We start from the raw sequence: 70,506 nt of genomic DNA on the forward strand, positions 1-70,506 counted from the left end.
ATATTCTCTCTGAATTGCTCTAAAACACATTAGGAATTGAACAGTTTAATGAAGCAAAAACTAATTTCATGTGTTCATTTTCTCAGTATTGTTATCCAATAAATCTCGTTTTATAGTTTGTCTTTGTTCATTCAGATATAATCAGAGGTTAACATGTCATGTTGTATTAATATTTCATTTTATGTGAATTCAATCATAACAAATACAGATTGATGAATTGATTTAATCCTTTAAACCATCAGACTGTCCTCACCTCTCATCAGCAGAAGAGACTCCTGAACTGAAACCAGGTGGATAATCAATCGACTGGCCACTTTTCATTGAGAGACAGCTGGGTTCAGGAGATTCTCTCTGAATTGCTCTAAAACCCATTAGGAATTTAACAGTTTAATGAAACAAAAACTAATTTCATCTGTTCATTTTCTCAGTGTTGCCATCTAATAAATCTCTTTTTATAGTTTGTCTTTGTTCATTCAGATATAAAAAATATGTAATTTCACCCATTTAATAAGGAGCTTTTCATTTATGAGTCCAGGGCATAAACTTAAAGACAGGCCATGAAGTTTAAACCAGAGTCTCTGATTCTATTTGGCCCTGAAGATGTTTGTTCCTCCACTGAGAAATAGCTGTCACTTAGCTTTGGCCCTGGCCTCATTGAGATTGTTCTTCAAATAGTGAATAGACCTATTTTTATGAGCACTCAATGATATTTGTACTTGCCATTTGTGCAACCTTGCATCTAAATGAATGTAAAACAAAGTGCACTATTGTGCACCCTCTAATGCATCTGATTGATTTAGTATTAATTTAGGCCCTTTGTCTATTTATGGTAAATCTATGGTAATGAATTTAGGGGTACTTTTTGATCACTCATTAAAATATGACAACCAGATTAATGCTGCTGTCAGATCACGCTTTTTTCAATTAAGAACACTGATAAAGGTCAAGCCATTTTGTCATTTTATGATTTTTTAGAGAGTGTTGCATGCTTTTGTGTCTTCATTCCCTGTATCTAGTTTAGTTAGTCCAGGTTGTCATGATTGCAACTTGTCCAGAATGCTACGGTGAGATTGTTGACAAGTTATTGGATATTTTGTATTCTTTACAATGGCTGACAGTCTTGGCCTTGCACCATCTTATCTTTCAGATTTGCTACAATAATACTCACCATCCAGATCACTTAAAGGGATAGTTCACCCAACAATGAAAATTTGATGTTTATCTGCTTACCCCCAGGGCATCCAAGATGTAGGTGACTTTGTTTCTTCAGTAGAACACTGAAGAATTTTTTAGAGGTAAAAAATGATTTAAATACTGTTCGTTTTCTTGCACAAACCGATAATTTGGATTCGTCTGTGCATGTTTATTGACTCTTATAAATTGTGTGACCATTGACTCGCATTATAAGACTGACAGACATCAACGGTTGGAGTTAAAAATCATCATTTGTGTTCTACTGAAGAAACAAAGTCACCTACATCTTGGATGCCCTGGGGGTAAGCAGATAAACATCAAATTTTCATTTTTGGGTGAACTATCCCTTTAAATTATGGGGTGACTGTGCTTTTTCAAATTTGAGCAAATGGTGGCGCAAAAGAGTTTGAGATGGATACGGTTATCTGATATAGATAATGTTGAGACTGTCCCCTATTTGTGTGTCAAATTTCATTACTTTGTTTTCTTTGGTTTTTAAAAAAGTTTTTAATAATTTTTGACAGCATTGTCTGAAGATGTGATCAGCCAATAGAGACTCCAAATTTTTAGACTAATGCAGACTGTCCTCACCTCTCATAAGCACAAGAGTCTCCTGAAGTAAAGGTAAGAGGAGGATCCATTAATGCACTCTTCATGGACACCCTGTTGGGTTCAGGATATTATCTGAATTGATCTAATACACATCAGAATTTAAACATTCGGTGTTTCATAAAGCACAAACCCTCACAGCTCTGACTGTGATCTCAGATTTCACTCCACTGTAAAGATGTTTTTAGATGTTTGGTCCAGTACTGAATTTTTTTAAGTAATTCAAAGTACTGAGAACATGCCTCATTCAGTTGTATCAAAATATGTCCTCAGGTAGAATGAAATGAAGAATGAATTATCTGATGTAAAGGAATCTGTATCCAGGGTAACTTTATCTATCATGTAATGTAACTTGCCTTCATTTCTCAGAAATATTTCTAGTTTGTAAAGCTTATAAGAACATATCAGGAATACAGAAATCCACATAAATGGACAGTATTTGTATTAGATGAACTGTTAAAATTCTCTCACCTCTTGACAGTTCCTGTGGCTGGCTGTCCATCTAAATCCTCTGTGGAGGCCATGACATCATCTACACAGTAGACTAAAGGACTGTGAACAAATTATACACAACTATTTGATTTAGTGTGTTTTTATAATTATATATTTATATAATTATACGGTTTCCTCTAGATCCACAATTAATGGATGCAAACTACATGTAATGATGCTGACATGGAACAGACAAAGACAAAAATGTAACAAACCCAAGTGCAGTTTATTTACAGTAAAAAATATCCAAAACATGGAAAAAAAAAAATATAAACAAATACATGAAACAAACCATGAAATTTGACTAGACTAAACTAGACTGAACAGCAAACGTTAATAAACAACATTAGTGATGGGCGCTTTTAAAACACTTCTTCATGAAGCTTTGAAACTTTTATGAACCTTGTGTTTCAAATCAGTGGTTCAGAGCACATATCAAATAGCTAGTGATGTCTGTAAACGGGGCTTCATTACAATACTATATGTGCTCCTCCATCATTATGACTTTGCATTGTGGATCTATTTCAAATATGTCCACAAAAAAAAAAAAAAAAAAATTCAACACGCCTAAGTTTAAATTCGACCGATTCAACTCTGGCTTTGGAATTTCAGAATGATCATAGCATCATTTCAGGTGCGATGAGTCCGAAGATTATAGTTGATTAATTATTCTGTCACAGACTTTTGTAATGCACGTTTTATTCCTAATAAATTTACTATAGTTTCTTCTCTAAATATGTTACCATCACGATTTATGTGTATTTTATTTTGTTGAAGAGAGGGACCTGAGCTGCAAGGCACAGATGCATGTCCTTCTTCCCTTGAGAAGATGGACAGGTGAGAGCAGAGTGTCCTAATAGGAAGATGCTCACAATGCAAGTAAACAGCTCCCTTGAGAACTGATCGTGCGTTTTCTTCACCCAGATAGAGAACGCACAAATCTTGCATGTCTTCCGGTGTCAAATACATAGGATATGGAAAGACTAAAGAGAACAGGGCTGCTTTTAAGTCCACTTTTAATCATCGGCTGCATCCAAAACCACATACTTCCCTACTATATAGTAGATAAAAAACAGTATGTGACAAAAGAAGTGTGTCCAAATTCACAGTACTCATTAATGAGTGGGCAAAATGTACCCAGAAGACATACTGCTTCCGGTGAGATTCTGAAGTGTGCATATGATGGACACTTTACTATCCCATGAGGTCACAGGAGAGGATTTGTGAATGCCAGTGAAGTGACACAACTGATGCTGGTAGGTCACATGACAATGACAACATGGTGAATGAAATACGTCCAGATTACATTCATAATACACACACTCTGTACACACACATACTGTTTAGAACATACTTTTTGAGAGGTTGTAAAGTAATTACTTATTCAAAATAAGTACCTACTCGAGAGAGCATGCGATTTCGGATGCAGCCAAACACTCACAAGTTTCCATAGACCGCATTGCACCATGATTATGACGTCACAGCAGATTGCGCTTAATTTACCCCCACCTCACACAACTCTAGTGTATGATATTGGAGTTATTTTGAAATTTAACCGCATTTAATACTTGTACTGTAGCTACCTTGGATTAGTTCACTTTAAAATGAAAATTACCCCAAGCTTTACTCACCCTCAAGCTGAGATATATTAATAAATATCCTGACACATCAGAGCTTTATAATGGCAGTGAGCAAAACCAACGAGTGAAGCTGAATAAAGTGCTTCCATCCACATCCATCCATCATAAATGTATTCCACACGGCTCCGAGGGGACCATCAGACTGCCTTCCGTATTCAAATTATGAAGAAAGTGTGAAACTCTCACATTTCAAAACACACTACGCTTACACTACGACACAACACCAGTTCTGTTTTTTGTTTTTTTGTTTGTTTGTTTGTTTTTTTGTAAGTTGAATACAGAAAGCGGTCTGGCGGAAGTTAGATATTTTACTTCATAACTTGTTAAATATGGATATATTTTTTGTACACAAACGAATCGCTTCAGAAGGTCTTTATTAACTCCCTGGTGCCATATAGAGTAGGTTTAAATGGATGAATGTGGATGGAGGCACTTTTTTAAAACTTGTTGATCCTCACTCACTGCCATTATAAAGCTCAGATGTGTCAGGATATTTATTAATATTTCTCTGATTGTTTTCATCAGAAAGAAGAAAGTCATATACACCTAGGATGGCTTGAGGGTGAGTAAAGCTTGGGCTAATTTTCCTTTGAAATTGAACTAACACTTTAAGCTGTCTATTTTTAACACAGTTATAGTTTATTGTATTGTTATCATTTATGTTTTTTTGTATTTCTTAATATTTAATATAAATATATTTATATATTCATAATTAATATTTGTTTATATTTCATTTTTTTTTAACAACCCAAGCATACATACAGGCCTATAGAATGGTGTGTAAAACAAATTATTTACATAATTACATAAGGAAAAAAACTTGTAAATAATAAATCAGCTCCGTACCAGATTCCAAGTGATCAAGGGCATAGGGCATTCCATTTAAACACATTTAAAGGGTTCCACCAGTAGAGGGCACTCGTGCAACGTAAGCAATGACATACTGAACGAGACAGAGGGAAGTTAGCAACTATAGCAAGGGACGGCCCAGGCTTGCTCGGCTTCAAGCAGCTCTGCTCAGACAGATAGATGTATGAATTCAAATTACAGTGAGAGAGCAGATGGCTCTGTATGATTTCAAACTGCTCTCATGGTATATTGACATCATACACCAATCTGTCTGTGAGGCACCACATAAAGACAAACATACCTAAAATTACACACGAAACAAGGAACCACATGACAATATCACATAAGGGGAACAGGGAATCACATGACGAACAGAAAACAAGAAATAAAACAATAGTCCAAGAACAAGCACGGATAACAAATAACTCTGTTTAATCAGTTTAATTTCACTGTGTGAGAGCATTTTAAACAGTTATCATTTATGATCAAAAAGACCAAAACACAAAACATCTATCATGGTCTAATGTTTAAGAAATGCTCATGTTTTGACCTTTAAACTGGTTTTAAGTGTTTTGGGGCTGCTAGTGCTATAGAATAAAGAGACAGAATCTCAACCTTCCAGTTCTGAAACAGGTTGTAATGTTATTTGTGAAAGGTCAAGCATGATAGAAACTCTTCCTCTTCACAATATCCAAAGAGAAGTCTGAAACTATTACTAAAATCTACTGCTACAACATTTGTAATTCATTTTAAAAGCAGGTTTTTGCTTTGTTAGTTGTTAATCATATTTGTAGAACATAGTATGTAACTTTTGCTGTTTTTATCCTTAAATAATGTTCATGTGTTCACAAACAAACCTTCTGTCATCATACAATAGATAAATGAAAACTATGTTAACTTGAACTAAATTAAATGCAGTAGCAGAAACCTCTGCAGTATGAACAGAGTGGATTCAGATTTCTTGGAATGAAAATAGTGATACTTACTGATTTTTACACGTTCAAAGTTTCTTAATTTCTCTCATCACAAAATGGATCTGGAATCAGTTTCACTTTCGCCTGAAAATGGGAGGAGTCTAAAGTGGCAGGAAAGTGATCTTAGAAGAGAGATAAATGATCCTCTATAAAACATTTAATTAAACACTTCATGCATGTAAATAAACATACTTCTTGACCAGCTTTAAAAATGTATGAAAGGCTACTGGAATTCTTGTATAGTGCTTGAAGAGAAACTGATGTTTAAAGGTTATATACATTTAATGTAGTTTGAAACCTTGGGCAGGTCTGAAGAGTTATTTTAAGTTTGAAGATTAAATGCTTTATGTACTTGTGTAAATTGTTCCCATAAAAAGCAGTTGCTAAGGTGCTCCGAATTGTAGCTAGGCAGTTTCTGAGTGGTTGCTAGGATGTTGCTGATGTGGTTTGGGTGACAGACATCTAGATGGAACTGTTTGAAAGTTGAAGTTTTAAAGGGGTGGTTCAGTGTTTTTTTTTTTTTCTAGGCTTGATTGTGTTTTTGGGGCACAGTTTAACATGTCTTAATGCTTTGTTTTTTTGAAAACATTATTTTTTTTTTCATATATTTTACCTTCTACACCTCTGTTTCCACTGTCATTAGAACGGCTCGTTTGACTTCCTGGTTCTATGAAGCCACTCCCTCCGAAATACACAATGTGTTCAGATTGGTTAGCAGGTTGGTAGCTGGCCCAGTGTATTGTGATTCGCTGAAGAGTCCGGAAACGCCACGCCCCTTACCATCCGTTGTTACGTGCTTCAGTGGAAATGTAAATAATGGCGTCTGTATTGCTGTATCAAATTGAGCCGAATCAAGCTGCAATCGCTGCTTTTAAAGGACATTTATGAATGGTAATTCATTTTTTTTATTTGTGTCAAAGTGTTTAGATATTCTGTACTGCTGTTTGTTAGCTTTCAATATACGTTTTTATCCTGATTAAAGCTTTACTGTAGCCGAATACATGACTGAGTAGTAGCATTTTTCCAAAGGTAGCGTTTAATTTATAGCATGAACAACTGTTTGTCTTTAAACATAGACGTTTGTTGGCGTTTGCTGGAGAAGTACTGTATGCACTAGAATTTATCTAACTGGTTAGCGAAGCAAAAATGAGTTGCTCTTTGTATATATCCTTGATGCAACCAAAAATAGCAACAGAACTATAGGTTTAAAAACAAGACAAACAATAAAACGTACAGTTTGAAGCCGATAAACAGCAGCTTCTGCTTTTAAAGTGGGAACTGCTCCATCTTTCAGTAAAAGCCTTTGTGCAAATCCAGGATTGAACTCGTGTAGATTCTAGAAGCTGTCTTGAGTGCTGCATCCAGTGTAGAAAATATCACAGATTATAATGGGTTCTATTATCTTTTGACGCGTCGCTTGTGTCCTGCGTACACAACTCTTATTATACGCAGCATTATGCTGCGTTCACACCAAACGCGTGTGGGGCGTCTTGGGTGTCTGATTTACATGTTAAGTCAATGTAAACGCGCGTCTAGACATCCTGCGCCGCGAATCGGCCGTTGACGTGCAAATCGAGCGTCTGACGCCCGAGTTGAAAAATCTGAACTTTGGCGAAAATTCGTGCCACGTTAACCAATCAGGAGCTTGCTCTAGTAGTGACGTGACGTAGCGAGCTGTGGCAGAAATCCGAAACAACAATGGAGGACAAAATCATCGTCGTTGTACATCTTCATACTTTTATAGAAACAGGAAAAAAAGAGGGTCTTGCTTGAAAGAAAGTGAGTGAGGAGGTCAGACAATCTGGCAAGTTATAAAAAACGGTCTTTACTCAATTTGAGCTGGCAAATTGATCTTATTCGATGTAATTGAAAACTATTTTCCCACTGACGAGTTGTGTTTATTCAGAAAAAGTGTCCAGAAAGAAGTGGAAGAGTCTGGGACACATAAAGTAGTGGAAGAGCCCCCTCTCATGAAGCAAATTCGCATCTGTTGTGAAGTGAATTTCACACGCGAATGAAGCGAGTAAACTAAAAATGTTCAAGCATCCAACTAGACGCGTCTGACGCGAATTTGACGCCCCAGACACATTTGGTGTGAACGCAGCATTACTGCGCAACATTCTCGGGGGTGTGTTTTGCAGGGTTTATGATGTCACCAACCCAGGAAGAAGCTCGTTGTAGTCCAAACCGGTCGTTTTTGTAGGCATTAAACTGCCATAACTTTAAAAGACAATATCTCCGTTTGCATTAAACATTCAGCGCTGTAACTTTGCAGATACTGTTTATGCTCAAGCAACAACATTACACACTAACTAGAGTTAAAAAGTGAAATCGCAATGAACCACCCCTTTAAATTATTAAACAGTCCAATACAGACTCTGAACAGTCACAGAGTTTAATCTATTGATTCGTGTTCGTGAACACGAATGTCCCCTTTTTTCCATGTCACTCAACACGACTTTTCATCTAATGTATTTACTGTTTATGTATTTACTTCTTTACTTTTTTTCCCCTGGCAGCTAATGTTAATGTGAATATGGCATACGTCTTGTTCTTGTGGTATTGAATAAAATAAATAAATAAATAATGTGTTCTTCTCAAACGGAAGGCTGCATCCTACAAAGGCTGCATATCTCGGTTGATACAAACTGGATTTATACTTTCGCTTGGCTCCGCACCGCGAGCCTCCGCTGACTGCGCTCACCGTTGTTCTATTCTTTGAAACGACAAGGGGAAATTGTTCTCTGAAATCAGCAGGAAGCAGCGGTGAGAAGAAGCAAGGTACACGTGACGATGTTTATTCTGTTTACACTTCACCAAAACCACACTGCAGAAAGAATCGTGTAAAACGCAGTAAACCTTGAGATTATTACTTGTGACATTAGAATTAAAATATATGGATCTGAGAACATGTATACAACTAAATTAGCAATTTCTTAAATATTTCATAATTTCAAAAAACATTTTCATTTAGTTTTGTGAACACTTTTTTTTTTTTTAATATGGACATTTATTTTCATTCAAAGGGATAATTTCAGGTATTGTTGGCACATTTTGTAAATGTAAGTAACTAATTTAGACGTGTAAATTGGTATGGAAGTAAATTAAAGGTGATAGAGAGGATTTTTTCATCGACTGAGAATCCAAAGACTGTTACTGAGTTTTTGAAATGAGCGCATGCGTAAGAACAACCCCCCCTCCTTCACAGCTCGTTTCAAAGTAACGCCTCCCAAAACTCGTTCGCGAGTACTGGAACACGAGTGTTTACCACCGGCATTCGCTGTGTCGTGTTAGTGGATTCATTATGTCGGATATGTCTTCATTATGTCACCGCAGGAAACTCATAATCTGCAGTTGTTATTCCTGTCTCCTGACAAAAAAATTGCATGCAGCGCCTGTGGAGTGTGGAAAGTTACTGGAGCGCGCAGCCACGCTCGTCTCTCACAAGGAACGTCACGGCAGTGATTGACAAGCTAGAGGGCCAATCCGCGCACGTCTTTCACAATGAATGTCACGGCAGTGATTGACAAGCCAGAGGGCCAATCGTTTACGCGATTGGCTGATGTTTTTAAGGCCCTACCTCGTGCACAGATGATTTATATTAATATTATTACTTTCAGTGCACCTAATAAATAGTCTTTTATCAGTTAGTAAAGGCAGTTTTAAGTAATATTGCAAAAATGTATAAAACAAAACATCCTCTTTAGCACCTTTAATGCCAAATATTTTTTAAATAAAAAGCTTGTTGAATTATTGAATTATTGCACTAATTGAAAGAAAATACATTATGTAGTAGGGGTGTGACGAGACAGGTATCTCACGAGACGAGACGAGACTCAAGATTGAGTTCACGAGACGAGACAAGATTTTTACACACTATTTTTAAGAAATCCTCAATGGCGAAATACATGACTAGAAAAAATATTCTGCAGGTGTATTTGAAATGTTGTAACTAATCATCTAGTAATGAATGTCATTTCAGTTCTATTTTCTGAGTATGAATTATCATATGCAGTAAAAGACAACAATACTCAAGCACTGTAAAAGGTTTTGCCACAAACTCAACTGACTGGCTTCTCTTCTGTATGATTTCAGTCTCTTCAGACCTTACTGTACATGATTTATGAGCTTCTACAACTTTAGACCTCCTAACTGAACTCCTTTCCACGAACTGATCATAGAAATAAAAACAGTATAAATAAAAATGTTAACACTTTACAATAAGGTCTCATTTATTAACATGAATGTATTAACCAACATCAACTAACAATGAGCAATATATGTGCTACAGTAGGCCTACTCATCTTTGTTTATGTTAGTTAATAAAAATAGTCATTCATTGTTAGTTCATGATAGTTCACAGTGCATTAATAATGTTAACAAATGAAACCTTACTGTTTGTGCTTAATAAGATTAAGAGAAAACTGTTATTCATTTTTTATGGTAACACTTTACAATAAGTGCAACCATAATCGCACTCTCTCAATATTAAAAGTGCAAATAAGACCAAATTTTTCTTTGATACAGAGCTAAGAGATGGTTACAATTACACTGCCCAGCCTAAAATAGCTTTCATATTGAGAGATATTTGCATTCATCAGGGAGCCGCTTTTAAAATGCGGGGTATTGAAATCGCGTTTGAATGCGCGTTCGCGTTTACTTTCACTTTCGCAATCGCGCATAACTCTGTAAATATGGAGCGGCGGCGACCGTTATCCAACTGAATTAAATGTTTTTTATTTAAATACAAAGCAAAATGACAGTGGAGGCGTAATGTAAACGAAGCGGTGGCATATTATTTCCTAATCATCCTAACACTCTGTCATGGCAATATCACGAGACTACTTTTTGCTTCGACGAGAAATCTCATCACATATTAGTATCGCGAGATCTCGTGCCACGAGATCTCGTCACACCCCAATTATGTAGTATATGCAGTGAATGGTTCTGTCCAGGACACCCCCATAATAATAATAATAATAAGTTTTATTTATATAGCGCCTTTCCAGAGCTCAAAGATGCTTTACAGTGAACAATTAACAGGGAAGAGATAATACAAGTAGACAATGATGAGAAACAATAATGGAAATATACAGAAAAATAGAGTCAAGTACAAAATTACAAAACAGGACTTAAGAGACATAACATTTAGAGAAATATTAGTAATAATGCAGAGTAATCAATTAATCAAATCAAGAGGTATAACATTCAGACAATAGGTGAGTTTTGAGTAATGATTTAAATTCAGAGATATTATTGACACAACAGAGTGAGCGTGGGAGAGAATTCCAGAGTTTGGGTGCAATAACACTGAATGATCTGCCCCCCATTGAAGAGAGGCGATGCCGAGGGACAACAAGAAGGCCAGAGTCAGAGGAACGTAGTGAGCGAGTCGGAGTGTAGGGGACGAGCATATTACAGAGATAAGGGGGAGCCAAACCATGCAAAGATTTAAAAGTGAGTAGAAGAATTTTGAATTTAATACGTTAGGCAACTGGAAGCCAGTGGAGATCATACAAAATTGGGGTGATGTGAGCAGAGCGCTTGGTATGGGTGAGTATTCTAGCAGCAGCAGGGACGTGCACAGACATTTTGGAGGGCAGGGGCTCAAATGGAAAAAAGGGCACTTCTCATAATTATTTATTTAAAAAAATAATAAACCCTTAAATGTATTAAGACAACTCTGACTTCCCTTCCACTCATGCAATTGTTTTATACTCCACAAATTTCTACATAATAATTAGTTCACATATAGAGACCATGGTCTTCTTTAGTATTCACTAGGTTTATCACAAGAGAAGTCAACAACAACTATTTTCAAGCTATATATTTAGAATAAATTACTGCACCTAGGAGAGGGACATAGTTTCACTAATAATTTGTTTAAATCAATAAATTATTTTAATTTTTTTTTTTGTGTGTGTGTTATTGGAATACGTCTTTCATGAAGTGGACAATTTTAAGATTGTGGTCCATTTTTGCTGCCATGTCTTTTACTCTAATGGAAAGAAAACTCAACCCTAACCCTAACCCTACACATTTAGATGGTGTTTGTTTTAAGCCTACTACCCTCCATCTGTTTGCATCTGTAGATTTATTCTAAATTAACCAAAACAAGTTAATCTGCATATTTAAACACATCAATAATTTGTTTTCCTGAACTGTTAATGCTTAATGCATTATATATTATAACAAATGCCTGCAGAGGGCACCAAAAGCGTGCTGATTTTTGTTGTTGGACAGCACAGCACGATCAAATCCACGATCAAAGCCAACCACCATGATTAAAAATATATTATTAGTTAAATAATAATATTCGGCCACTTCTTTGTGATAGAAAATGTTAAAGCCACTGTAATTTCTTCAACAAGAATATGTGGACGTCAAACATGCAAAGACAGAGCGAGGGTTTAAACTTTTATTGATGTATTATCCTGTGTAAGCGTAGATTTAAGAATATCATTATGTAGCTAATGCTGTATTATGATTTTTAAATAGTTTTATTAAACCATGCATCCTTAGAAAACTGTCTAATAATGCGGTTCATGGATGTGCGTCCATGGAATGCTCCTCTTCTGGTATTGACAGCCCTACAGATATCTTCACCATGGTTCAAAACGCAAAAGGGCAGGTGCTCAAGCCCCTTTTTTGTCTATGTGTGCACGTGCCTGAGCAGCAGAGTTTTGAATGTATTGTAATCTGGAAATGGAGCTGGCAGGTATACCAATGAAAAGGGCATTACAGTAATCAAGGCCATATAGTTCGTGTAGTTCAGTGGTTCCCAAACTGGGGTACGTGAGGTGACAAAAGGGGGTACGCGAAAAAAATGCTGAGTAGTTCATTTAATTCTACCTTAAAATAATATTAAAACCGAGCATGTTTTTCTAACTGCCAAAATGCCGTAAATCCAGTACATTTAATCAAATTACCTCATCATTTGCAGTCAAAAATGACTGTATCCACATATGATACATTGCGTGCAGTCTGCTGCCTTAAATCATGCTAAATTACTGTCGTTCTCGACAATGCACCTTTGTAAAAGTGGGGACTTAGCACTTACTCACATGAAGAACAAATAGACACATATAGTGGATTAATTTAGATTTAAGACTTTCTCCGATACAAAAACATACCTTGTTGTGTGAGTTCTTGTATTTAATGATGATAACGAGCAAGAACGAAATTGTTCCCAAATATCCACATAACTGCAAACTAGGGCTGGGCGATATATCGCATGAGATTGTCACGCGCATTTCGTCAGTAAAGCCGGTTCCCTGATTACCTCTAAATCGCCATCACCTGCTTTCAAATGGAGCAGCATTTAATAGACAGAGCCGTAGTTCACTGACAAGCTATGCAATATCGCGTTCATTATCGCAGATGAATCGCCTTCGATAATGAACGCGATATTGCATAGCTTGTCAGTGATCTACGGCTCCGTCTATTAAATGCCTGAGCGAAGAGAAAGTCATCTACGCAGTGAATGGAGAATCGCTCTGTGGTAACATCATGCACATGATCCAACAAGCCACACAGTCAGATCCTGAGCTTCACCTGATACGGCAGCTACAGTACATGAGCAAAGATGGCCGGACAGAAAGAAAAATGTCCCACTGGCTGCTCACCAGTCAGACAGACACACTATTAGCATAGATGATGAGCTACTCATGAAAGATGATCGCATTATCATCCCTCGTGCACTGCGACCAGAAGTGCTAAAACGACTTCATGCGGCACACCAGGGTATAGAGCGGTCTCTAGCTCATGCCAGATCATGCTTCTACTGGCCAGGACTCACTGAAGCCGTATGTCACACAGCCTGTAGTTGCTGTCAAGAGAGTTGTCCTGAAAATCAAAAGGAGCCACTTATCTCACATCCAGTTCCAGAGGGACCCTGGCAGAAAATAGCCGCTGACATTTTTGACTTTCAAGGGCGTTCATTTCTCCTGATTGTGGACTATTTCTCTAAATATCCAGAAGTCCTACAGCTGTCAGACAAAACATCAGGCTCACTGATAGCACAATTCAAGGCGGTGTTTGCAAGACATGGTGTGCCTGAGATCCTGATTGCAGATCATGTACCCTTTGCCAGTGCTGAAATGGCTCGATTTGCTCATGACTGGGGTTTCAACATCACACACTCCAGTCCAAACTTCCCTCAGTCCAATGGCATGGCCGAGTGAGCCATAAAAACCTTCAAAACTATGCTGAAAGCTGTTGCTCAGTCTGGCACTGACCCTCACCTAGCTTTATTGACTCTCCGCAACACTCCTGTCACTGGTCTCAAATACTCTCCAGCCAAGATCCTTATGGGTAGAGTCTTACGTTCCACTTTACCGGCCAACAAAGCTGTTCTGCAACCTTCTATACCTAAACACATCCAGGAAGCACTGCAGCATCTTCAATCACAGCAAAAGAGATGGTATGATAGAACAGCAGCTCCACTTCCAGCCTTAAAGGGGGGACAGAGAGTATATATGAGAATCAAAAACACATGGAAACCAGCTACAGTTGTCAGTATCCGAGATGAGCCCCGCTCATATGATGTTGTCACATCATCAGGCACAATCTACCGCAGGAACAGACGCCACCTCAGGCCTCACAGGTCAATCAAACATGACTCATAACCTGACTGTTCCATGTACACTGACAATGACTTGTGCAATGACACTGTTCCAAAAGCTGCCCCAACTGTGCTACCTCAAGATGTGGAAAGGAGTGTGAGAGGTCCAGAATGCACAAGAGCTGGACGTATCGTCAGACAACCGGCACGGTTTAAAGATTATGTTCTTACTTAAGTATGATAGACTAGTGTTTATATTGCTTGTTCATAGCAAATGTTTATTTTATACACTGGTGATATTTACAGCATACTATACTTGCTTTATGCCTGATTAATACTTTGTTTAAAGCTTAAGAAGGGGGATGTAGTATATGCAGTGAATGGTTCTGTCCAGGACACCCCCATATAGTTTGTGTAGTTGGTATGACCCACTGGTGTTTGGCATGTTGCCAACTTGGCGAGTTAAGTTCATTGCATTCTAGTAAAGAAGCTCAGCGTTATAAAATCCTGTGTCTACATGTCTTAATGTTAACTAAAGTTGAACACATTACATTAACATTTTGATGCATTGTATTTTTAGGGCTTGCATTTTTATGGGCTGAAATTCAACATGGTTGTATATTTAAGCTTTAAATATTTCGATTCAAAATATTTCACACACATTTTCATTATTAAAAATTCAATAATTTATATTCACCTTTCAGATTTCACTTCCAAAATATTCATTCTGTTTAAAAATACAACCTATAAAATTCAACTAGCAATTTTCAGTCCATTTTATTTTGCTTTTACAAATTCACTTCGACAAATTCAGTGGTTCAAATTCGGCAGAAAATTCAACATTTTACATCCGGGAACTGCAGGAAAAGCAGTAGAGAGCCGATGCATGATCTCCATCTGCTGTTAGTCGACTTCACCAGCAGATGCCATTGATGAAGACCAGAGCAACTGCTAGATACAGGTCATTCATTCAATAAAATGGATTTGCAGAAATAGAGCAAGTGGTAAGTGAATGTGTGATGATTATCAGGGCCACTATAAATAGAGAAAAGCTGATTGAGACACAAAAGCTGCATGTTTACTTCACTGTCTTTACAGTTACTTTCCCTGTGTAGGCTACATGTAAGCACCTTTCTCTCCAGTGAACGACATTATAATGTTATTCCCCAATGCTGATGTAAAGATCAAAAGTTAAACCTGAGGTAGACATATATTTCTCTCTGTTGTTAAGTTTCCTCAACTTTATATCACAGCACTGTGTTGTAATACTAGGGTTTCCCTCATACGTCATAGGATTCCCCTACCATCAGGACATATAAAACGCTTGTGACTACAGATAGACCATGTTATGAAATGCCACTTACATCTTGTAGAAATCATTGATATTGCAAACATGATGGGATATCAACCATCTCATGCACTTCCTGTCCAAAAACTACAATAAATCAGGATTGACTACAGGTAGGCTACAAATAGCTGGTCTGACTACGAGCTAAATCGTGGCTACGCACAGCCTATGCATAGAACATGCCAAAGATATGAAACCAAACACCTTGTAATCACTGTTGACTTTGCTTACATGATGGAATATCATACATCTCGCAAGTTATTTTGGCAAAAACGACATGTAACCAAATTAATGATTACTTTGGCTAAAAGTAAATTACTCATAGCCGCCTATGTCAGGTCTATAGTTAACCAAGACGGTGAAATGACAGCTATTGCTTGCTGGGTTACCATGGTAACTGACTCTGAGTATAAGTTACCTCTCTCACACATGCCCCGCTTGTTTGCGCATCAATAATATCGGACTTGCACATGCTTAATGTACAACTCATGTATGTCACTGTAATCATCTTTACCTTCATTACAATCGTCATCCATCAAAAGCCTTTTAGCAACACTGGTTTTCCATAGTACTAAAAAGCCCATATGGCTGTATTTAGCACAGCAGCATGACAGTTCCCTTTTGAGAACGGTCTCTCGACATGGCGTCAGAAGCTGACACTTTTGGGGACTCCCTTCTTTCCTGATCCTTCCTGAAATCCTATTGCACAACGCCAGTGAAGTTGCAACTCTCACTGGCCAATGCCAGCCAAGACGGCGAAAGGGGGGCGGTACCCGCCACTATATAATGCGCCGTCCTGGCGGCATAAGCTCAGAATCTTCCTTTTCACGATCTACGGACTACGGACTTCGACTTCGAGACAGCTGTGGAGAAGACGCAAGAAGACGGATTACCCTCTTGGCATGTCCAACGTTTGCACGCTGTGTTTGGGGCCCATTGAGGCTCCGGACACCCACGAGTACTGCATTCTGTGCCTGGGACTCACCCATGCAGAAGCAGCACTCGCCGGGTCAGGCTGCCCGCACTGCGAGGATCTCCCAGTGCGGGTGCTGAGGGCTCGGAGGAGCATCGCCCTTGGTGAGTATCCTAGGCAACGTCCCACTGCCGCCGATGAGCCGCTGGTGGGATGGCCACATATGGCCGATTGCGCGGGAATTAGGTGTGATTCACCACCCCGCCCTCCTGTATACTTCACCGAGGAGAGTCCGCCCCTGGTGCGTCGGAGATAGTCTCGTTTGGCGCGGCGGGGGATGACGATCCCGACGAGGCCATGTCCCTAACGGCGTCCGAGAGGGACTGAGCAGACCACTCCCCGGAGGGGCGCTCTGAGGCAGAGGGGCAGGCGGCGTTTCAAGACGAGCTCGTCAGAATTATTACTAAGGCCGTGAGCGATCTCGGTCTGGAATGGGATTCCCCCGACGAACCGGTGAAGAGCAAGCTGGATTCTTGGTTCCTTCACTCGGGCCGCCGAGCCGCCGCTCCGAGGAAGCGAGCCCCTTTCTTTCCAGACTTCCACGACGAGGCCGCTAGGACCTGGGCCATGCCCCACTCGGCTCACGCCCATGCCAGCGGCTCGGAGATCTTCACTAAAGTTGAAGGCGCTGAAGCCCGTGGTTACACGTGCATTCCGCCAGTTGAGGAATCTATCGCGGCACACCTCTGCCCCTCGTCAGCTTCCCTGAAAGCAGGCGCTATGTTGCCGCGCATATCGCAGATAAGGCGTATGCCGCCTCAGGTGAAGCAATTTCAGCACTCCACACGATGGCAGTGCTTCAGGTTTTCCAAGCTCAGCTCCTGAAAACCCTGGACGAGGGTGAGGCGGACCCCGAGGCGTTTAAGGATCTGCGCGCTGCGACTGATTTTGCCCTGAAGGCAACGAAGAAAACGGCCCAGGCGATCGGACGAAGCATGGGCTTCTTGGTTGTGCTCCACCGTCATTTGTGGCTGACTCTTACCGAGTTAAAAGATGCAGACAGGAAGGCGCTGCTCAACGCTCCTTTATCTCCCTCCGGCCTCTTTGGGGACGCCGTGGAAGCGATCGCAGAGTGCTTCTCTGAAGCGTAAAAGTGTTCCAGGGCGATGAGTCACTTCCTCCCACGCCGGACACCCGCGCCGCCTCCAGCACGCAGTAGATCTTCATCTACTTCGAACCTGCCACGAAGCGTCCGAGGTGTTCTTGCGAAGTCCCCTTGGCGGTTGCAGGCGACTACGAGAATGTTTCTGTTGTTGTTTCTGGTCAAAATGTAATAAAGACTGTTACAACCTCACAAAAAGAGCTTTTTTCTCCTCCTCTAGCAACGGCAGCTTCTTACACTCTATGCTCAGGCGAGATGCTGCAGATACAGTCGGGCTCGCAGCTCCCCTGTGTAATCGGTGATGCTCGCGCTCTGGTGTTGAATGTAGGTCCTCCGCCACAGCGGAGCACCCATGACAATTCTCACATACACGCATCCGTGTCACGAAACGCACATTCTGCGGAGGGCTCGCGCTTCCCGTTATTCGGCAATAGTCCAAATAATTGAGACAGACCCATCACCCGGGCTTTATTCAGGCACCCTTTCAAAATGACGACACTGAAACAGATCCTCGCGCAGATTCGGCCCGAAGATTGGTTTATTTCAGTAGACCTGAAAGACGCGTATTTTCATATTCAGATCGCCCCTCATCACAGGCGCTTTCTGAGATTTGCGTTAGACGGCACAGCATATCAGTTCACAGTTCTGCCGTTCGGATTAGCCCTGGCTTCTCGCACGTTTTCAAAATGTGTGGATGCAGCGCTTTCCCCTCTGAGAGCGAGCGGAATACGCATACTCAATTATTTGGACGATTGGCTAGTTTTAGCCCATTCAGAGGATGTGCTCAACAGCCACAAACGCACTCTACTGCTTCATTTGGAGAACTTGGGTCTATGCGTAAATACACAAAAGAGTATGTTATGCCCCAGCCAGTCAATCTGGTATCTAGGGGTGGAGTTGGACTCGGTCGCGATGAGAGCGCGTCTAGGTCAGGAGCGTGTTCGCGATTTGATGTCCACCCTGAGTGCTTTCAGTCTGGGCCGTCCCATAGCGCTGAAGGAATATCAGAAACTCTTGGGACGGATGGCGGCGGCCGCGGCGGTATGCCACCATGGGCTGCTCTATATGCGCCCCCTCCAGTTATGGCTGAAAACACAGGTGCTGAGGAGAGCTTGGAGAACAGGCCATGCCCGCGTTGTGGTCACTCGCAGGTGCTTGAGCGCGCTCGCGTCGTGGCGGAATCCCGGCCTGTACCAACGCGGCGCCCAGCTGGGCGTGGTTACGTGGCGGAAAGTGATCGACGACGGGCTGGGGAGCTCATTGCGATGGCGTTCCGGCGTCAGGCTACTGGACGGAGTCGGAGAAGACGTGGCATATAAATCACCTCGAATTGAGAGCAGTCTTTCTGGCTCTTCGAAGCTTCCTCATACAAGTCCGGGGTCATCATGTGTTGGTTCATACGGACAACGTTTTGGTGGTATCGTACATAAATCGCCAGGGCGGAGTGCGCTCGCGAGCCCTTTACGAGCAGGCTGCTCAGCTTTTACTGTGGACTGACCACCATCTGCTCTCCATCCGAGCAGCGCATGTTCCGGGCCACCTGAACAGCGGTGCAGACATGCTGTCGAGGGACGGGATCCCTCAAGGAAAATGGAGATTGAACCCCGGGACAGTGAGACTGATCTGGGAACGATTTGGGAAGGTGGAGGTGGACTTATTCGTGACGGAGGAGAACACGCATTGCCCTCTGTTCTTTTCTCTGTTGCGCTCTCCCCTGGGAGGAGACGCACTGACGATGCCATGGCCGAATACTCGCCTTTATGCATTTCCCCCGCTGAAGATTTTGTCACAAGTGCTGCACAAGATCAGGGAGGAGAGAGCATCAGTGCTTCTAATCGCCCCGTACTGGCCGAACAGGCCGTGGTTTCCTGATCTGCTAGAACTGTTAACGGCTCCCCCGTGGATGATTCCACTGAGACGAGACTTCTTGTCGCAGGCAGGCGGGTCGATTTGGCACCCCAACCCCGAATGGTGGAAACTTCATGTGTGGGTAGTGCAAGGGAACCGGTAAATCCGAGCATTCTGTCCCGCCGTGTTATGGACTGTCTGTGGCGCTCTCCCCTTCATATCGGCAGAGCGAGCTGTGTGATGCACGATGTTGCCGCGTACGTTATGCCACCGTAGCGACCTGGAATATGGGACACAGAGCCAGCAATTTGTCTATGTCCTCGCAATGAGTGCGGGCTCGCTGATGACTTCTCTCATGTTATACCGACGCCAGCAGCAGCTGCTTGTTAAGTGTATGTTCTTATTGCTGTGCCCGGCCTGGCCGCCCACATGCTTCATTACCCTGTATGTACCCTGTATATTACATTCTTGAATCCATACAATATTAGATGAGTAGCTACGTTATAAGCATTCGTAAGTGTATACTTGTTGGGGATTATTCTGGTTAACTATTCAGAGTATCTCTCATTTTTACAAAATGTCCCAACTTGCTGGAAATTGAGTTTGTACACAACTCCATATTGTAGATCTCTCCTTGCTGCATCTGTCCTAATACCATTAAAAGCCTAATCTTTTGACAATGTTCAGCCCATAATTTATTTAATTATTTTGGCCAGGAATGTAGTTTATTTGCACTGGCTTGCCTTTTTTTTTCTTTTTTTTTTCCCCCCACTGTTTTTTCCCCCAATGTTTCCTGCTCAAGTGCATGTAATCAATTAGGCAAGAATTCACAAAATGCTCAGTCTAAATAACAATGACCTTTTCAAAACTATCAATGACATAATTTGTAAACTGACCAGTGCGTATTAATATTTTCAGTTCCACTCGCTTCCAGCTTCCATTCATCAAAAGGACACACCCCCGATATAACCAGCTCATGACCATTTCATCATGCTCCGCCCAGTGAAACAGAAAAGTTCAGGAACAGAATATATCAATAAAGAAACCTCACAGGCTGATACAAGGAATTAGATACGTTATTGGACGTACTCTAAGACTTAATAATATTTTAGGATACTTTGCCTCAATTTAATCTGTATGCTGATATTTAACTTTATTTAGTCTCGTCTAAATAGGCTATACGGACTGGGTTGTTAACATATCAAGAACGTAATACGTGAGTATTGTGCAGTTTGTTTCAGTGATTTGAATAAAAAATTTATAATTGCATTTTGGAGAGCATAATTATATCATCACTTACAGTGCTTTATCAGTCTTCAGATGTATTATTGTATTGTATTATGATTAAAATGTTTTAGCATCAATTATATATTATATCATTTTAAATGTTTAATGTGTTCAAGTAATAAATCAATTTATTGTAGTAGCCTACTTAAAATAGGCTATAGTTAAATAATGGTCGGTTGTGTTTTTAATTTTGAACAAATCTGATAATTATCAACAAATGTCCTCAGTGTTTTTAAAATCAACAATCGTCAAAACTTCTACTTTCGATTAGTAAACCATTTCTTACAGCATTGTTACATAACAACCAGTTGTACCGGTTCACATTTGATTCAGTGTTGGGTAAGTTACTTGATTGTAATCTGCCTAGCTACAAGCTACTCATAGGGTGCGTCCCAATCAGCTTCTTAAGGAAAGCCTGATTTAAAGGCCCTGTTCCAAATGGCACACTAAACCCTCACTGTCTTCCTCTGAGTTCGCCCTTTCACAACGTAATGCAGCTTTGACTGCCGGGTAGAAGTGCACATCGAGGGCGCATAGCAGATGCAATGGGGGCGCTCACAAGCACCCTTCTTTAAGCTTAAATGACGAATGTGACACCTTTCGGTCTTGTGGACTTAACGGACACGCGCACGCAGTGGCCTTTGTAAGTCCACAAGACTGAAAGTGCACATGAAATGTGCCATTTGGGACAGGGCCAAAATGTGCCAACAATACCTGAAATTATCCCTTTGAATGAAAATAAAGGTCCATGTTCAATAAAAATGTTCACAAAACTAAATGAAAATGTTTTTTTTTTAAATTATGAAATATTTAAGAAATTGCTAATTTAGTCGTATACATGTTCTCAGATCCATATTTTTTAATTCTAATGTCACAAGTAATAATCTCAAGGTTTACTGCGTTTTACACGATTCTTTCTGCAGTGTGGTTTTGGTGAAGTGTAAACAGAATAAACATCGTCACGTGTACCTTGCTTCTTCTCACCGCTGCTTCCTGCTGATTTCAGAGAACAATTTCCCCTTGTCGTTTCAAAGAATAGAACAACGGTGAGCGCGTCAGGTATAAACGTCTCGTCCGTTTGGGGAGACACCAATTTTCATGCTAACAAGGCTCGTCTTTGAAAACCGGCAAATTTACTACAAATTTTATTGTAGTAATTTGTAATTACTACAATAATTACAATAAATAAAATAAAACGGTCATCCTCAGTAAAGTTATTATAATCAGTCATACCTAAGACTAGTCAAATTTATTTGACAGCCTTTCATAAAACAAGATTGTTATATATAAATTATTTTATCTAAACCTTGTTTAACCTTGTTCAATCTTCTAGCAAAAACAATTTACTGTCATTATTGAGCAAACTAATAGGCCTCCGATTTTCAATAGTAACTTGTCATTTTTAGGTTTGGGAATCAGTGTTATAACTTTGTATAGCTACAAATACTAATAATAGAAAGGGTAAAAGTTTCTCAGAAAATGTATTATAAACTTCTCATGTTAGCCTGACATTGCCTGGAGATTTGTTATTTTTTAGCAAGTTTATGCACTCTCTCAAGTCCTCAATGTCTATTTCTTTATCACATACATTTGGAAAGTTTTGGTTTATTGTTTTGGTATCACTCACCAAGCTATTTTAAAAAGCATAAATGTTGGAAGTAGCTGATGTGGAAGAATACAAATTACTAAAAAAAACTGAGCCACATATTTTTAAATAGCTGAAGAATGATCTACTATTTTGTTGTTAATCATTAATTTTGAGATTGAGGCAAAGTCACTGTTTCTTTTTTCAAGGCCAAAAAAATATTTTGTATTGTATTCCCCTTTTTCTAACCATTTAAGTCTGGATCGAATAAATGCTCCTCTAGCTTTATCCTCATATACTACCTAATTCAATCTGCAATAAATCTTTGTAACTCGCAATCAGTCAAAGCTTCCTTCTTTTTACACAATTTAAAAAATTTCCTCAATAATTGATTTTTCTTTCATTTTATTATTTTTTGCTTCCAATTTTCCTTGGTTAATAAATGCCATTCCGATGTCAAACTTCATTCATTCCTAATACTTTCCATAGGAATTTTCTAACCTCACAATTGTTCTATACTTTTCAATAATATGTTTAATTTTAATCTTTAAACATTCATTTTCAAGCAGTTTATTATTTAATTTCCAATAGCCGCTAATTATTTTGACTGTTTTATCTTGCACCATATTTATTCTTATGAATATTCCTTTATGATCCATCATTGTGCAAGGTTCTAGCATAACAACTGACTAATACAAATTGTTCATTATCCTTATCTAAGACAAGCAATATCCATTTACCACAATCATCTTTTTCGTAATTTAGTATTTGTCCTGTAAATGTATCTTGTAAAATAGCGACCCCTGCTGATCGATTACTGCCAAATGACAACCAAATTTCTTTTCCCCACTGATTTTTCCAAAACACAGTATCTGAAGAACATGTATGCTTTTCCTGAATTAAACAAAAATCTACATATTTCCTTTTGCAAAACAAAAACAATGCTTTTCTCTTTAGGATATCACAAAAACCTCTTAATAACCAAAACTAATTACTGATCCAAAATCAATTATTGAGCAAGTACATAACCAATCAGCATTCAATCAGCATCTCCTTACCTTAGCTTGATTCACAATGGTAAGCTTGCAATAATGTTTTTTAATCTACAGGTCCTTCTCAAAAAATTAGCATATTGTGATAAAAGTTCATTATTTTCCATAATGTAATGATAAAAATTAAACTTTCATATATTTTAGATTCATTGCACACCAACTGAAATATTTCAGGTCTTTTATTGTTTTAATACTGATGATTTTGGCATACAGCTCATGAAAACCCAAAATTCCTATCTCAAAAAATTAGCATATTTCATCCGACCAATAAAAGAAAAGTGTTTTTAATACAAAAAAAGTCAACCTTCGGGAATCCTTTTGCAGAAATGACTGCTTCAATGCGGCGTGGCATGGAGGCAATCAGCCTGTGGCACTGCTGAGGTGTTATGGAGGCCCAGGATGCTTCGATAGCGGCCTTAAGCTCATCCAGAGTGTTGGGTCTTGCGTCTCTCAACTTTCTCTTCACAATATCCCACAGATTCTCTATGGGGTTCAGGTCAGGAGAGTTGGCAGGCCAATTGAGCACAGTAATACCATGGTCAGTAAACCATTTACCAGTGGTTTTGGCACTGTGAGCAGGTGCCAGGTCGTGCTGAAAAACGAAATCTTCATCTCCATAAAGCTTTTCAGCAGATGGAAGCATGAAGTGCTCCAAAATCTCCTGATAGCTAGCTGCATTGACCCTGCCCTTGATAAAACACAGTGGACCAACACCAGCAGCTGACATGGCACCCCAGACCATCACTGACTGTGGGTACTTGACACTGGACTTCAGGCATTTTGGCATTTCCTTCTCCCCAGTCTTCCTCCAGACTCTGGCACCTTGATTTCCGAATGACATGCAAAACTGAGCAACGGTCCAGTGCTGCTTCTCTGTAGCCCAGGTCAGGCGCTTCTGCCGCTGTTTCTGGTTCAAAAGTGGCTTGACCTGGGAATGCGGCACCTGTAGCCCATTTCCTGCACACGCCTGTGCACGGTGGCTCTGGATGTTTCTACTCCAGACTCAGTCCACTGCTTCCGCAGGTCCCCCAAGGTCTGGAATCGGTCCTTCTCCACAATCTTCCTCAGGGTCCGGTCACCTCTTCTCGTTGTGCAGCGTTTTTTGCCACACTTTTTCCTTCCCACAGACTTCCCACTGAGGTGCCTTGATACAGCACTCTGGGAACAGCCTATTCGTTCAGAAATTTCTTTCTCTGTCTTACCCTCTCGCTTGAGGGTGTCAATGATGGCCTTCTGGTCGGCAGTCTTACCCATGATTGCGGTTTTGAGTAATGAACAAGGCTGGGAGTTTTTAAAAGCCTCAGGAATCTTTTGCAGGTGTTTAGAGTTAATTAGTTGATTCAGATGATTAGGTTAATAGCTCGTTTAGAGAACCTTTTCATGATATGCTAATTTTTTGAGATAGGAATTTTGGGTTTTCATGAGCTGTATGCCAAAATCATCAGTATTAAAACAATAAAAGACCTGAAATATTTCAGTTGGTGTGCAATGAATCTAAAATATATGAAAGTTTAATTTTTATCATTACATTATGGAAAATAATGAACTTTTATCACAATATGCTAATTTTTTGAGAAGGACCTGTAAGTAGCACTGGTAGGAATTTGCGGCAAATACGAGTTTGCTGTCGTTTGTCTTTGGGTCATTACGTCACATCTGTAAACAGAAAGAAGGAGTACAAACTATAGGCTATATGGCTTGTGTGGATGCTGCTGGTGGTGCATCATTTGTAGCCTCTTCTTACAGCAGCTGGAATGTATTTAAACTTGAGATGCTGGCTTGTAATCCAGAAAGTTCAAAACGACAATCATTATCGACAACTGTGGTGAAAAGTAAAAGACTTCGGACTGCGGAGAGCGTACAGTAAAAAAAAAAAAAAAGGGAAAAAAAAAAGGGTGGCTCATGCGAAAACAAGAATGAATGTCGGCAGGGCTTTTGAAAGGTGGCGTGACCTAAAAAGGGACACAGAGATGGCTATTTTTCTGCTGGGCAGGTAAGACATTTCAGTGATTCATTGGGTAAAGTTATGGATAACGGTAATACACAATACATTGTTATGTAGGGTGTGTGATTGGCTACAGCCATGTGTGTGTAATCAATGCAATGGATGATGGGAAATGTAGTGAAGTGCAACAGTTAGTGTGGTGCAAGAGTCCATACAAAACAAAAGACACAGAACTGGGATCATGACATACACATAGTCATGTAATGTTGTTGTTTTTAACATTAACAATTCTAGCACAAAGTATAATAATAATAATTTGCAGCAATGGTTGCGCGATTTATTGTAAAACTTTTTTCAGTTGGTCAGAACAAAAGTGGATGGCATCTTACTTATTTCTTCAAATGACATTTTCCAGTGAAACGTGTAACGATCGCCCCAATAGGTCGATTTTACATGAATTAAAACTGGGGTCAGATTATACTGTGAGAGCTTTTGGAGTGTTTAAAAAGATGAGACAGACAACAGAAATGAATAAATGTATTTACAATATTCACAAGGAACTTAAAACAACACAGTAAAACTAGAATAACTTAGGCTGTTTAAAAGCGTGGAGTCCATACCCTAAAACAGTCCATAAGGATCCTAGTGTGATGTAAGTCCCAATGTGAAAGTGTCCACTGGTGTATATACAAAGTCCACAGAAGTGATAATCCAATGAAGAGTGATGTGATTTGCTGGAAAGGTGAGTCCGTAAAATGTAACTCCACAGTCCAGCTACATGTGATCACATTTGTAATGAGGGGATGATAATGGCTGCGTCCAAAAACCTAGGTAGCTGTCTTGCTGCCTCGCTGTCTTATAAGAGAATGACTTGTACGGCAGCGTTTGTGCATGAAGGTACCTCACGAAACTGATTTCGGACAGATTTCTGAGGCAGCATAACAGTTTAATGATCTACAGCAATATAGCGCGAGCTTTGGTGAGAACTAAACAAATATTTAATTATTACAGTAGTAATTTCTCGATAGAAATGATATAAAAATTGAAATATGTTGGTCAAAATCGTACATTTATATACAAAATGAGCAGCAAACGCAATTTTTGCACACCATCTTTATTTTTCTAGCTCAGCTGTCACAGAATGGAAAGCACAGGATTGTGGGATATCAAAGGCAGCTAAGGATACATCCATGCTTCCTTCAAAAATCGATCTGAGGAAGGTATCTCATGAACAGTGTTGGGCACGTTACTTTAAAAAAGTAATTAGTTATAGTTACTAGTTACTTATCACAAATAGTAATGGAGTTAGTAACTGAGTTACATCATTAGAAAAGTAACTAATTACCAGGGAAAGTAACTATTGCATTACTTTAAAAAAAAAATAAAAAAAAAAAATATGCCAAATAAATTGAATGCCCCCAATATTACATATAAGTCTAAGAATAAATTATTTTTGATGCGACTCCTGATTCATGATCCGCTCTTGCTCACGACATGAAATTTCTCTGTACTGTACAATACGTGTTGGTAGCCATTAAAGAAAACGTAGTTTCATATTTATGTTTAAATAGTCCTATGTTATGTTTTAAATCCATTTATTCGATTATGAAAAGTGAACAGCATGAGTAAGATGCATCATGCGCAAATATATCGGGAGACATGGAGTGGGTCAGATATGATTTTGACCACTTCATTATGTTTTGCTTTGTAGAAAGCCTCTCTTTGAAGTGAATTTCGTTTTGTAAAAATTGTATCTTAATTTTAATCAATGTTTCATCTACCAATTGCTTGGATTTAATATATAACAAGCAAATATAGCAGACAATAAAATCATGACATGGAGGCGCGGGCGCGATCACTGGCGCGTGAACTGGAGCGCGTCTTATAGGCTAAATGAACCGAAACTCAGAGGCTGCTTGCCTCGCAGACATGAGAAATATATCCATAGAATGTTTGAAATATCTACTTTAACGAAAATGAAGTAATTAAAAACGAAAAGAAAGAGGCTACTCTGATTATGTAGCCTAATCCGAATGAAATGTGCGTTATCTCTCTAGGCGCGTCCATATGAGCAGATGATGAGAGTCTGCAATGTCAACTTCATCTTTGCAGCCGACACTGATTCAGAAAACATTACTTTATTAATAAACAATTAAAATGTCTCCTTGCTGTTTTTGTCACACTCATAATCATTACTTTTGCCGGTTCTTTATGGCAATTATGCATGCCCTTGAGTGATATAGCCTATATTATGTAAACGCTCCTTATTATGGTTTATTCTCTCCAGTATTTAAGAAATTAAATTAATATAAATGTGATTAGTCAACTAATAGCTTAAATGAACAACTACTAGTCGACTAGAAAAAAAACTCATTTCACATATTTTCGATCAAGCATCAAAAAGGGTATTCTGGTTTGAGCTCGCGCTCAGCTCGCATGCTCTGACAGACACACACACAGCGCATCGTACATTATTATCAGTTTAAAATTATATTTGTGTATGACTAACTGCAGCACACACCAGAGAAAAAAACTTTGCAGGTCCTATGGCTGAGAGAGAGACCCATACACATTTAAAGACATACACACATTAAAATAAGTAAGAGGAATAAAATGACTAAGACAACATGCACCTCAAAACATTAGATTCATCTGTGCCGAGGAGCTGTGCCGAAGCACAACCCACATAAAGATGATAAATCTGCAAATCACTGCAATTGCAGGTTTCAAACAGAGATGGCGACAAAGAGGCAAAACTTACGGACTGCAGCTTTAAATAAAACTTAAAGTGCATCAAGTTATTATAACCATTGGATTTAGAACTCAAAAGCAACCACTTCTTGGTTCTTAACAAAGGAGATCAACCTTAACTTTCAAGATAACGCCAACTGAAATGAGATAACCATAAGTCTATGTAGCAGAGGTGTAAAGAGAACCTGAAAACCATACTTGAGTAAAAGTACTGATACCTTACATCAAAAATGACTCCACTACAAGTTACAAGTAACCAATTCCAATATGACTTGAGTAAAAGTCTGAAAGTATCTGATTTTAACAGTACTGAAGTATTTTACTCATGCTGAATGTAGGCTCAGAGATGCACTAGTCCTGAGAGACATGCTGGTGAAAATAAGAAACAATTGATTTGTGAGATGAGAAATCAAGATTATTTTCTAAAATCAAAATAAAACTGAACACCTCAATGTTGCAATAAATCAAGGTCGACACAACAACCTTTTAAACGTCTACAAACTCTCAAGTCTCAGTTGAGCTCAAGTGCACAGAAAGGTCATAAGCAAACCAATATCCTTCAAAATGGTCTTGTCAATATAGTGGATAAATAAAACAATGTTAAGTAAAATAAATAGTCAAAGTCTACTGTATGTGCTGGTTTGAGCCTCATCACCAACTGCAGTCATTTTCCTCATAATAAATAAAATACCTGCGATCAGCAACTACCTGCTGATGCACTCACATTCACGTAAAGTATCCTTGTTGACAAGTTTAGGGGGAGTAAAGGCAAACACATAAGATATAGTACCTTCAATGCCCTTAGATGGCGATATCGCTTCTTTATAGCAGAAACAAACTGTTGCAGAAAAAGTTAGCTGCCATGAAAAATGTAATCTGTAATAGCATTACTCTTCACAAATGTATTGGAGTAAAAAGTACATTTACTTGCTCAAAAATGTAGTCAAGTAGAGAGTGAAAGTTGCCAATATCTTTGATACTCAGTACAACTACAAAGTAGCCAAAATGATACTTAAAGGGTTAGTCCACCTAGAAATGAAAATTATGTCATTAATTACTCACCCTCATGCCGTAACCAAATTAAGATATTTTTGATGAAATCCGATGGCTCAGTGAGGCCTGCATAGCCAGCAATGACATTTCTTCTCTCAAGATCCATTAATGTACTAAAAGCATATTTAAATCAGTTCATGTGAGTACAGTGGCTCAATATTAATTTCAATGGTATAAACTTTGACTGTGAGGTAGCTACAGTACAAGTATTTGCAATTAAATCTCAACATAATTAATATAATGCACTATTGTGCGATTAATTCTCAAAATAAATAATATACACTTCAGTTAAACGTGATCTGCTGTGAAGTCACAATCAAGTTGAATTGTGGGATATAGAGCTGCTTGAAGTGTACATTGGCGTAGACTCACTCTCTCTGCTAAAATCGAGGGGACGAGGGTCTGTCCATATAAATTTCCCTCGTCCACATTTCACTAGCATATCATGCTAATCAATAATCGAGGCATCAATATTTTATGATATGAAATATCAAATATATATATGAAATTATATATATATATATATATATATATATATATATATATATATATATAAGGAATATATTATATTAAAATAATATTTGTCTTATTGTATCAGCCAAAAATCTATGCATCCCTAATTGTTAAAGTTTATTTCCCAGGCATACAGTGGATTACAGTGGATGAGTCTCTATCAGAAGTTCAGGATATAGAAATGGATGAAGCTGAAGGCAAGTCAAAAACACATCTTAGTTATGATAACAATGCTTAGAATTAGGCTTATGTCTTAAATCTAGATTTAAGGCTTTAGGGTTATTTATGCCAGTATCTTACAACACTGCTATCCTATATGAACCCCTTTCTTACCAAGTGTGAAAATTTGCACTGCCTTGATAATCCATATCAGACCCTGTGAAAATAATTTTGATATGAATAATCGATTGTAAACTTTCATGTTATTTATTTGTACCTGTCTTGGGGTTGAACTGCCTTACAAAAATTACATATCTGGAAATTATTATTACTTTTTATTTGTGTTTATTCTTTTCTCTTCCCCAGAGTTTTCTCTTGTTTGCCAGTCCACTGAAGTTTCTGCTAATCCTGGAGATGATGTTGTTTTGTCATGTTATCTTGAACCTGCTATCAGTGCTGCTTCCATGGAAATTAAATGGTGGCATTCGTATCATTTGGTGTGCCTTTATAAGTATGGGCAGGTAAAAAAGGATAGAGACTATGCAGGGAGAGTGCATTTCCCTCTGGATTTAAAAAAAGGAAATTTGTCTTTGAAAATAAGGGATGTCAGAAGATCACAGAGTGGTGACTACACTTGTGAGGTTATCCATGAACAGCAAGTTAAAAAAGTGCATATCCATCTTCATGTCAAACGTTAGTATTTTGTTCTAGTTTGAAGCTATTTGTTACTGCATTCTATCATGATCAAAAGCAAAATATTTTTTGATGATCAGTAGCATAACTAGGGTGGCATGGGCCCCAGTACAAAAGTGTTGTAAGAGATCCCCTTTGCTAACCGACTGGGTGGGCTCCCCCTGCCATTTCGCTATCCAGCCCACATACCCACATTGGTCCTTGTATATTGTGCAAAAACTTGAGATCAGGTCTTGCAGGGATTATTCTTGTTTATGACAATAACTGTCTTTGTCTCTCCAGCTGTAAACTTCAAACTTGTGGTTCCAAATCACACTGTATATGCTAACCAAGGGGAAAATGTTATCCTGCATGTTCAGTTCTCTCCTGCAACCAATGCTACACCTCTGAGAATCAATTGGTTTAAAGAGAGGGTGTTCATTTATGAATATGTGGATGGGAAGGAAACAAGAAATAGACACTATGAGGGCAGAGTACATCTGAACATCCAGGAGCTGGAGAGAGGAAACATTTTTCTGACTTTGGAAAGTGTTCAATGGTCAGATTCAGGAAACTACACATGCCAAGTTAATTATGAAGAATACAATGGGGGAAAAAAAATTCAACTGCATGTGAGAGGTAAGAGGATGCTACAAAAGTGCACGTTTTACTTTTTTTCTTCTTTATTTCAGTAGTTCATTGCTAAAGCTATAACATAATTTTTGTAAAAAGTAAATGGGTGGTGGTGGTGGTGGTTCATACATAATCATAGATCTGTTTATGCACAACTTCTATTATTTTACAAGCCACACTCAGAATAGAGACTGGTCGATAATAACCTGGATCCTGTCTGTTTCCCTTCGCCAACCTTACGCTTACATTTCATATTTGAAATCACCAATGAAATCTGACAACAGCTGTCTTATAAATGTTTTATCCAAACGCTCGAATCATGACAAAAAAACTGTATTTTTTAGGCTGGATCAAGCTAATGCACATGCGCAGACCTAAATGCGCGTCTCTTCTGCCATGTTTCAGAGGCGCGCGTCTGACTGTTTCTATAGAAACCGGTGCTTCTAACGGCTGCTGCAGTGACGCGATGACTTTACCAGTCGGCGATTGGCTCTTATTTAGAAGGCGGGACTTATTCCGCCATATTGCGCGTTACACTTTCTCCCATTCAAAACAATACGAGTGACATGTCTTGTGTTATTCTATAGTCTTTGATAAGAGTCACATGATGAATCAAAGTTCATCACAAGCAGCTTTTCCACAATTTTCAACAATACTAATATATAGATGGTGCACACAATGGCATTCACACAAATGCTAAACACCATCAACAGTTTTGTTTGACTGTGTGAATTCCTGTCCTAGACCTGTAAACCAGCCTAATACTTACCGTTCAAGGTCTATTAACCCCTCCACTGCTTTGCAAATTATGGATGCTTTTTTGGCCCTTCCAGCTCATAGTGATGTGATATCATCGCAGGATCAGAATGTTGAAGAGCTGGTAAATTGTTTCAATTCTTCATGTTCAGAAATTTTAAACTTAATTGCCCCTTATGAAACCAAAAAACTGAAATCAAATAATCAACCATGGTTTAATAGCGACATAAAAATTTTAAGGAAAAAATGTAGAAGAGCAGAAAGACAATGGAAGAAGGACAAATTTCAAGTCTCATATCAAATCTTACAGAGTAACTTGTCCAACTTCCAAGAAGCAGTTTCCTTGGAAAGGGCAAAATACTTAACATTATCTCAAAATATTCCCATTGCCCAAAGATACTGTTTTCTACATTAAATTCAGTATTAAACCCTTCTAGACCGGCTGGTCCAGAATCTAGCCTAGACTTATGTGAGAAGTTTTGCAACTTCTTTATAAACAAAGTTACTGAAATTAGGGCACAAATCTCTAGTAATTTAACTCAGAATTATCAATATGCAAATATTTGCCCCTCTGCTTTTTCAAATTTTCAGACTATTTCCCACTCTGAGCTGTTGAGCATTATCTCTAACATGAATCCAACCACTTGCTCTTTTGATGCCATTCCCACAAAGTTACTAAAGGATGTTCTGTCCTCTGTGTTGCCAAGTCTTCTTTCTATTATCAATAGCTCTTTACAAACGGGTACTGTACCATTTTGCCTTAAACAGGCTGTGGTCCATCCTTTACTCAAAAAAAAGCTAATCTTGATCCTTCTGATTTTAATAACTATAGGCCCATTTCAAAACTTTCATTATTGCACAAAGTTCTGGAAAAGTGTGTACTAAATCAAATTTCCCCCTACTTAATCTCTAACAACATCCTTTTCAGTCTGGCTTCAGAGCTTAACACAGTACTGAATCTGCACTTTTGAGGGTAGTAAATGACCTCTTAGTATCTGCAGACCCTGGCAACTGTACTATTCTTCTATTATTGGACTTAAGTGAGGCTTTTGATACTGTGGATCATCGTATCCTGTTAAAGAGATTAGACCTTGAAGTTGGCATTCATGATGGTGCACTAGATTGGTTTCCATCATATCTTGCGAACTGGAATTTTTTGGTGGAAATTGAAGAATTTTCATCAAGCTCAGCTTCCGTCACCTGTGCAATGCCCCAGGGCTAAATTCAGGTACAATCTGATTTTCCTTATACTTACTCCCTCTTCATTTCATTTTTGAGACCCATAAAGTTTCATATCACATTTATGGCGATGACACTCAGCTCTATTTTCCATTAAAATTAGGTACTGATTCAGTTTCCTTTCTGCTAGCTTGTTTAGAGGACATTAAGGCTTGGATGGACAATAATTCCCTTCAATTAAATCAGAAGAAGACTGATGTTATGTTGTTTGGCCCTTCACACCTTTTAAATAATATAAGTTCTACCCTAGGCCCCCTTCAAGATAACATTCGTGATAAAGTTAAAAATCTGGGAGTTACCCTTGACCCTGAGTTAAAATTTGATAAACAAATTAACTCTGCAATTAGAGCCAGTTTTCTGCAGCTTAGGGGACTTCGCGAGATGAAAAATATTCTGAGCTTTAGTGATTTGGAGACCGTTATTCATGCATTTATTTCAACCAGGCTGGACTATTGTAACGCTCTATACGCTGGAATAAATCAGTCCTCGCTCTCGCGATTACAACTGGTACAGAATGCTGCAGCTCGTTTTTTTAACAGGGACAAAAAAGAGAGAACATATTACACCTGTGTTGTCATCACTTCATTGGCTACCTGTTCGATTCAGAGTTCATTTTAAGGTTTTAGTATTTGTATTTAAATCACTTCATGGTCTTGCCCCTTCTTATATTTCAGACCTTCTCTACTCGCATTCTTCAGTGAGAACGCTCAGATCCACCCAGATGATATTAAATGTTCCAAAATCTCGACTTCCATCTAAAGGTGACAGAGCTTTCTCAGTTCTTGGTCCTAAGCTCTGGAATTCCCTACCTTTGTCTATTAGACTTTCCCCTACTCTTTCTACATTTAAATCTTCTCTCAAAACATACTTTCTTTCTCAGGCATATGTGTAATTTGATATTAATTTTTTAGTCTTAAATATTGTTTTATATTGCATGATGTTCCTGTCTTTATTACTTTTGTTTTGGTTTCTTTTGATATTTTATTATTAGTGTTTAAATTGTATTGTACAAGGATGTTTTGTTTGGTATGTTGTGCAGCATTTTGATCAGCATAGATCTGTTACTGTCAGATCTATTACAGTTATTCACCGTATATAGTACGGAAACTTTCTGTAAACCAATTAACTGTTTTTCACCGTAGCATTTTTACAGTCTTTTACCTGTAAAATCATTACCATTTTTGCTGTTTAGGGGCTATGGAGATTTTTACACATTCCCCAGAAAGCCTGGTTCAGTCAGGACCACTTTGTCAAATATATAATTTATTACAATTATAGCATACTGTTAGTGTTGGCGGTTTGGTTCTGTTCTGGGCAAAACTCCCCACTCCTATTCATGTAGCCATTAGAACATCTTGCATGCAGTCAGTCATTTTTATTCCATTTTTGTTGTTCTTCAAATATGATTCCAGAGAAGTAATAATTGACTTTATTTGTGGTCTTTATTTGTGGTCTTTAATAGTGAGAAGGATGAGTGATGAAAAAGACCAGATCTGGCAGTCACTCAAACGTTGCTTTAAACACCCACTTGAAGAGTTACTTGACGAGTTTGAATTGGAAGTGGATGAATCCAAAGTGAAGTTTAAAGAGTTAGCTCCACTGTCACTTCAACGGTCACTTCAACGGTCACTTCAACAGTTACATCAACCACATGAACAGTTACGTAAGTTACTTGAAAGTTCACTTGATCTGCCAGAACTTTCACTTCGTTCAGTTCGGTCAGTTCGGTCAGTTCAGCCTTCAATTCAGCCATGTCAACGGTCACTTCAGCAGACACCTCAACGGTCACTTCAGCAGACACCTCAACAGTCACTTCAGCAGACACCTCAACGGTCACTTCAGCAGACACCTCAACAATCACTTCAGCAGACACCTCAACGGTCACTTCAGCAGACACCTCAACAGACATTTCAAGAGATAGTCTCAATTCGGTCACCTGAACAATTTACTTTACAACCGACTTTACATGAAAACGATGATGACATGGACAATGATGGAAATAAAAACACATTGTTTTTATTTGGTAAGTTTGATATATATATTTTGATATTTTTCAAGAGTTTTTTTTATTTATTCATTCAGACTTCCTCTAATGATATATTCATGTTGTTTTACTTGTAGATCCTTGGCCTACCTTAATGGAAATAATTGCCTCTATCAGTAAGACACTTTGCATGCCTAAAGAGCAACTATGCTCATTTATTTAACACTTAACTGGATCATGATCAGAAAATCCTACATTGCTGATTGCTAACAAAATTATAATAATGCAGTACATCTTTGAAAGAAGAAAAATTTGATTTTGCAGCTTTATTTATTATACTTTTCATTAGAAATGTGCAAGGGATTGACACTGAATTACAGGTTGTCATTTAATTTGTTCTCCTGCAGTGCAAGATGAAGACACAAATTCACCAGAGGGACAGGAAGAAGTTGAGGAGACAGAGCAAAGAGGTTTCACTTTACATATTTACTACAGAGATTATTTTTTATTCAGTAAATTATGTGACAAACTTTAACATGCAGACATTGTAATATTTATTTTTAATTAATTAAGATCATTATTAGATTGTCACAATATGTTATTTTATATATACGTAATGAGTATTAAATATAAATATCTTAATTTAAAGGGTATTTTGAATTTCATTTACAAGTATATGTAAAGTACTGCCTGGAGCAAGTTGTTTTTTTTTTTGTTTTTGTTTTTTTTAAGGAAAACATGAAAGGAAGGAAAGGAGAAAAGAAACAAACAAACAAAAATAAGTAAACAAAGAATATATGGATAAAAATAGAATAATGTGACAATAAAGAGATTTGATTTGTGTAATTTTACTCTAACTTGAGTATATTTATAATGACAAACTTTTGCTCCATTAAACTGGCCAACATTTCTTTAAAGGCACAATATGTAGGATATTTGGATTAAAATATGTACTTACATTATCCCAGATGTTTCCAAGAATGTTTAAAGTGTTAGTTCACTTTCAAATGAACATTACCCCAAGCTTTACTCACCCTCAAGCCATCCTAGGTGTATATGACTTTCTTCTTTCTGAGGAACATAATCAGATGGCCTTTATTAACCCCTGGAGCCGTTTTCTGCAAGTACTATGCTTTTACCATGCCTCCGAGGAAAACACTATTTTGTCATGTAGCTAACATAGCATAATCATCACCACAGATACTTAAGCACAACACTCACCTCAGTGAGATCTAAGATGGCGCCGCGCATGGCAGCCACAGTGCTTAGCTCTCCAGTGTTTGTACTGTTTTTGTTAGTTTTTCCTGTTTTTTGTTTTTCAAACATGATCAGTTTTACCAGGGATGAACTGCTGAACATTCAGCAATACTCACCACAAAATATTTTACCGGATTACCGCGACACAGAATCAACGGGGAAATCACGCGGCGGTGGGACGTGCTTTTACATCAACTAAAAATGGTGTTCAGATGTAACTGTGTTAAAGAAGATGTGCTGTCCAGATCTTGAAACACTCTTCATTAACTGCAAACCGTTCTATTCGCCATGGGAGTTTTGCTCGTTCATTCTGGTGAGTTTCTACATTCCTCCGCGAGCGCACGTGAGCTCGGCTTTACAGATACTCGCTGATATGATCACAGAGAGTGAGCAACAACACCCGGATGTAATCATTCTCTGGGACTTTAATAAAGCGATTCTCTCACGTGAACTTCCAAAATGCAGACAGCATGTTACTTGTCCCACCAGAGACAGTAATACACTGGATCACTGTTACACAGCAATAAAGGATGCATATCACTCTGTCCCACGGGCAGCTTTGGGGCTCTCTGATCACTGTCTTGTTCATCTCATACCGACCTACAGGCAGAAACTGAAATCAGCTAAACCTGTAGCAAAGACTGTAAAGAGATGGACCACTTAAACTGCTTTACAAACCTGTTTCGAATGGACTGATTGGAGTGTTTTTGAAGCTGCTGCCAACGATCCGGACGAGTTCACAGAGACTGTTACATCATATATCAGTTTCTGTGAGGATTTGTGCATTCCTACAAAGACTCATTTAACTTGTAACAACGACAAACCCTGGTTCACTGCAAAACTCAGCCAGCTCCGTCAGACCAAAGAAGATGCTCACAGAAAAGGGGACAGAGTCTTGTACAAACAGACCAAATACACACTGGAAAAGGAGATCAGAGTGGCAAAGAGGAATTATTCTGATAAGCTTCAGAATCAGTTCTCTTCTAATGACGCAGCTTCAGTGTGGAAAGGTCTGAAAGTTATCACCAACTACAAGACACCACCCCCAGCTCTGTGGAGAATCAACAACTGGCAGACCTCCTGCTTCAAACGCTCCACCATCATCCCTGTCCCAAAGAAACCCAAAATTACTGGTCTTAATGATTACAGACCTGTGGCTCTAACGTCTGTGGCCATGAAGTCATTTGAAAGACTGGTTCTGGCTAATCTGAAGGACATCACTGGACCCTTACTGGACCCCCTGCAGTTTGCTTACCGAGCAAACAGGTCTGTGGATGATTATGTTCTCCTGCATCTGGACAGACCAGGGTCTTATGTGAGGATCCTGTTTGTGGACTTCAGCTCTGCTTTTAACACCATCATCCCATCACTCCTCCAGCCCAAATGAACTCAGCTCTCCGTGCCCACCTCTGTCTGTCAGTGGATCACCAGCTTCCTGACAGACAGGCAGCAGCTAGTGAGGCTGGGAAAATTCTCATCCAGCATCCTCACCGTCAGCACCGGCGCCCCTCAGGGCTGTGTTTTCTCCCCACTGCTCTTCTTCCTCTACACCAACGACTGCACCTATAAAGACCCCTCTGTCAAGCTCCTGAAGTTTGCGGACGACACCACGCTGATCGGCCTCATCCGGGACGGTGACGAGTCTGCTTACAGACTGGAGGTTGAACAGCTGGCTGTCTGGTGCAGTCTTAACAACCTGGAGCTGAACACGCTCAAGACAGTGGAGATGATTGTCATCTGCATTGTCATCTGTGTGTGACTTCACCTACCGTCTCCTTGTATCCATTCTGCTACCAGCCATCAGCCATCCACGATGCACCAACCTTTAAGACAAAGGACAGTATCAGTATTTCAGTTACCATATTCGTAAAGACTCTTTTTGCCATTCACTTACCTGCTCATCTGTTTAATCTGCTGTTATCAATAAACATCCATCTGCTTGCATACCTGTTGTCTCCTACCCTTCTGTCCATAACAGAAGACCAGACCAACACCGAACAGCAAACAGTATGAGCTCTCCGGATCCCTTTCAAGATCTTGTGGATGGTCTCCGTCGACTACTCACTACCAATCCACCGGCATCTCCTCCAGTGCTTACTTCCATCAACACCGTAGTCACTCCTTTACCACCAGTGTATGCCAGTCCCATGGCCAAACTGGCGCCCTTCTCTGGCTTGGCGGAGGACTGCAACGGCTTTCTCCTGCAGTGCTCACTGGTCCTGGAGATGCAGCCGCAATTATACCCTGATGATCGCTCCAAAGTAGCTTTTATTATATCCCAGTTCAATGGTTGTGCGCTCCAATGGGCTGAAACTATTTGGTCGTGAAGTGGACCGGTTACTCAGTCTCTGACCAACTTCATCACCCACTTCAAAGAAGTTTTCGGTAGACCTGCAGGTGATTCGTCAGCGGGTGAGCAACTATATTATTTGAAGCAAGGTTCAATGTCTGTTAATGACTATGCCCTCAGGTTTAGGACTCTCGCGGCTGCCAGTGGATAGAATGAACAATCGTTGCTCACTACCTATCTTCAGGGTCTGGATCCCAGAGTGTGGCTGCATCTTGCTGCATACAAGGATTCCATCAGGCTCTAAAGTTTCATCCAACTCTCCATCAGATTCGCCACTCGTATGCAGTCATGTCTCGAAGAACACAAGGGCCAGTCATTATGCACACCATCCCTCCACCTTATCCCAGTTCACCAGCCACTTACGTTTATTTCAGGAAAAATGAATTTATGTAATCTAAATCTGACAGATCCTCTGTTTTATCATCTAACATGATCAGTAAAGGTGTTTAAACAAAATTCACGTCCACATATCTGACATTTGGAAAATATCATATAATTCATGATATAGTTAACAAGTTTGTGAATATTTTAAATAAAAAAGGAAAAACAAAATAAATGCGATACCTGTCATAGTGTGGCTGCATGACGTGTCACCAAGGAAGGAATTTAAAGGTACTCTAAGTGATGTCACACGTTTTTAGGGCGAAACATTTTTTGTCACATACAGCAAACATCTCCTCACTATCCGCTAGCTGCCTGTCCCCTGAACACTGTAAAAAAACGCGGTCTCTGTAGTCGCCACAAGCTCCGAAAATGGCAATAAAAACAAACTGGTGCAGCCTGGACCACAAATCATAATAAACATGCTCCAGCCAATAACCGACAAGAATGATTTTAAATGCGCGTTCATGACTGTTTCAGAAAGCATGGAGGGGAGGAGGAGGAGGAGGAGGAGGAGGAGGAAGGGGTCTAGCTAGCCTCTGTTTTGTTTGACAACACTTCGAACGTCAACAGGAAGTTACTCCACCCAGGATCACTTAGAGCACCTTTAACATAGAACATGTTCTAAAACAGGGTTTCCCAAACGGGGGTTCGTGAGGGAATTGCAAGTTGATGACAAGCAATTAAATTATAATTAAATCATTAAAAATCAAACAAATAGACTAAATAATATTCAAATAAAAAAATCTAAATTTGACAACAAAACTTAATATTTTATTTCTTTATTCTGCATGTGACCATTCAGTTACAGAACTGAACGCTCAATTCAAAGTGGGCTGAATGAGAGTCGCACCTCACTTTGCCCATTTCGCCTCACTTTTGACTGACAAGATGATGGAGGAACATTTGGTTTCAAAGAGAAATGTAAAAGCACCTATTTAAGCGAGTTTGTCATTGATTGTACTGTTTTGTTGTTGTGTTTTTTATTAAGAATAATAATGAACTCATCATTAATAAATCCATAATTAAAATGCATTTATGGGCGTTCATAACCGTGCATGTCCACTGGCGCGGTGCCGTCACATCCCTAGTCCCCCATAGTTTTTATTATAGTTATAGTTAGTTATAGTTATAGTTTTTATTAGCTACCACTGAGAGCTCATATCACTTGCATCCCATGTACATAATCTTGCCTCCCCACAAGGGGGCAGTCCAACTCAAGAAAAGACCATATATGAACATGGCTTCCTTAAAGGATTAGTTCACTTTCAAAATAAATTTTCCTGATAATTTACTCACCCCCATGTCATCCAAGATGTCCATGTCCTTCTTTCTTCAGTCGAAAAGAAATGAAGGTTTTAGATGAAAACATTCCAGGATTATTCTCCTTATAGTGGACTTCACTGGACTCCAAAAGGTTGAAGGTCAAAATTACAGTTTCAGTGCAGCTTCAAAGCGTTCTACACGATCCCAGACGAGAAATAAGGGTCTTATCTAGAGAAACCATTGGCCATTTTCTAAAAAAGTCTAATTATATATGTTTTAACCATAAATGCTCATTTTGAACTAGTTTGTAGACACTGCTAAGTGTATTATTGCCCTCCACAGGTCAAAGTTTGAACTAAATTGTCATATTCAATATGTTAGTGCAAGTATATAACAATTAGTTCAAACTTTGACCTGTGGAGGGCAGTAATACACTTAGCAGCATCTACACTGCCAGAATTCTAATAGAAAAGAAGAAGAAGAAAGCTAGTTCAAGATGAGCATTTATGGTTAAAACGTATAACATTTTTATTTTTATTTTTTTAAGAAAATGTCCAATGGTTTCTCTAGATAAGACCCTTATTTATCATCTGGGATCATGTAGAGCTCTTTGAAGCTGCACTGAAACTGACATTTGGACCTTCAACCCGTTGAACCCCAGTGAAGTCCACTATATGGAGAAAAATCCTGGAACGTTTTCATCAAAAACCTTAATTTCTTTTCAACTGAAGAAAGAAAGACATGGACATCTTGGATGACATGGAGGTGAGTAAATTATCAGGAAATTTTAATTTGAAAGTGAACTAATCCTTTAAACACACCCCAAGTTTATCTTAACTAACTGGATGGCACATCATCAGTTATCTACATCCCCTTTACTTAGTTCTATACTTCACTCTAATCAAAATTAAAATAATTTTACAAAGTTTTTTGTAACATTTATATAATGCAAAACTGAAATTGTAACTGAAATAATTAAATATCAGAATTAAAGGTGCAATATTGCACTAAAATATCCAAAAACCACTAGGCCAGTGTTATATATTTTGTTCACTTGAGTACTTGAGTACATCCCAAATGTTTTCAACTATTTGTATATCATGAGAAAATAGCAATTTTAAATTTTAAAATTAAATTTTTTTTTAATTTTAAAATTAATTGCATGCCATTTATCAACACAAGCCATCCAGTATTTAATATGATATTGTAAAATCGATCTATCTTACTGCTGTGTGTGACAGTGTCTCACAGCAGCCGCCGAGCGAACGCACAGAGTAACGCCAAGCTACGCCTTTGTTTTGAATAGACTTCTAGCGACCTCTAGCAGCCAAAATTATTACATATTGTACCGTTAACACTTAGAATAACACATTCTTACATCAGTTTTTCAACAACATGTATCATTAAACAGTGTGCTTAGGATTAGGCTTGGAATCCACCCATATCTTGTACAATATGGTAACTTTAAAGAGTAGTTTGCTCTTTTTATCAAAGTACACTTTTTGCATTTGTCTCTTTTTGGAGAGTTGAGCTTTGACTTTCACGGTGTCCTTTGACCTTGGTTTTGGCATCTGCTTGCTGGTGGGCATATTGGTATGCATTACATTGGACATCAATCTCTGAACCCAGTATCTTATCTCGAGGAATGTTGTGGATGTTTAACAAATTCAGATACAAGTCTGACCCACTCTTCTTAGTGGTTTTGAGCAGGCGCTTTGCACTACGAATGGCTCTTTCTGCATAACTGTTGCCTGGGTATACTCAGGACTGCTAGTGATGTAACAGAAGTCAAATGAACTTGTAAAGTCTCTGAAGACCTGGCTCATGAACTGGGTGCCATTGTCAGTGATTAGCTTCTGGGTAATACCGTGCACATAAAAGTGCGTCCTCAGTTTGTTAATGACGTTTTGCAATGACAGGGTTCTAAGTGGGTTTATTTCAAACCACCCAGAGTAGGAATCTACCACCACTAGGTACTGTTGGCAGTTCCAATCAAATATGTCAGCGGCAACGATGGACCAAGGCACTTCTTGGATCTTGTGGAGGTGCAATGGCTCCTTTTGTTAATGAGATTTTAAAACATTGCATATTCTGCAAGACTGCGTGAAGTTATCAGTGTCCTGTGTCATAACCAGATAACGGCGTCACATGCTCTGCTTTTGATCGCTTCAGCTCCTGCATGGCCTTTGTGCAATATTTGTAGATATTTACATTCTGTTGTTGCTGGGACCAGCACCAATCTACATCCCTGTGGAGCAGCTGCTGAAGTGGTCCCACCAGTTCACTGAAATTTGGAATGAATTTACCCAGATAGTTGGCCATGCCCAAGAAACATCGCAAGGTAGCATTGTCATTTGGCAGTGGCATCTCTGTTATGGCCTGTATCTGTATGACTGGGTCTGGTTTTAAACCATGTTCTTTGAACAGATGGCCCACATAACGGACTTCTTTGAGCCTGAACTTGCATTTTTGTGGGTTTTGTTTCAGATTGACTTGCCATGCTCTGCTTAGAACCTTCCTCAAGTTCTCATGATGTTCTTTTTTCCCCTTTTCCTCCAATAATGATGTCTTCCCTTTTTCTTCCAACAATGTCTACAACATTGATGTCTGATCGTCTACGATTATGGCACATGGGAAGCCTGTGAAAATCTGCTCCATTTCCCCTTGGAACACCTCTGACGCTGAATTAATGCCAAAATGCATATGCAGAAAATGATATCTGCCAAAAGGTGTTGCAAAAGTGGTGCATAGGTAAGATTCATGGTCTAACTTGATTTGCCAGAATGAGCTTTTAGCATCAAGCACTGAGAAGACGCTGCCATTGGACATTTGTGAGGCTACCTCCTCTACTGTGTGCATGGGATGGTGAGGGTGCATAAGAGCTTCATTCATATCCCTTGAATTGATGCATAGGCGAATCTTGTCAGTGTCTTTCTTATGAGCTGTCTCCATCTTTGTTGAATAGACCTGCTGTCATTTGTACCACTTACCTCAGTGTCCCTTGTCTATCTGCTGACAGCCTCGCTTTCCACATACCCCCACCACCCAACTCAGGCCAGGGAGTCATCAGATTTCATTAAAGGGATAGTTCACCCAAAAATGAAAATTTGATGTTTATCTGCTTACCCCCAGGGCATCCAAGATGTAGGTGACTTTGTTTCTTCAATAGAACACAAATGATGATTTTTAACTCCAACCGTTGATGTCTGTCAGTCTTATAATGCGAGTCAATGGTAACACAATTTATAAGAGTCAATAAACATGCACAGACAAATCCAAATTAAACCCTGCAGCTCTAAGTCCAACTGCGTTCAGCAATTGTTAAGTGAGGTCTGATCGCGCTCTGACAACGGCAGTGATGTCTTGCACATATACTTCAATGAGAGCCAGACATCACTGCCGTTGTCAGAGCGCGATCAGAACTCACTTAGCGATTGCTGAACGCAGTTGGACATAGTGGTGTATTAGAGTTAAAAAATGATATAAATACTGTTCGGTTTCTCGCACAAACCGATCGTTTCGTGTCTTAGGACATCAATGTGTCGTCACAAGCTGCAGGGTTTAATTTGGATTTGTTTGTGCATGTTTATTGACTCTTATAAATTGTGTTGCCATTGACTCGCATTATAAGACTGACAGACATCAACGGTTGGAGTTAAAAATCATCATTTGTGTTCTACTGAAGAAACAAAGCAGATAAACATCACATTTTCATTTTTGGGTGAACTATCCCTTTAACAAGAGGCGTCTCCCTTAACCATCAACTCTCCCACACTCATTCTCTGTCTGCAGTGGCCTTTAAACCATGCCCCACTTTCCATAGCCACTAATGTTGCTTTTGACTTTTCTTGAATTTTCTCATTTTTTCTCACTGCACTTTGCTCATTTTTTCACACTTTTTCTCATTTTTTCACACTGCACTTTGCTCCTGTGTCAGTTTTAAGCTCTGTGGTGGTTGTCTGCTTCAATTTCAATTTCAATTTCACAGACGAGACACAGCCCGTCAATATGGAATGATGCCTTGCTGCTGTCTGTGTTTGCATCAGTGATCTGATTGATGGATTTGAAATTGTCTTTTGATGCAGATCTGCACTGGGACTTACGGAAGGCTTGATGGTTTCTCCTTGTTTCTGATTTCTGGTGTTAAACGAATGTCTCTCCATCGTCACATTTGTCTCCAGATTGAATACTTCTCTGAATTTTCACTTCAAACATTCTAGATCCTCTCTTGACTCTGCTGGTGTAATCACATCTTGCCAGTATCGCTGGAGCATATGTGAATGAATGCTTTCTTTCAGTCACCTCTTGTCCCGAAGATTGATGAGTATGTACAACATCCATCCATCAGGGCTTTTAGCTTAAAGGAGTCATCACTACAGTGGCGGAGCCAGGAATTTTTCTCTGGGGTGGCCAGGCAGGTGCCAGCAACCAGTCTGGGGTGGCACAGAAATCTTTTATTTCAACATAAAAATGAGTCTAACTATAATGTATTGGACTGTGCCTACAACACAACTGAATACAGTTAATTTGTACTTAATTGTAATTGAGATAGTGAATTAGATCATGGAATGCTGAGTGAATTTGACCATTTAAAAAAAAAAAAAAAATAATTCCTCACCTGCAGGCATATTAATAAAGGGGCTAGCACTATAGCTAAATTTGAACTTGTTCATTCAGCTTGTTCTGGTTCTCAAAACCCCCAATAGCTTGTTCTACATTGTTGAATCTTCTTGGATGAGACATGCAGATAACTGTAGTTCAAAGATTCATCCTTCATTGAATTGTATGTATAATCAATGAACTTCAACAATTCTGAGTTTGTCAGTTTCAAAAACTAACCAAAAAAGTAAACACTAAATGTTTAACTTTCTATATTGTCAAAATAAATAATTGCAATTACCATTTACAAGATGCAGAAGCGGAAGTCGACAGCACATAAATGCCAGAATGTAAAATTAATTTTATGTTATTAATTTGTATTAATTTGAATTAATATACATTTAAATGTGATACATTTTTGTTTGTACTTTTATAAATGAACGCAAAATTAGCATCTTCTAGTACAAATGCACAGTTCTCACATTTATTTATGCATTAAAAAATACATATCAGCTTGTGCCTATTGTGATCTCAGATAGCAAAATATTTTCGTCCAGAGACATGTGACGCATATAACAAATACATACATCCATGCACAGTTTTAAAGGGTTAGTTCACCCAAAAATGAAAATTCTGTCATTTATTACTTACCCTCATGCTGTTTCACACCTGTAAGACCTTTGTTAATCTTTGGAACACAAATTAAGATATTTTAGTTGAAATCCAATGGCTCCGTGAGGCCTGCATAGCCAGCAATGACATTTCCTCTCTCAAGATCCATTAATGTACTAAAAACATATTTAAATCAGTTCTTGTGAGTACAGTGGTTCAATATTAATATTATAAAGCGGCAAGAATATTTTTGATGCGCCAAAAAAAACTAAATAACGACTTACAGTATATAGTGATTTCAAAACACTGCTTCAGGAAACTTTGGAGCACAGTCAATCAGTGTAAGGCTGGCCCGTGTGGTCCGATCCAACAGACGATCTACTGTAGCTCAAATTGCTCCAGAAGTTAATGCTGGTTCTGACAGAAAGGTGTCAGAATACACAGAGCATCAGTTTGTTGCGTATGGAGCTGCATAGCTGCAGACCAGTCAGGGTGCCCATGCTGACCCCTGTCCACCGCCGAAAGAGCCAACAGTGGACACGTGAGCATCAGAACTGGACCACGGAGCAATGGAAGAAGGTGGCCTGGTCTGATGAATCACGTTTTCTTCTACATCACGTGGATGCACCAGGTGCGTGTGCGTCTCTTACCTGGGGAACACATGGCACCAGGATGCACTATGGGAAGAAGGGAAGCTGGTGGATGCAGTATGATGCTGTGGGCAATGTCCTGCTGGGAAACCTTGGGTCCTGCCATCTATGTGGATGTTACTTTCACACATACCACCTACCTAAGCATTGTTGCAGACCATGTACACCCTTTCATAGAAACGGTGTTCCCTTGTGGCCGTGTCAGTTCCGCTTTTCGTGAGGCGTGTGTTGCTCAATCGCTCCAGCGGCCTCATTCAGCTCCACAACACTCGGTCCTGCTCTGCTTCATACAGTAACATTAATAATCACATCCATGAACATGATTTCTGTTCGAGTCCTATCCCAATTCTTTTGCACCGTCCGTTGAGATGGAGACCACATGTCCCAAGATTCCGCACTCAAACTTGGTGTCATCAAGCTACGCCTTTGTTTTGTTAGGCCTCTAGTGACCTCTAGCGGACAAAATTATTACATACTGCACCTTTAAGTAATTGGATGGAACATCATCAGTTATCTACACTACTTATCTACACTATATACACTACTTTTTTTACACTACAGAAGTAATTACTAATTATTTGGATTAGTATTCTAAAGTGAAAGACATGATAACTCTCTCTTGTAACTACTGAAGTCACTGTAAATTTTTGAGTTTTTTGTAAAGTATTGGATAGTAGTAATTTAAGAGTTACTACATAATTCTAAAGGAACTACTACACTCTACTACTACAATGTAGAATACTGATCCAAATTGTTAGTAATTCCTTCTGAAGGATTTGGTAATACTTCAGTCATTACTAGTGGGTTATCATGACCGTTACTTTAGAATTAAATATACATTATGCATCATTAATGTTAACCTGCAATATAGTAGTTCTTAGTAGTTCTCTGGGAGGTATGAAAAAAACAGTAGTTACTGATTAGCTAATAGTGAACTACCACTTTCAACTGAGCACTGTTACTTACTAATTCATTAATCAGAGTTTCTTGTTAGTTAATAGTAGTTACTAGAGTGTTAATAATGCATTACTCATTTGTTCCTGTGTAGTTATTCATTTATGAAGGATCAATATTCTAAAGTGTTACCAGCCTTGCCAATTTAAATATTCAAGCGCAAGAAGATACGAAAGGGAAATGTAGTATCTTCAATATAAAGCACTCTACTATATGTATTGAGTTGAAGTTGACACTTTATTTTCTATTTGCAGCAGTTACAACAACAGACATAAACACTCCATGCCTCCCTCATGGGACATCTTCTTCAACTACATTTCCAGGTAAGAACACAACACTTGTAATACAAAAACTGACACCAAGTGGTTACTCCAGAATAATACATCCCCTCTTCTTAAGCTATTTGTTTTCCTTTTTCTTTACTTAAGGGTGGGGTTAGCGATATTTCAAAAACGCTGTTGGACAATGTTGATGTTTGAAATCAACCCAAACAATCACACCCCTCTCTTCATTGCTCCACCTCCAGAAACCAAGCTCCAATCCTAACAGCCCTCAAGTCAGTCCCAAAACCCCTCTCACTGGCAATGGAACCTAACCCCACATTGTATAGCAGTCTTCAGTGCACAGTGGTATACCTGCACAACTCTCACTAGCTGGCCTCTGTTACACATGCAGTGTGAGAGTGGATGTCTGTTTATCACAGCTGACGTGCAGCAAAATAATGCTTCACGAAAAATAATGTGCAGATGATGAATGAATGACAAGTAAGCACAAAAAATGAACGTAAAGTACATAAGAGTAAATACAAATTGCTCCACTATTTTTCACCGCAGCATTGGGGTCAATCAATCAATCAATCAATCAATCAATCAATCAATCTATCTATCTATCTATCTATCTATCTATCTATCTATCTAAAAATAGAATGTAATGGTAAAGGCTTCTTTTAACATAAACTCAAAAATAAACTCTAAATAAAAATAAATTATTTTCTTGTCTTACTTTTTTTGGTTGTGATTAAATGTTGCAGTGGAAGAGGACAGCAGCATTGAAAACACAAACCAATTAAGAGAAGAGATTTCCTCAGAGCAAGAGATGCCTTCCACAGCATTACAACAGGATGAAGAAAAAAAGAAGAAGAAAAAAAAAAGCTCTTCATGTGTGTTATTGTAGAACACAAATACAAGAGCCAGGAACAAATGGTTCAGAGAAGGAGACAAAATAGAATTGGTCAAGGTTTGTGTAGCCCAAATGAGATTGATTAAATATAGCTGATAGACTGATTAATTTAACTTTCTCAATTCTAAATCTTATTCTTCAGAAATGTCTTGATTCGGCAAAACATAAAATAGTGTTTGATGAAACACTGTTTGACATTTAGCGATACTTGTCTGTACTTCTCTTAACAACACTTTGCTTGTTTTTGTACTTAGTGTTCTCAATTCTCTCTGTGACCTTGATCTTAATAGATTTTATTTGTGGGATTATGTGTGCACTAACTAAAAATGGTGCAACACACTTATTCTGTATTTACATTACAAATAGTCTAGTTTTACAATGTCCCAGAATGGTAACAAATTTTGGGCCAGATTTTGGCAATGCCTTCTGGCAGCTGTTAAAGGATTAGTTCACTTTAGAATTAAAATTTCCTGACAGTTTACTTTTTAATTGACTACATTTTAATTCTGAAGTGAACTAATCCTTTAATGGAGAAAGGATATACTGTTTTTGCTTGTCTACTTTGTGTACTGGCCGATGATGTTGTTAGTAGGGTCGTTTTTAAGATTTTCTAACAATTGTGGATAACTAAACTGACAAACAACCTGTAAAAGAGTAGGGGGTGAGTGCCACTTTTTGAATATAATCTTTCTTTCTTTCTTTCTTTCTTTTTTTTAGTTAGGAAGAAAGGCTATGCATTGTATTATTTTACTTTTTGTTGTTAGGTAATTTAAATTTCTTTGGTAGCCAGGAGTGGTGTTGGTTTGTTGTTTTGGCTATGCTCACCACTGACGTTTGTATTCCTTGTGTATTGTAAATAAAAGTTGAGAAAATACACATTTTTCTCTTTGTCCCATTTTTATGTGTGGCCATCCCCTAGATGAGGCTATAACAATATCTCAATTAAACAATAAAATCAGTCAAACAAGGGTATCTCAATCTTACAACATTAGCCCAAATCATACTAAAAACCATGATTTTCAGGTTGATTCAGCCAATGCTGCTTCAACTTGTGGAGCATCTTCAACCAATATAAGGGTATGTTTGATGACAGCATAATGGGAAAATGCTCCCTGTCACAAGGTAGCATTTACCCCACATAATTGGACAATTATCTGCATGTGTTTCCATAAGGAGTACCTGCATTGCAGTTCACAAGGTCCCTATGTAGTGTTCACTTCTCCCTACACACTGAGAAAAGGGTATTTGCAATATCAGCTACTTTGTTAAAAAAAAAAAAAAAAAAAGTACATTAAAGCTGAAATCCAACCTGAATGATGACAACACAGAATAAAATACTATCACTAGTGATCATCAAATCCTTTTAACAGTTTATTTTACACACTTTGTGTTTAAATGTTCCACTTTTTTCACAAAACCCTTTGCTTTCTAGAAACCCAGTCAGTTTGGGTTAAAATTCTTTAAAAAGCTTATAAACACTGAATTATTACCAACATATGAAATTAAATTAAGAACATGCATCAGAAAAATTGGGAATGTTGGACAATAAATATATCAATATAACAGCTTGATTTTGCAGTGTTGTCTAATGTCCATTGAAGCAAAAGTGTCCAAAAGTGTGAATTATGGGATAACGGACACAGCAATGCATCATGTATTATAAGATCATTATGTTTGTAGCGTGATCCATTAAAACATACAATATATATTTCAATTCAGACCTAGATATTATTACTATTACTCCACTAGATCTGAAATATATTGTTCCCTGCATGATGATCTTAAATTTATTATTAATTTACTATTAATAAATGTGTAAAGTTTTATAAAATGGAAATACTCAATAAAGTAGGCTAACTATGTTACCTCAGATGGTTGAATGTTTGGATTCCACAACTGTTAAAATAAAACATATATAAAAACAAAACATTTACTGTGGGAGCCATACAATTTACTGGTGACTTAATTTAAAAAACTGTTCTATTGGGTGATTTTGGGTACGCAAGATGTGAAGGATTCTATGGTCCAGTTAGTATTTTCAGCCCATAATGGCGGCCGTGTTACCGGAGCGCCATCTAGTGGCTGTTACCCAAAAAGTATCAAAGTGTCGCCTCTTGGGCTCTGAGCTCTTTGGTTTCAATGGAACGTTTTTTCTTTTTTCTTTTTTTTGACATATAAAAGCAAATGTCAAAGAATTTAACAACAATAATAGAATTATAAACAATAAACACAAAAAACATGTTAGTGTATTGTGACGAGCACTCCCAGAGGAATCAGCGTCGCCCTGGCAACCAACGGAAAACACCTGCACGTTCTTGTCACCGGCTGATCGGTCACAGCTGCTCCCCATCAGCCAGCACACTCTTAAGGAGCACACGCTGCACTCAAACGGCGTTCTCGAACCGAATGCAAGGCTGGTCTAACCCCTGTCTCATCTCTTTACAGAAAGCAGCGAATGACCGACAGCCCAGCCACTTTGGAGCACGTTTGGACACCCACTTTCACCTCAACTGGCTTGGAAGAGCACGAAGAGCACACGGGAAGCACCGGCCACCAGAAAGCGAAGCAACACATTTCACCAGGCACCCCACAGTTCTCAATAAATCCACCCTCCAGGGTTTTTGATTTCACGTACCTCTTGTCGAGTGATTCTTCACCCCTGTGCTGTCCTCACTGCAGTGTAGCAACTGCAGCTATACAGCCAGCTAACTCTGATACAAAATGACGAAAAGTCGTAGTGAGCGATTTCTTGCTGTTTACTGTGGCTTTCAACATCATCTTACATGACAGAGTGAAAACTGTAACAAAGGAAAAAAGTTTGAATGTTTTAACAAATCTTGTCTAATGAAATATATCTGTATCTGCATGTAAATAAACACTGTAACTATGTTTGGTCTTTTCTTTAAAACATTATTGTAACATCAACTTATTAACATAATGAATTTTGTACTTACGACATTGCTTCTAGCGCTAACAACAGATGGATTGCATGTACACACATACTGTCAACTTCCTTCTTTCCTTACAGGAAATAACCTCTAACCCCGAACTCCAGATCTACATCATATCAAAATAAAAGTCCTTAACATTTTGCCTTAATGGCAACACACTCCCCGCCTGGCATCTGTGAGGTCACTACACTTAACAAGTTATGTATTAACTAAACATATGAACATCATTCTTTACTCAGAAGCAAAACAAGTTCCGTCACTGGTCTAAGGTACTTTTTTGAATGTCCTTGATCCGTGGTCTTCAATTCCACCTTACGGACTTTCCCGTCTTCTCCAGGAATAACCTTTGTGATTATCGCCATAGGCCAGTTGTTGCGGACAACTAGGTTGTCTTTGAGGAGGACGACATCTCCTTCCTGCAGATTTTGGTGGGACTTGGTCCATTTCTTCCGGCCTTGTAAAGTTGACAAGTACACTTGTCTCCAACGGCGCCAGAACATGTTGGACAAGGCTTGTACTTGTCTCCACTGCTTGGTTAAGAGGTCTCTGTCCGTAAAGTCTCCTGGAGGAGGTGGAGTACCGACTTTCTGAGTTAATAACATAGATGGTGTGAGAATGAATGGATCCTCTGGATCATTTGAAACTGGAACCAGAGGCCTTGCATTCATAATTGCTGTCACCTCCGCCATTAGTGTACACAAGACTTCATGGGTCAGGCGAGTGCCATTTTCAAGAAGCATTGAGTCCAGAATCCTTCGAGCCACTCCAATGAGACGTTCCCATGAACCACCCATGTGCGAAGCATGCGGTGGGTTAAACACCCAGGAGCATCCTTGTTGGTGTAGGTACCTCTGCACAGCGGTGTCTGGTTGGTCTGCGCTCATCCCGAGTTCTCTGCAGGCCCCTATGAAATTCGTGCCACAATCTGACCGCAGTTGTTTGGCTGGTCCTCTTATGGCAAAGAAACGCCTTAAGGCATTGATACAACTCGAAGTGTCCATTGAGGCAATCACCTCAATGTGAACCGCCCTGGAGCTCATACAACAGAATAATATGGCCCACCTCTTGCTCTCAGGCTGAACTCCTCTTGTACGTCTGGTAGTGATGTGCCATGGTCCGAAGACATCTAACCCCACATACGTGAAGGGAGGGCAGGCTTTGAGACGCTCTGGTGGCAAATCCGCCATTAACTGCTCCTGCATCCGTCCTCTGAGTCTACGACAGGTCACACATTTGTGAAGAGTTGAGTTAATGAGCCTTTTACCTCCCAAAATCCATAGTCCTGCAGCTCTCACAGCGCCTTCTGTTAAATGGCGGCCCTGATGTTTTACTTGGGTATGATGATGTCTAATGAGCAGCAAGGAAACATGGTTGTCTTTTGGGAGAATTACAGGGTTCTTTTGATTGATCTCTACGTCTGCGTTTTTCAGGCGACCTCCGATACAGATGAGGTCATTCTGCAAAATAGGGTTGAGACGACGTAGACAGCTGTTTATAGGAATTGGCTTGTCTCTTTCTAGAGCCTCAAATTCCTTTCCGAATGCTTTTCTCTGTACGGCTCTAATGATGACTTCTCTGGCTTGGGAAAGCTCATCCAGAGAGCGAGGCAGCTCACATTTATGCCATCCTCTACACTTGTCCATCATGTTAGGGGACTTGTAAGATCTTGCAACATGAATTAAGAGTGCTACAGCTCGCTGGAGAGTGTTGAAGGTGGAGAACCTCCCAAAACGCTCTATGCTGAGACCTTTCTCGTGTAGTTGGGTGGCATAACTCTTCACATCCGGACGAATTTCCGCATCCAATTCTGGCGAGACTAAACTGAACGACTGAATAGGCTCTGGTTGAATGGAAAGCTTACGCAGAAAGGTAGGTCCGTTGAACCACATTGTTTGTGTGAGACGTGATGCTGGAACAGACCTTGATGCAATGTCAGCCGGGTTGTCCTCTGTGCGTACGTAGTGCCACTGTTCAGGATTTGAGGTCTGTCGAATACGCTGGACTCGATTGTGGACATATACATAAAACCGTCTGGATTGGTTATGAATGTATCCAAGAACCACTCTGCTATCAGTGTAGAACTTGATGGAATCTAGCTTCAAGTCCAGTTCATCCTGAATCAGTTCGGCCACTTCCACAGCCAAAACCGCAGCACATAGTTCAAGTCTCGGTATGGTTGGCTCTGACTGAGGAGCGAGCTTAGACTTCCCCATGACAAATCCAATGTCAACAATGTCTTCTTGGATGATCCTCAAATATGCTACAGCCCCAATGGCCATAGTAGAGGCATCACAGAACACACAGAGTTCCATCCGTTCGGCCTTGATTAGAGAGAGACCTGTGTACATCCTTGAAATATGGAAGTGCTTCAGCTCTTGAAGTGAGTTTCGCCAAGCCTCCCACTTGCCTAATTTCTCTTCAGGTAATGGAGTGTCCCATTCTGAAGCCTCAGAATTCAGCTCTCGGAGAAAAGCCCTGCCTTGAATTACGACAGGAGCCAAAAAACCCAAGGGATCAAAAATACTGTTCACCATGGAGAGAACTCCACGACGAGTAAACGTTTTACCTCAATGGACACAGAGAAGGTGAATGTGTCCGTAGCTACCTCCCACAGGAGGCCTAAGCTGCGTTGGACGGGCGACACCTTCGCACAGAGGTCTACCTCTTTTCCCTCTGCCACACAGTCCTCACTTGGGAAAGCTGCCAAAACAGCCGGACTATTCGATGCAAACTTGTGGAGCCTGATGTTAGACTCAGCAAGCGAAGCCTGAGTCCTACGCAGCAAGTCAATGGCTTCAGCATCAGTAGGGACAGAACAAAGACCGTCATCAACATAAAAGTGACGCTCGACAAAGTTAACGGTGTCTTGTCCATATGTTTGTGCACCGTTTCTGACAGCCCTTCTAAGCCCCTAAATTGCTACTGCTGGGGACGGGCTGTTCCCAAACACATGGACTTTCATCCTGTAGTCTACGACTTCATTCGTTACATCATTGTTCTTGAACCATAAGAACCTCAAATAGTTCCTGTGTTTCTCTTCTATGAGAAAGCAGTAAAACATCTGCCTTATGTCTGCCATAACAGCCACCTTTTCCTTTCGGAACCGCATGAGTACTCCCAGAAGAGAGTTATTAAGATCGGGCCCAGTCAATAGTACATTATTTAAGGAGATTCCGGAGTGTTGGGCACTCGCATCAAACACCACCCTGATTTGACCCGGTTTTTGTGGGTGAAATACTGCAAAGCTCGGTAAATACCAACACTCTTCATCTTCCCTAAGTCCAGGTGCCACCTCAGCATGATCATTCTCCAGCAGTTTATCCATGAACGCTACATATTGCTGTTCCATCTCCGGCTTTCTTCTCAAGTTGCGTTGAAGTGATGCAAATCGTTTGAGTGCTTGGCTGCGGTTGTTAGGCAACCGTTCTCTAGGCTGCTTGAACGGTAGTGGAGCGACCCAACTATTTGAATCATTTCTGTAGACTTCTTTGTCCATTATGTTCAAGAAAGTCTCATCCTCAATTGATGGTGCCAGCTTGTTGTCCTGTTCAGTGCGATCGAATACATTTTTCCCCAGCTTGTCTTCTCTAGCCCTGCCAAGCCCTAAAACCCTCTTCCTGGGCTCTTTGCTGTGAAGTTCATCACTGACATGCATAAAACTTGTGCACGGTTGGAGGAGCGAAGGCCGTTGACAATCAAGCACTATCGTCCTGTACGTGCTGACATTTGGCTTGTGCGCATTTCCCAGGCAGACCTCACCAACCAACACCCAACCTAGGTCAAGACGTTGAGCAAAAGGGGCGTTGGGAGGGCCATTCACTTGTTCCCTTACCTTGTGCACTCTAATTACGTCTCTACCCAGCAGCAGCAGGATCTCTGCAGTGGGGTCCAACTCAGGAATGTGTTCTGCTACTTTGACAAGGTGAGGTTGATGAAGAGCGGCGTTCGGCGTGGGAATTTCAGCCCGGTTGTCAGGTAAGTCATTACATTCGATAAGTTGGGGAGAGGGATTGTCACTTTCCCATCAAGTGCTTTGACCATAAAATCTTCAGCCCTTCTACCAAATGTTTCCTCCGTGCCGGAACACGTTCTCAGTAAGTAAGGATATGGCTTACTCTGAATGTTGAAAAGATAGAAGAAACTGGACGTCGCCAATGACCGGTTGCTTTGGTCATCTAAAACGATATATGCCTTGATGGCTTTATCTGGACAGCCCTTGTGATACACCTTTGCTAGGCATATCTTAGAACATGACCTCCCAACTCGTTCCGCACCACATACTTCAGTACAGCTTGAGCTGATGACTTCCCTACTGTCATTACCCTCTTCTCCCTCCCCGCCATTCATCGACGAGATTACAGGAGCCGTGGACTGTGGTGGAGGGCCCGGATGCATAGCTGAGACATGTTTGGTGCTGTCACACTCGGAACATTTCACTACTGCAGTGCAGTCCTTCGCCACATGACTACTTGAGCCACAGCATTTAAAGCAGAATCCTCTTTCTTTCAGAAAAGCTTTCCTGACTTGAAGGTCTTTGGCTCTAAAGGCTTTGCACTTCTTCAATGGATGTGGTTTCGCATGTATAGGGCAGCTCTTATTTGGATCAATGGAAGTGCTTGACTCTGCTGGGGAGACATTGGTCTTATGAACTGCAATGGGGTTCTTGGTGCTTTTAAGATAGGGACTTTCAACCTTTACAGAAGATCCACTAGCATTTAAAAAGACAAAACTTGGATCATTCCTTTTCTTAGCCTCATAGCAGATGAATCTGGTAAAGAATTCAAATGGTGGAAACCGTCCTCCATTTTCTTCTTTAAACCTTGAACCCGCAGAGATCCATTTTTCTTGAAGTCCATAAGGCAGTTTGGTTACTATAGGTTCAATGCCACGAGCAGTATCCAGGTAGGACAAACCTGGAGAGTAGCCGTCTTCCTTAGCACACTGCACTTCCATCAGCAGATCCGCTAACTCCCTTAACTTCAAATTTTCTTTCGCCGAAACCTTAGGGAACTTATCGAGTCGCGTGAAGAGGGCTTTTTCAACTACCTCTGGTGCTGCGTAGCATTCCTGAAGACGTTCCCAGGCTTTTCTGAGTGCTATGTCTGGACTCGTTACATGCACTGAACGCAGGCGCTTCACTTGGTTGCTGGATTCTTTGCCAAGCCATCGAGTCATTAAGTCTAACTCCTCAGTCGCAGTGAGAGCCAGCCCTTGTGTGGCATTTTTATATGAAGACTGCCAAGCGCGATAATTTTCCGGTTTGTCGTCAAACTCATACAAGCTTGCGCTCACCAGGTCACGTCGAGCTAAATATTGCGCAAGATGTTCAGTAGCAGACACACCCTGGTCGGGTTTTAGTTGGGGGTAATAGCACGGAGCAGAAATATTCAAGTCAGTATGAAACGTCTTCGAATCGACTTGAGCATCCTTTCTGTCTGTTAAAGTCTTACCATATGACAGTTCGACTGCCGGTGGAACATAAGCACCGTCTAGCCCATCCTCCAATAAATTCACATTTCCTATGTCATTAGCCTGACATACCTCATGTGAAGGAACATGGTCCTGCCGGTATGGAGAGAAGGGGTTATTCGGACTGAAAATAAGAGCGCCATCCGCAACAGGCAGAAAAGTCTGAGAGCAATCCTCAGTAAGCGCCCGCCTTGTGGAGCTAGTCGGGTCAAAATGAGTTTGGACGTATTCGCTTGTCCGTTCCATTTTATCTTCTCTTGAAGCGCTCGTTTCATCCAACAGAATACACTTCGCAATTGTATCAGCCGATTCCCAAACGGCTGCTTCAGCTTCGGCAGCCGCCGCTTCACGACACATCGCGAGTGTTTCAAGCTCAGTCTCTCTTTTTACTTTTTCCAACTGTGATTCAGCTTCTTTAGCTGCTTTTTCTATTTTTGCTTTAGCCTCTCTTTCTGCATATTCAGCGCGTACTTTAGCAGCTGCTGCTTTAGCCCGTGCACGGATTGCTGCACTGCTTGATGACGCAGATGAGTGAGAACTTCCACTAGCTACAGAAGACTTAGTACGTTTTCCTTCCATCTTGTCACGATGTTCAACACTAACTTCGTGTCTTTTCACTGTGCTGTCCTCACTGCAGTGTAGCAACTGCAGCTATACAGCCAGCTAACTCTGATACAAAATGACGAAAAGTCGTAGTGAGCGATTTCTTGCTGTTTACTGTGACTTTCAACATCATCTTACATGACAGAGTGAAAACTGTAACAAAGGAAAAAAGTTTGAATGTTTTAACAAATCTTGTCTAATGAAATATATCTGTATCTTTCTTTAAAACATTATTGTAACATCAACTTATTAACATAATGAATTTTGTACTTACGACATTGCTTCTAGCGCTAACAACAGATGGATTGCATGTACACACATACTGTCAACTTCCTTCTTTCCTTACAGGAAATAACCTCTAACCCCGAACTCCAGATCTACATCATATCAAAATAAAAGTCCTTAACATTTTGCCTTAATGGCAACACAACCTCGTGACAGTGGTGGAGAATGCGGGCAGAACAGTGAGGAATCACTGACAAGGTCACTGCTCCAACCCCTAATTTTTTCCCCTCTTCCTCTGTTTGTGTCACCAGCACCACGGAAGGCGGCGTGCGCGTCCCCGCGATGGAGGACGTCTTACAACGCCTCGCTGAAGTAAGCATCCGCCAGCAGCAAATAGCGGAACACCTCGCCACTCGCCTGGGCAGGACGGAGGATGAACTCGCCGCCGTCCGGGCGGCCGCAGCCCAGTGCATTCCGCTACCTGAGCCTCGGGCACAAGCTACCCGCCTGTTACCCAAGATGACAGCTGATGACGATGTGGAAGCCTTCCTTCAGGTCTTTGAAAACACCGCCCTCCGAGTGGATGGCCCGAGGACGAGTGGGCACGTGCGCTGGCACCCCTCCTCACCGGTGAAGCACAGAGGGCTTACTTCTCGCTCCCCTTGGCAAGTGCCGACAGTTATGCCGAAGTTAAGCGAGAGATCCTGGCGAGGCTGGGCCTCTCCCCTGTGTGCGCCGCCCAACAGTTCCACGAGTGGGAATACAAGCCCCGGGTGCCAGCCCGTGCCCAGGCGGCTGAACTCAGCTGCATCGCCCAGCACTGGCTGTTGGAAGGGGACCCCACCGCAACCCAGGTAGCGGAACGAGTGGTGGTCGATCGCCTCCTGCGCGCACTACCTCGCGCCTACCGACAGGCCGTCGGCATGAGGAACCCACGTGACGTCCGGGAACTAGTGGAGGCGATCGAGCTGGCGGATGCTGTCCATCACAGCGGAGCAGGGGACCGGCTGCCGCCATTTCCCCGCTCGAAGGCACCGCGCGACCAGTCAGCAGGCAGACGGTTTCCCCACCGCGAGATGAGCCCATGCCAAGTGCAGATCCACCATCGCCTCCGCGAGTCTGGCTGGCAGGCTGCATCCTTCAACAGCGAGTACCGGCGGGAGCCCCCGAAGCAGAGGTGAAGGTCGATGGAAGACGGTTCCGGGCCCTGTTGGACTCAGGCAGTGCGGTCACCCTCATCCAGTCGCGGCTGTGCACCCCTCGAAGCGGCCGGAAAAACTTCCTACCCCTTACCTGTGTGCACGGGGACACTCACCAAGTACCGGCCCGTGAGATGGTCATTTCGTCCCCCCAGGGCACCTGGCCGGTGCAAGTAGGCCTGGTGAAAGACCTGCCGGTGGCCGTACTACTTGGAAGGGACTGGCCCGGCTTCGAGAAGCTGCTGTCCGCCTCTACTCAGCCTGCCAGCCCCAAGGGGAACCGTCGAAGACCGAGGCGGCTGCCTGGACCCCGCCGCCGACCGGCCCTGCTCGTCTCCGACAGTGGGAGAGAAGGTGAGACCCCCTCCCAATCTACTAATCTGTTTTATGATGTGTACCAACAGGCCGCTGGAGGGGGCTCTTTCGCCAAGGAACAGCGGGAGGACGACCGACTCAAGCACTGTTGGAGCCAGGTGCGAGTCGTAGATGGAAAGGACGTCCTCCCCCGGCCCCACCCTCTCCCACATTTTGTTTTAGAGAATGGCCTGCTGTATTGTGTCGCCCAGCGTAGGGGGGAGGAGAAAAGGTTACTAGTCGTGCCTCGAGCCAAGACCGAGACCATTCTAGAACTGGCTCATTCCCACCCCATGGCAGGACACCTCGCTGCAGCCAATACCGCTCAACGCATCCGCGACCGCTTCCACTGGTCGGGCCTGGACGCCGAAGTGAAGCGGTTCTGCCAAGCCTGCCCAACCTGTCAAGCCACGTCACCCAGGACTCCTCCCCCCAGCCCGCTCATCCCGCTGCCTATCATCGAGGTGCCCTTCGAGCGGATTGGAATGGACATAGTGGGGCTGTTGCCGAAGTCTGCCCGGGGGCATGAGCACATCCTGGTCATCGTCGACTATGCCACCCGGTACCCAGAAGCAGTCCCCCTGCGGAAGGCCACCGCGAAGGCCATTGCCCAGGAGCTGTTTCTGCTGGCCAGTCGAGTCGGCCTCCCCTCGGAGATCCTGACTGACCAGGGAACCCCCTTCATGTCCCGGCTAATGGCAGACCTCTGCCGGCTGCTGCGAGTGAAGCAGTTGAGGACCACCGTCTACCACCCCCAAACCGATGGGCTCGTGGAGAGATTTAACCAGACCCTCAAGCAAATGCTCAGACGCGTGGCGGCGGAGGACAAGCGGGATTGGGACCTCATGATCCCCTACGTGCTCTTTGGGATCCACGAAGTTCCCCAGGCCTCAACTGGCTTCACCCCCTTCGAGCTCCTGTTTGGCCGTCAACCTCGAGGCCTCCTGGACGTGGCCCGGGAAGCGTGGGAGCAGCAGCCGGCCCCCCATCGTACCATCATTGAACACGTCCGGCAAATGAGGGAACGGATCGACCGAGTGATGCCGTTAGTCCGGGAACACCTCACCAGGGCCCAACAGGCGCAGCAATGTCATTACGACCGGGCAGCCCAACCACGGGAGTTCCAACCGGGAGACCGCGTCATGGTCCTGGTCCCCAGCTCCGCATGCAAATTTCTGGCCTCCTGGAAAGGACCCTACTCGGTGGTGGAGAGGATTGGGCCAGTCACCTACCACCTGAGACAGCCGGGACGCCGGCAGGTGGAGCAACTCTACCACATCAACCTCCTGAAGAAATGGGTGGGGACCCAGGACCAGGTAGCTGCCCTAAGCCTCACCGAGCCCGTGGTTGTGGATGTCAACCCCCACCTTTCGGCTGCCCAGAAGACGGAGCTGCAGCACCTGGTCAGTCAGTTCCAGGATGTGTTCTCCTCTCAGCCCGGGCAGACCAACGTGCTTCAACACCACATCCGGACGCCCCCAGGAGTCATCGTTAGGCAACGGCCCTACGAGTCCCGGAGGCTCGTCGGCAGGCTATTGAGGAAGAGGTCCAACAAATGCTAAAGTTGGGGGTAATAGAACCGTCCCGGAGTCCGTGGTCCAGCCCCATTGTGATGGTCCCAAAGCCGGATGGTACCCTCCGCTTTTGTAACGACTTCCGTCGCCTGAACGAAGTCTCCGAATTCGACGGGTACCCCATGCCTCGAGTGGATGAATTGCTGGACCGCCTAGGAAGGGCCCGGTACATCAGTACCCTGGACCTCACCAAGGGCTATTGGCAGGTACCGCTCTCCGACGCTGCCAAGCCGAAGACCGCCTTCTCCACCCCAGTGGCCATTGGCAGTACCGGACCCTTCCCTTCGGCCTACACGGGGCTCCCGCGACGTTCCAGCGGATGATGGACATTCTCCTGCGGCCCCACCAGGCCTACGCGGCCGCTTACCTGGATGACGTCGTGGTCCACTCCGAGGCATGGGACGAACATCTGGATCGTCTGCGGAGGGTGCTCTCGGAGTTCCGGCGGGCTGGACTTACCGCCAACCCCCGAAAATGCCACCTAGCTCTCTCTGAGGCCAAGTACCTGGGCTTCCAAGTCGGCCGAGGACTCATCCGGCCGCAAGACAAGAAAGTCGAGGCCATCCACGCTGCCCAAGACCCCGGACAAAGACCCAGGTACGAGCCTTCTTGGGGTTGGCGGGTTATTACCGATGTTTTATCCCCAACTTCTCTTCTTTAGCCGCCCCCCTGACAGACCTGACCAGGAAGGGGCAGCCGGAGAAAGTATGCTGGACCCCGTCGGCGGAAGAGGCCTTCTCCCAGGTTAAAGCAGCACTTACGTCCTCGCCGGTACTCCGCGCCCCGGACTTTAGCTGCCCCTTCCTGCTGCAGACGGATGCCTCCGACACAGGACTGGGAGCAGTCCTCTCCCAAATTCAAGAAGGTGAGGAGCATCCGATCATTTACATCAGCAGGAAGCTGTCCCCTGCCGAAAGGAAGTACGCCGCCGTGGAGAAGGAAGCCCTGGCCATCAGGTGGGCAGTCCTGGAGCTCCGGTACTACCTCCTGGGCCGCAAGTTCACCCTGGTAACCGTCCACGCGCCCCTACAGTGGATGGCCCGCGCCAAGGACACCAACGCCAGGGTGACTCGCTGGTTCCTAGCGCTCCAGGACTTCCACTTTGAAGTTCGCCATCGGGCTGGGTCCGCCAACGCAAACGCCGATGGCCTCTCCCGGATCTGGACAGCTTACGCAGGTCTGTCAGGGGTCATTCCCCACCCTCCCCTAATTTCACCCCTACTCTCTAAATGTCTTCACAGGACCAGAACGACGCTTAGGGGGGGGAATGTGACGAGCACTCCCAGAGGAATCAGCGTCGCCCTGGCAACCAACGGAAAACACCTGCACGTTCTTGTCATCGGCTGATCGGTCACAGCTGCTCCCCATCAGCCAGCACACTCTTAAGGAGCACACGCTGCACTCAAACGGCGTTCTCGAACCGAATGCAAGGCTGGTCTAACCCTGTCTCATCTCTTTACAGAAAGCAGCGAATGACCGACAGCCCAGCCACTTTGGAGCACGTTTGGACACCCACTTTCACCTCAACTGGCTTGGAAGAGCACGAAGAGCACACGGGAAGCACCGGCCACCAGAAAGCGAAGCAACACATTTCACCAGGCACCCCACAGTTCTCAATAAATCCACCCTCCAGGGTTTTTGATTTCACGTACCTCTTGTCGAGTGATTCTTCACCCCGTGACAGTATATTCTTTTTTTTTTTTTTTTTCATTAAGAACTTGTAAATAGTACAAAAAACAGGCACTAACAACAAAGCTCCAAAGATAAATGGAAGAAGGAAAAAAAAAAAAAGAACATTCACAAGACGCCAAATACAGACTCAAAATATGTAACAGTAGAATTACCTTTTACATTTTTCACAAGTTTAAGAGACTTCATTAAAAGAAAACGTTCGTTACCGAAAACCTTATATAAAGGAGGAGATTTGGACAATCGAGATTTGTGAATAAAGAATTTACCATTCAGGATAATGAAGTTTACAAAATTGTCAATATTTTTGTCTTCATGTTCATAATAACAAATAATATCTCTCAGGTTTAAAGTTATCGTTGATCTAACTTTGGCAGAGAAAGTGAGAAAACAGTCTTTCCAAAATGTCTGTACACTGTGAAAATCAAAAAACAAATGGCTGAGAGACTCCTCAGTACAATTACAAAAAGAGCATTCTTTCCCAACATCAGTAAACTTAGAGAGTAAGATATTAGTTGGATATATTTTATGTAGTATCTTAAGGTGAATTTCTCTTACTTTATTTGAAATACAAAATTTGTAAAGCCATGCTTTTCTCCAATTAACATCTCTAAGAAGGGAATTCCAGTAAAATTTTCCTCTTGGAGTAATTTTCTTTTTTTCATGAAAGACTAAGTCTAATATCTTTGTTAGTGCATTTTTTATCAAATACATTTTTGCCATTTATAAAAAAAAAAAATGACAGTCTTTATTATCTACAGTATAATAAGACAGATGGCTGGTCATCAAATTAATAAGTCCAGAAGGGATATCTCTAACTACTGTGACAAATTCTTTATATTTTATAAGAAAATTGTACTTAAACATAAAAGAATCATAAGAATAAATGTTTTGTGTTGAATCAAACAAATCACTCAAGTAATTTAAACCAAGAAGGTCTTAAAAGAAAATTAAGACCACCCACTTTTTTAAAAACATTATGAGGAATGAAAAACCAAATAGAATCAGGATCACCAATACACTTTTTGATCCAACTGATCTTAAAAGTATTATTTATATCCACATAGTCCAACATTTCAAAACCTCCTTCAGATTTCTTCCCTGCTAATATAGATTTTTTTAAGATGGTGGTGTTTGTTTTTCCAACAAAAATTAACCAGCAACCTATTAATTTCTTTACAGGTAGAATCCTGAGCGAATAAAGAAAGGCCAGGAAAAATAAACCTAGACAAACCTTCTGCCTTCGATAACAGAACTCTTCCTAAAGTTGACAAATCTCTCCGTAACCAATTATCAAAAATCAATTTTGTTTTCTTAATTTTGTTGTTAAAATTAAATTGCTGCCTAACTGGCAAGTCTTTAGATATATAAATTCCTAAATACTTGACACAATCCTTAACTGGAATGTTAAACGTTGATTGTTCAGATGAATCATGTACAGGAAGAATTTCACATTTAGAGAGGTTTAAACAGAGACCTGAGGCATCAGAAAAAGTCTGAACTAATTGAATTGCCTTACTGATTTGACTCTTATCTTTTAAAAATAAAGTTGTATCATCAGCTAATTGTGAAATTCTTATTTCTTTATTAAATAATGTTATACCACAAAAACCTGGGTTTTTAACAATACTAATTGATAATAGCTCAAAACAAAAAAAGGGGAAATTGGGCAACCCTGTCTTACCCCTCTCTTAATAAAAAATCTCCTAGATGTATTAGTTTGTAAAATATTGAACTATTAATGCCTCCATAAAACATTTTAACCGTTTGAATGAATTTGCTACCAAAGCCGAAAGCATTTAAACCCTGCAATAAAAATTTGTGCTCTATTGTGTCAAACGCCTTATAAAAGTCGAGAAACAAAATGAGTGCATCTGGATTAACAAAGTGATTATAATCTAACAAGCCTAATACAAGCCTAATGTTGGAACTAATGTGATGTTTAGCCATAAATCCTGTTTGAAATTCACTAATTATGTTTTGTAAGCCACTTTTCAGTCTGGTTGCATATACTAAAGCTAAAATTTTATAGTCAACATTTAATAAAGTAATTGGTCTCTAATTATCAATAAGTAAAGGATCTTTATCAGGTTTTAGTGTATATTTTTTGATGAGGCGAATGTCATCACATCACGTCATTACGTCTCGTTTGCTATTGGCCAGCACAGGTCATGTGATCAAAACATGGCGGCGTCCGCAGCGGTCCGAGCGGGTGTGAGTTTTACCAAAGACTATAGAATTTCCTGAAGAAAATGTGAATGGTGCTTGCAGTGGCAAAATCTTAAAGGGACTTTGGTTTAACTCAGCGGTTCGTCCGAGTTTCGGCGGACTGCAGCATCTGTCCGCTTCACCGGTTAAAGATTTGCACGGGAGCCGCGGTTGGACAAGCGGTCGACGGGTTTTCAGCTCCCAACAGGCGCCTGCAGACCAGCATCGGTGCGTATTAGTAGTTTGCGTAACTGTGTTTTTGTGTGTGTCAGGAGTGTGTCAGAGTGAAGACAGCAGCTCACCTGAGGAGGACAGACAAGAGCATGTGTGAGTGTACAGACCCTGCTGTGTCGTGACTCTCAAACTGTTGCTGGACTGACTGATGTATGTGATCTTTACTCTAGTGTTAATGTTGTGTATATCGACCGGTCCGGACAGAGGATTCCTGTCAAGGCAAAAGTTGGCAAAGGGGCATGTCTGACTTTGACATGTTTATATTGCCATTATTATGTAATCAAAATGAAAAATATTATTGCTGGTCTTTAATGATAATGTCAAGTTACTATAATGTATTTGCACCAAAAAATGATAAGGATTTATGCTGATATCATCCAAAACCACACTTTACCAGGGGTGTTTCCAAACTTTTGGAGGGCAGTGTGTACATAAAATATTGTCTTTTGGTGCAACAGATAGAAATAAAGTAAAATATATTTTTTAAAATGATGTGTATTCTTAGATAAACATATAATATATTCTATATTTATTTATATTTATTTATCTTTTAAAAAGGTAATTTACATTAATATATAAAGATCTAAGAGAGTAAACACAAAAGGCTCATGATTCACTCTTCTTGTTTTCTCTCTGTTAAAAGGGAAGCCCTAAGATGGACTCTGTTCAGTATGCAGACCACTGGCCATCTTTTAGTGGGTACTTCGTGTTATATTCAGCATCTTATCGATGAGGATGAGAAATCGGAGGCACAACTGGTAACGCCTGCATGTGTCATCAAGCAGTTACAACATTAAATGATGGAGGCCTGTTTCACAGCTTGGGCAAATTAAAAAGAGTGAACTACTAGTAGATTTGTATCTTGCTATTGTTTCTAAAAGCATATTTATGAATTATTTACCTCTGTGTACACAGTAACATACTGTATACAGTTAAACTGTGCATACAATTTTATATTTTACTACTAATAAATATTCTATTTCTACCTACAAGTTCTTGATTAAACATGATTGATATATTAAAATTAGTTAACACATAGTATAAATAAACATGTATAATGCTATCTTGTTAATATAATTTGACTGTAAATTATAACTTCCATTCTCACAAAATGGTAAATACAACTTTTACACATACTGTATTTTGTTTACTTTCCTTAAAAAATGAATAAATGTAACAATGTAACTAAACTACAATAAATTAATAAATAATTGATTAGTTGTTTTAGTCAGTTGACAGCCCTTTTAAAATGGTTATATATATATATATATATATATATATATATATATATATAGATATAGATATATGTGTGTGTGTGTGTGTGTGTGTGTGTGTGTGTGTGTGATGTTTAGTGTCTATTTATTACATCAGTGTCTAACTAGTAATGTAATCTATCAACATGTGCTCAACATGGACAGCCAATTTTGTTAATCAGCATATATCACCCACATTTATTCATTAGTAGATGCTTTTTCAAACAACAACAGTGACTGATCATAAAGAGCTCGTGACTTGGGGAACCGTAAACCAGAGGTTTAATAAAGCATATAGTGAGTGTGTGTTAATAGTGTTGTAGATGAAAATCACGTTTCATTCACACGTTTGGCTGTTTGGCGCCCTCTGGCGGATGATGCTGTAAATAACACTAGTAAACCATTACAGATTTGATTTTTACAATCACTAGGTCACTTTTTCAATCACTAGGTCACTTTTTCAACACTGTGAGCACAACATCAGTCTCCTATGTGTGGTCACACAGTGAGCACAACATCAGTCTGTGTGGGCTAAACTGAGGATCATTTATCAATGTTTTGGCACAAAATTTGCGCCCTCTGGCGGATTGCTGTAAATAACACTAGTAAACCATTACAGATTTGATTTTTACATCTTTTAACACTTCACACAGTACATCATCTGTGTGGGCTAATGAGGATTTTATCAATGTTTCTCACAGTTACATCTTTTAATTTACATGAATTTGTTTCACAAACATATAGCTCCTTTTGTTATTGTTTTTAGGTCATTGTTTTTTGAGTGACAAAGTGTGTTTGTTTTGGAAGAATGACTTGATTTGAAAAATGAATGAAGTGTTTTGGTAGTTTTAGTTCATTTTGAATGTGAATTTAACTGTTGTGAAGATGAAAGTTTAAGAGAACTATGTGAAGAGTTTTGAAAAAGTGACAAGTATTGAGAAATGTGTTCTAGGAATTGTAAAAAAAACAAACAGTAAATTTCAATTTTTAAAATCAAAATGGAAAATTCATGTTTTTTATGAAATTTCAGTATTTATTCTGAATGATTATTGGTGCACATCATTATGGACCCTTTTCATGGACTGTGATGATGCGTTTTAATGGTCATCAGCACTGTAAATCTTGCAAAGTTTTTTATATTTTCATTTTTTTATGTATGTACATTTATAACACTATACTTAGTATTGTATTACCTTGTCATCAAATTACACACACACACACACACACAAATGAATAAATTAATTAATAGTGTGCTGTGAGGGTGTTGTGGGAGTGATGGTAAAGTTGACATCTTTCTCTCTTCTGACTGCTGTTATCAATCTCTCTCTCTATTTTTTCCCTCTTTTTGAAAGTTGTTTTTTCTTCTTTTTTTTTTGTTGGTGTATTTTCACTTTTGTAATAACTTCCCCTCTCTCTTGCAGCGAGATTCACCAATAGCAAACCACAACCATCCAATCAATTGACCCTCCGCGGGGGGTTTGATTGACAGGTGATCTAACCATTCATAATGCCGAGTGCGCCATTTTGACCGTCACAGCAGTCAGGGGAGTTAGTAGATTAACGTCGATGGATTTGAAAAATAGTGTGTACTGACATCTTTCTGCAGTTGAAACAACATTCCTTATAATGTTCATTCATGCTTATTTGATGCTATAAATGAACTAGTAGAAAGAGATGATCGGTTCACAAGCCGCTTGATCTGAGGCGCTACAGCGATCTGTCACGACACATTAAAGAGCCACAAAATGGTATTTATTGTTTAAATTTCTTTAAAAATTACAAAATTTGAAATCTGTAACTTTGTTTCATATCAAAAGTAACCTGCTCTGTCTCGTCTGTCGATACGTTGTCAGTGTCCTCTTTGCTCCACGATGTATTTTTCACTGCGTGAGAACATGATGTGTGGTGTGAGAGCGGCATGGCTTGTCGGACATAGCAACAGTAACTAAAGGTGGCGGGTCTTTGCGAACGGTCAATTCCCCACAGAAAAAGCCCTGCCCTACATTTGCATGAAAAGAAAAGAAGAGTGAGAAAACTATTGTCTTAAAAAGAGGAATTGTATAGAAATGATTTAAGACTTACTAAACCAAAGAAACCCAGCTGCATTTACTTCTTAATTTAAGAATATAGAAAGAAATAATATTGAAAGATTTGCCAAATATTATTCTATGTATATGAAATAATAAATGATAATAAGTGATCAGTCAAAATATGTAATTCTGCAGCTAATATAAACAGCATGAGTAGTAGAGGACAATAAAACACTAAATAAAGTGTTTCTTGTGTCAAGAAAAAGATGCATTAAGAGTGCAGCTGAGGAGGACTATTATTCTGCTGTGTGGAAATGAGGAAGAACTGATGACAGCATGACAATCTTCGGCTGATCAATCAGAGGAAAGGGGAGTTTCATTCCCACTCACATAGATATCGAATATTCCAGCTGTTTATTCGTGTTACGGTACACAGGAGTCAGACACAGATGTTAACAGGTAACTGTAGTTTATTGACACCAGAAGAGCGGCAGGCAGTAAACAGGTAAGCAGAGATGTAATAGTAGATGGATGAATGAGTAGAATGGAGATAGTTACTGTCCTTTTCCTTTTCAGATGTGCACATGCTGGAGCTTGGAGATCGCTGGAGATGGGTAGAGCTCTCACACACAGGAGACGAGGCACACAGAGGGAAGGAGACACGCTGGAGACAGGTAAGTATGGCGCGAGGAGTCCTTGAGGTAAGCATTAACATGAGTATATGCAAACAAGACCGGACATGGAGTGCTGTGTGTGTGTGCTCTTTATGGTGCTGCTGATGAGTGCAATGATGAGGTGCAGGTGGCGGTGATCAGTACTCTGGGGATGGCGTGCGCTGTGATTGGTGGATGTTGGAACCTGACGTGTCTGTGACAATTCATTTTTCCTGAACGAAAAAATCAAGGTGAATTCTCGTGTTTTTTGTTTGTTTCTTGTCTTTTTTTTTTTTTTTTGTGCACCGGTGTAGACAGTGTTAGAATGTTGTAAACTATTTTCTTTTGCAAGTAGTTACAAGTTTCATCTAGTAAATCTCTGGCATATATGCGCCTTAAACAAACGCCCCCCACTCTTGTCACACTCTTCAACCATTTCACTGATCATTGCAAGATTTTCCCTGAGATCACAACTGCACATCCACTGGTCCTTATTGGTGGAGAAGCGAACCATTTCCAGGTTGCTGTCACCTGTGAATTATTTAGTGTTAGTGACAACATGTATTGATTCATCTGTTTATCTGGCCAGTTGTCCTTTTTGGTTTGACCTGTGGAAATTTTATGTGGGTTAAAAGCTGTCTCTGCTTCTTTTTTTTTTTTTATTTTTACCTCTCATACTTTCATTTCCATCAATACAATGAGCAAGGCTTGAACCCATGACTTCCCATTTTCTGTCTTGCACAATTTTGGGTTTTATAATTTAATGTGCATTCTCACTATTTATCCACCTTGTGAATAAGCACAATAAATTTTAATTTTATTCTCAATTAGCCAATTCAAAATAGTTTTCTCTTTGTATTCAAACTGAAACATATTGTCATCAGATAATTTCTTGAGCTCACTCAGTAGCATAGACCTTTTTTACCTGGAAAACACTCAACCCACTTTGCTTATGTTAACAATAACAAGACAATATTTTATACATTTAGAAACACAATCAGTTCTATGAAATACATCATGACATCATGCTGCACAAGGAAAAAGTTTAGTGTGGGGTGGACAGGGCAAACTTACTTGCTCTATGCTTTCCCAAGTTATGCGCTGTCCAGGTGTGGCACTCTTTTATTTCTGCCACACATTAATAAGCCAGCTCAGGATAGCCAAATTCATCAATGGATATTATTTTATTGGGCATATTCTGCCCTGTGGGCCCACTTAATAAATACATTTTAGATACACCTATTTTGATTTGAATGATTTATTTGATTTGGTGTCTCAGCAAACACCATCTCACCATCCTTCACACACACTTTTACACTTCTCTGGTCAGAGCATCATACATTTTTGTCTGCCTCATCAGCTTGTTATATGATTAAAAGTGGAATACCATCAAGTCTGAAAATGCAATTTGTCATTCATTGTGCAATTACAATATTTCAAGCTTTTTGTTGTTGCTCATGAGCTACTTAGAAGAAGATTGGGGGGGGGGGGGGGATCCTATCCCGTACCCCTTGTGATGACAGCATTTGTGATTTAAAAATGTTGAAATCTTAAAATTATTATCATTATTATTATTATTATTATTATTGAGTCCT

At 40.5% G+C, this 70,506-nt stretch overlaps 1 protein-coding gene across 1 annotated transcript; it reads right to left on the reverse strand.

Moving 5' to 3' along the window:
- Nucleotides 1-51,486: 51,486 nt before the first annotated feature.
- On the reverse strand, nt 51,487-52,708 carry LOC125261825. The gene has a single exon (XM_048180370.1). It carries the CDS (start codon nt 52,620-52,622, stop codon nt 51,645-51,647), a length of 978 nt encoding a protein of 325 aa, XP_048036327.1. The 5' UTR covers nt 52,623-52,708; the 3' UTR covers nt 51,487-51,644.
- Between the last annotated feature and the right edge of the window lie 17,798 nt (nt 52,709-70,506).

Source organism: Megalobrama amblycephala, unplaced genomic scaffold (assembly GCF_018812025.1).
Source record: "Megalobrama amblycephala isolate DHTTF-2021 unplaced genomic scaffold, ASM1881202v1 scaffold496, whole genome shotgun sequence".
Lineage (NCBI taxonomy): Eukaryota > Metazoa > Chordata > Actinopteri > Cypriniformes > Xenocyprididae > Megalobrama > Megalobrama amblycephala.

Bases quoted from the DNA above. Each gene is read 5' to 3' on its own strand.
- LOC125261825 (XM_048180370.1), bottom strand. From the start codon at position 52,622: ATGCAGGAGCAGTTAATGGCGGATTTGCCACCAGAGCGTCTCAAAGCC.